The sequence below is a fragment of the Pezoporus occidentalis genome, unplaced genomic scaffold, assembly GCF_034315485.1.
Source record: "Pezoporus occidentalis ecotype Australia unplaced genomic scaffold, CSIRO_AGI_Poc_V1 ctg211, whole genome shotgun sequence".
In the NCBI taxonomy this organism is placed as follows: Eukaryota; Metazoa; Chordata; class Aves; order Psittaciformes; family Psittacidae; genus Pezoporus; species Pezoporus occidentalis.
This window is the reverse complement of record NW_026913976.1, coordinates 748,981-821,069: the sequence shown is the minus strand read 5'-3', so window position 1 is coordinate 821,069 and position 72,089 is coordinate 748,981. Positions and strand designations below refer to the sequence as shown.

Here is a 72,089-nt window from a genome sequence, read left to right as displayed (position 1 = left end):
TCATGTGGCACTAAAACCATGGTGAAAACCAGCTCTGGTCAGGCCTGTTGCCAAATTCCCAGTAATATTAATGCGGTCAGGATTTCAGCTGGGCAAACTATTCAGTAGTGCCATCCCCACAGAGCTGGAGCCCAGTCAGCCCAGAGGTGCAAAACCCTTTCTGATTTTCCCCTTTGTGTTCCTTGTTCACCTCCAAACTAACTACTGAGTACCAGTTGCCATTTTTCTGTCTCTCAGGTACTTTCTTCTGTTGCCAAAATGTCTCCCTCTCTGGCAAGCACCAGGAGGGAGAATGGCACCCCTCTTTCCTTCCCCGGATGGTCACTGTTGTCTCCTCCTCAGCCACCAACTGCTGAATATGAAAAGATTCATGGCATGAGCGTTAACATAGCGAGAGGCTGAGAAATTCCCTGGCTAGTAGTACTGTCCTCAACCCGACCTTCTTCTTCATCTGTATTTTTGCTTGCCACTCAGGGTGGAGGAGTGCGGCCGTGAGTCATCCTGGGGGCTGATGACTCATATTTTCAGTCAGAGAGCGTGCTGAGGATTTCTTGAAGCTCTGCCCAACCTTTCAGGTGGGGAAGCTCAGCAGAGGGAGGGGATTCTCTCCATTGGGGGTATGCGCACGGGCTTTCCTCACTGTGATTTCTAGCCCCCGTTTGTCTTTTCCTTCTATTTCATTGTTTCTTCCCTTGCCAGTAGCTTTTCCCTCCCCCACAACCCACCTCTGTGCTTTCCAGTTCCAGACTGAATCTGCCTGTTTTCCATATATGATAACATTTTCCTCTAACATCCCATACTCTTCTGCTTCTCGGAGAGAGCTCATTAGTATTTACTTTCTATATGAAGTGCAACTCCATCATGGCTTGAACAGGCTGTGTTGGTGTGCTTTAAGTTGTGCTAAGAAACACCATGTTCTTTTGAATGCTCAGTTCTTAAAGTGTACATGCTGCTGCATGTCATTACTTGCAGCTGGTATCACCATAGAATCATAGAATGATTTGAGTTGGAAGGGTCCTTAAAAATTCCAGCCCCCCTGCCATGATCAGGGGCACCTTCCACTAGACCAGGTTGCTCAAACCCCCATCCAATCTGGCCTTGGGCACTTCTAGGGATCGGAGAGCCACAGCTTCTCTGGGCAACCTGTTGCAGTGCCTCACTACCCTCACAGTAAAGAACAAATATAATCTGAACCTACCCTCTTTCAGTTTAAAGCCATTGCCCTTTGTTCTGTCACTATCTGTTATAAATAAACACCCCTCTCTAGCTTTTTTGTAGTCCTTGTTTAAGCACTGAAAGGTGCTCTAAGGTCTCCCCAGAGCTGCCTTTTCTCCAGGCTGAACAACCCCAGTTGTGCTAGCCTGCCTCCATAGCAGAAGTGCTCCAGCTCTCTGATGATCTTCATGGCCTCCTCTGGACTCACCCCAACAGGTTCACATCCCTCTGTGTTGAGCACTCCACAGCTGAACACAGTACTGCAGGTGGGGTCTCATGAGAGCTGAGAAAGGGGGAGAATCCTCTCCCTCCACCTGCTGACCAAGCTCCTTTTGATGCAGCCCAGCATACAGGTGGCTTTCTGGGCTGTGAGTGCACACTGCCAGGTCATGTTGAACTTTCTGTCAGTCAACATCCCCAAGTCCTTCTCCCACTGTCCATGTTGCAGGCAAAGCCTCCACCTGGACATCAAGCTGTTGACTGTAATTCTTTGAGTGCAACTATTCAGCCAATTCCTTACCCATTGTGGTCCATCTGTCAAATCCATGCCTCTCTAGTTCAGAGACGAGGATGTCATGTGGGACGGTGTCAAACGCCTTGCACAAGTCCAGGTAGATGATGTCACTTGCCCTTCCCTTAACCACTAAGGCTGTAACCTTATGATAGAAGGCCACCAATTTGTTGGGCAAGATTTGCCCTTAGTGAATCCACGTTGTCTGTCACGAATCACCCGCTTATTTTCCATGTGCCTTAGCATAGTTTCCAGGAGGATCTGCTCCATGATCTTAGCCATGGGTTAAATGGGCTACTTTCCAACTGTGCATCTGTGGTTCTTAAAATACCCCTCCAGTCCACAGCTGAGGTTTGCATATCATCCATGGTGACTGGCTGAAGCAGCTGCTAGGCCCAAGCATTACTTGCGATCTTCTCTTGTTTGAGATTCACCTTCACATCAGACTACAGTATCAAAAAACAGCACACATGGCATCTTGAGGAGCAATGACAGCTAGGAGTGTGTCCACACCTGGGAGGATCTGCTCTAAAAAGAAGTGATGAGAGACAATCTTGAGGTGGTTGGTGAGAAGCTGCAGGAAGAATTCTGCTTTATGTGTAAGCCAGTAGTTGTATGGGAGTATTGGAAAGGGATCTGAAGGAGAAGAGCATTTGAGAGGTGCAATATGTTTGTGATACTGGAAAAGAGGACAACATTGGAGGGTAGCAAAAAGGTAATTGAAGTAACCCTTCCGAGCTCCTTTGAACTGAGGACAATTCTGACATTCTGAAACAATAAAACGTAAGCACACACAAAAAAGAACTTATTTTTATCATAAAGTGTGTAAGTGATGTGTTGTCAATGCTTCATTGTCACTCTGCATGGCTTATAATTGAGGCTGTCTAAGAGACAAAAGGGAAAAAAGTGTTTCACCATGGCTTAGTTCTAACTAAGGGAGAGTTTGTAGGTACACCAAAAGGTGCCATGGAGAAGAATGGAAAGCCAAATTATGTTTTCCTTAGTCTTTTCAGTTTCTCCTTTACTTGTAGACTTTTTAAGTAAAAAAAAATATAGAACGAAGTGATGCAAACATCATTGTTTAGTACCATCATATTTTTTTTCTGTAATTTCTTTCCTTTTCCCAACATGATAAGAAAAAGAAAGGAGAGAGGGAAGAGAAAAATAATTCAGTTTGGGGCTCTTAATTGAAACATAAGATCATTTTATAATCTCACTGCAAATATCTTCCTTTTTAAGAAAGCCAAAGTTTTTGTGTTTGTTGGAGAAGCAAACCAAACCAATGTGAATTGAAACTAAACCACCCTGTGCTTGACAGAATGACCAGATGGCTCCTGCTCTGTGCATACATCTTTGTTTCCATAAAGATACACTGTGCATAAAGAAGACATAGTAACTACGCCATTTGCCAAACTGCAGTATACCTCACATTTTGTGTGATAGGTTAAAAAACTTGTATTACATCTGAGCCAGCTCATGCATGGATAATAAATGAGCTGCTAACAGGCTCTCAAGGATGTGAAGCCGTTCTGCACTCTTTGTCTTAATTATGAAGTCTGAAAAAGAGTATCACACTAGGAAATGTTTTAGTGCTTCTGAATGTCAGAATTGTCCTCAGTTCAAAGGAGCTGGGAAGGATTTACTTCAGTTACTTTTTTGCTACCCTCCAAATTTGTCCACTTTTCCAGTATGACAAACTCTGGATAGTTGCAGTGGTAGTGGAGCCAGGCCCCCTGGAAGCTGCCAGCCGTGTTGTGTGTCTTTTGGCACCTCTGCAACATACATAAATAGCTGGAGACCTTTATGCAGCCAGGAACAAGTGAAATGAGAAAAGGCTCTGTTTCTAAATTTGAAAAGAAAGCTGTAAACAACAGGCATGCTGATTGTAAATACGCCAGGGGACTTCAGGAGTCTGCTCTTTGATCCTCTCTGCAGGCAAGGTCAACTTCCCCTCTGTTTTTCTGTAAACACAGACAGTGCATGAGCACAGACTGGGGCTGCTCTTTCCTGAAGACCAAATCCCAACCTGGGAAGAGGAAACTTACCCTGGTGTGATCAGAAGCCGCACACTCACACTTTTGCTTTAATAAGGCGTTCCTGCCGCTTGTCCAGGGTGGCTGCGTTAACAATACCTGGTCCTGCTGCGCACTTCCTCTAATTAATCTAACCCTTGAAGAGGTCAGGAAGGATTATTTTAAGGGGAAATCAGAGCAATAAATAAAGATGTGGGACACAGTGATGAGTTGAGTAACTTAAATAGCAATTCAGTACAATATGAGTAGTGCAAGAGTCCACATCCTACCCGTGTTCAGTACCACCATGTATTTGGCATCAGGCCACATGAAATTTATAACAGATCTTAGATGTCTTTGCTGTTTCTTAGTCAAATTTAAATGGCAGCCATATTTCTAACTTCAATGAATTCTGCACGCTCCACACAGTGGGCCACAGATTGTATTGATGGTACAGTTTTAATCACTTCTGATCCGCTCAGGATAGAGCAGTGTGGTCTACTCTGAGAAGCAAAGCCATGTTGAGCTGTCTTTTCTCAGATTTCCATTATTTGAAGAGCTGGGGGTCTCATTTTGAAGTGTCTTAGTTTGTTCTTAGCTGAAAATTTTACTACATTGTTTTGCAGAGCTGTTTGTACGATTTCATAGAATCATAGAATTATTTAGCACCACATCTACACATACATGTATCTGAAGAGAAACGTAATCCAACACGACAGCTGAGGACTTTTCTGGCCACTGTGTTATGCCAATGGCATTTTAGATCCTTTAGAGAAAAAGGATTGTAGAGTACACTAGAAGCGCAACTGAAGGCAGTGGGTACCTAAATGGTATTGTGCATCAGTGAGTAGGCATCTGCATGTGGTGCATTTCACACCTCACCAGCTCATAACCACTGGAATAACATTTCAGTTATTCCTTCCTGCAGGCAAGGTTGTGAACTGCAAAAAAAAAAGCAAAACCCCACATGCAAGTAATGCAAAACAAGAAATTGATTCACTGCTTCCCATGGAAGCTGGTGTTCAGTCATCTCTAGGACAGCAGAACTCACAGGTAATGGTGACTTGGGAAAACAAATGTCTTCGCTCTGAATGACCCTCCTTTATTCTTCTTCCCCCAGCTTTATCTGCTGAGCACGACACCATATGGTATGGAATACCCCTGTGGTCAGCTAGGATCAGCTGTCCTGGCTGTGTCCTCTCCCAGCTCCTTGTGTACACCCAGCCACTCACTGGTGGGGTGAGAGGCAGAAAAGGCCTTGGCTCTGTGTAAGCAGATCAGCAGTAACTAAAACATCCCGGTGTTATCAACACTGTTTACAGCAAAAACCCAAAACACAGCCCCACAGTAGCTACCATGAAGAAAATCGACTCTGTCCCAGCCAAAACCAGCACAGATGGCATTTTCTTATCTTTTCCACAGCATTCTTGGAAATGTCATGCCTCAGTTCATTGATTGCACCTATCACTACAACAAACTTCAGTTCACTGGTAGTGTGTAATAATGTTTAATGACATACACAGCAGAGTCTGGAACCTGCAAATGAGATCAGTTTCACTGTTTCACAAGGGAGCACTGTTCTTCCTGTTTTGTAAATGGAGAACAGGGCCTTGAAAGGAAGCCATGGCAAAATGTGATTTGTTTTCTGAGTCTTTTTTTTTTTTTTTATAATCAGAGGACAGTCCTTCCTTGCTGGCATTCTGCTGGTGCTGTGAATTACAATGTGCTTAATTACTGAGTAGCAGTGTTCTTCCATGCAAGAATATTTTGTTCCCAAATCTTCATCACCTCAAGACACAAGAAATAACTGCGGATGAAGAGCTGTTACTTCAGAACAGCTGCTCAAATGCACATAAACACCCTGCTGAAATTGCTCTGGCAATTTTGCATATGATTTACAATAGTAAGAGGCCTTAATAACAGTTCATAGTATGAAATTTCAGCTCATGCTTATAGCAATTGCTGGTACAAGTTGCAGTAGATTAGAGTGGTGCCAGAAAACTGTTCTGCTGAGTTGCCTGCTGAGAGTGGAGGTGGCTGGGGAAAAGCTGCCTCAAGGACACTTCTCACCTGTTGCTTAATGATTTTTATCTTTTTTATCCCCAAAGTTCCTCCTTCTAAGAGCTTCCTAATGTCCTCTGTGCTAGCCATTAGAATGGCTTCAATTATGTTCCTGGTGAAGAGTTTCTGTATTAGCATGGTTGATGCCCTGAGGTTTTGGTTTTTTTTTTTCAACAAAGAATGTATCAAGGGAGTGGGAAGACAAAGATGTTCCCTGAGTGTAGGGCTAGGCTAAAAGCTCATTGTGGTGTGATGGAAACATATCTGAGGTGTGGAAAAAAGAGGGCTGCCATCTCTATGACACTGCTGCTCTTCTTAAAGGTGGATACTTTATTTTTCTTGTCATATAATTAGTTGCTAAGTGACTGACATGAAAATACAGAGATACCAAAATGAGATATAGACGCACTCCAGACATTCAGTACAACTGCAGAAAAAATTGAATAGGATGATGTCTTAACAGTAGAAGCAGATATATCATACCTACATTGACCAGATCTTGAGCAGGTATAAATTTGTGTTGACCGTCGTGGAGCTATATCAATTAGCAGTAGATGATGGTTTTCCCAGAAGTTCTTTAGTTTCTAACATAAAATGCTCAATTAAGTATATATTTGATACCTGCTCTTTGCTCCACGCTATCTTTTGATTCTAAAGCAATTTAATTTTGTAGGTCCTGTAGTACAACACAAAGCATTTCTTTAGCAGTAGAAATCTAAAAGTCTCCTTTATAGTGTTATTGTAGCAGCACAACTTTACAGTTGTCAACCTGTGCCATAGGTACAGAGTGAAAATTAAAAACCCACTCGTTTAGTAATGGTAGTGTGTTGGGGTATTTTATTCAAACTTGCAGGTTTTGGTGGTGATTTGTGAACAAATACTTCAGGCTGAAGACTGATCTCAACACCCATGGAATATGATGGCAAACAAAAGCTTAGTGATTTTACCCTGAATGTCCTGTAAGACCAGGATCAAACCATCTCTTTGCTGAAACAGAGGATAATTGCCTTGCCTTGTCCCTGAGAGGATTAAGTAGATAGATCTTTTCTGGGGTGATGAAGGCCACAGAGGCAGCTATGTCAGTAAATAGTGACTGTTGTCAGTACAGGTTGTTTACATGTTTTCTTTTTCAGTGTGTGCATGCCTCCTGTCACATCCATTATAACTGTTCATAGGTGGAGCTGGTCATTTTCCTTCCAATACACCAACTCATGCAGGGTGCCCTCTGTGAGGAGAGGCTGGGGCTGCCCTGTGCCGGACAAAGCCAGCTCCAGCTGCCTCTGATCAACCCACCACAGGGCACCTTGTGGAGAGCCGGTGTGAGAAGAGGCAAAACACTACCCTGCAGTGAGGAGTGAGGGAGAAACAGTCAGAAACAGCCCTGCAAGCCCTGAGGTGAATGTGGGAGGAGGGCAAGGAGGAGCCCCAGGGGTCTGGAGGCCTCAGCTCCGCACCCAGCGGGAAGCATTGTCCATGGGGAAGGCTTTCTGCTTGATCCTAAGAGGTTGCGTTTTGAGATGAAATATTACAATCTGAAAGTGTAGTCTGCCGCTGGGCTGTACCTGGGGCTCATTTTTCTACCTCAAAGCTGCTGTTAGCATCTTGAATTGAGGATTGTCCCAGTTCAGCTGGGAGGCTGAAGTGGGATATAAATGCAGGGGCGAAAGAGTGGAAAATGCATCTTACATGCGGCTGTGTAAGTGAATGCTCCCTTCTGATCAACTCAAAGTAATGAAATAATGGGCTTTGTCCATCTCTCTGGTTATACTGCTTTATTCTACTTGAAGACCGATAGGTAAGACTGTTTATTACAGGAAAAGAGAAAGATATATTTTCAGTTTATTTTCTGAACATGTAAATCAGCTTGGCAGCCAAGGCCCTCAGAGGAAGAACAGTCCAACATCTTTTTGTGTAAGGACAGTACACCCTTTTAATACATATTTTTCTGTGTTCTGGAACTTGCAACTGTTCCTATACTAAAGGTGTCAAATTTTTTTTTCCAGTGATTTGAATGACATTTATTTTTTCTGGGCCCCTGAGCAATCTAGATGGCTTCCTTCAAAAGCTTCCTTGGAGAGTTAGTGACTCAGAAAACTGCACTTCTCAGGGCGCTGTGCTTTTCAAAGCAGAGCAGGATTCATGATAATGAGAGAAGCGCAAGGAAGTGGAGAGCAAGGGGAATTACATTATCACCGTACAGGGTCAGGCTGTCTCACTGGGAACATGTCCAACACAACAGAGGACCAGCAAGACTGCAGACCTCTTCCTGGTTGCAGTCTGAGCGTTTTACGGCACGTAAAATCCTTGCTCCTTCAGTGAAGTGGTTGCTGATGCTGAGACCCCACCCAGATCCAGAATAGACTCCATGGAGCAATTCTGTGGAGTTTCAAGATTTTAGAATGGGCATCCTACATTCTAGTAAGTCAAAAAAAGAAAACCAGAGTCACAACCAAAGAGTCTGCTTGGGCAAGTTGAGCGTGATAAATGAGCATGTGACAGGATTGGGTTGAGGTTAAGAGAAACAATCAGTTTCTGAAGCGGGGAGAAGGGATATCATTTGAGTCAAAGGGAGAAGGTAATGCAAAGATAAATTTGAAGGATGGAAGACAAAGGTTTACCAGCCAAAGATTGTTAAAAAAGAATATGCTTGTGCAATTTAATTTTGATGAGCTCTTACAGATTGGCACCAAGCAATCTATCTAGTTTACTTTAGTAATCCAGATGAACTCAACAGTTAATACTCACCTAGCAATTAGCCACTGACACTGTGGTACACTAGAGTGAGAGCCTGTGTTTTAAAATAAATGATTTATTGAGAACAAAACATCACAAGCCCGTGTCAATATAGAAGAGGAGCAAAGAGACTGATACACGTGCAGCTTCACATTGCCAGCAGCCTGATTACAGAACCTGCCTCTTTCAGAGAAGGGTGTCATGTTTTTAAACACAATTAGATCCCTAAAGATGCATAGAGATGCCTCATGGCATTTGCAAAAGTGTCTACACATCCTACTTAAGAGCAATAAGTGAAGTAACTTTCATTTCCTTACTTGCATTTTAGATGCTCTTTTAAAAAAAAATAAAATCTAATGCTGGAAGGTCAGATATGTTACAGTTTATTTCCTGACTAATGTGTGCCTGTGGTCAGGAGTATTGTTTAAACATTTTTTGCTTTGAGTTCATTTGAAACATGAAATAGGTTCATTTGTTAAAGTATTTTCACTGTATTCATAGCTGTCATAGAATATGCATGCCACAGGATTATTTTAGAACTGACTATATGTTTTTTAAGGAATTTCCCTACTTTCCAGTTTTCATCTAAAAGGCATAAACAATACAAGGTATTGTAATAGTGTTATGCAAAGTATTGATCTGAGTCTGGAATGACTTCTCTCATGGGACTTACTGTGATTTCCTTTCTAAAGAATTACCGTTTTATTCCAGAGAGGTTTTCCCAGTGATTGCCTAATCATGCTGCTTCTTATACATATTGGGTTGACTAGGTATGGTAATGAAAACTCACTGGTAACAGAAGGGAGCAATCAAACAAACCAAGTACATGTTCCAGAATACACAGATTGAAATACATACCAAATACAACAAAATTCTTACACAACCGGTTGTTTTTCATTTCATACTGCTACTTCCTTGTTGGTTTGGTTTTCGGTTTTTTTTGGTGTATTTTTTTCCTTATCTCCTTCCTTCTCCTTTATATTTTCTCTTCTTTCTCTTTGCTTTCTTCCTCCTTGCTTTATTTTCCTTTCTTTAGGCCTGCTTGACCACAGGTAGAGAGCTACATTGTTATACCTTAATTAAGCACAGGGACTTAAACACACTAGACCCATTGCTAGGCCAAAGTGGTAGGAATTCAAAAGAATGTGGGTTGCATTGACATAGAGGGAGAATCGTCACTTTTGTAGGCAGCCATCAGAATTTCAGGATGTTTTCTGGACATAAGTGCAAGATGAAATGAGTTCTGTTACCAAAGGCAAGGAAGAAATGGGGTAAAAATCTATCCTGACAATCTGTAGTATGGGATCAAAGAAGTAAGAACTATCACTGGTGCAACAATTGAGGATATTAATGTGAGTTTAATGAAAAGAAAAATTCATGGCTTTGGGTGCTAGAAAAATACTCTTTTTGATCATTAATCTGCAGGCTAGTTTGGTTTGACAGAAAAAAACCCAAACATCAGCCTGAGTTTTCTACCTGTGGTCCCATTTTCTGCAGCAAATTTAAAACAAAATATGATATCACCATGCTTGTTTAAAGGCTGTTCTTGCATTCCACATTGTTGGATTGATGGATTGTTCATGAGAGAGCAGGTCAAGGCCCTTAGAATTGAGTGGGAAGAATGAGTTCCATTTTGAAAAAGTTTTTCCATAATTTAGGTCTTTGGATAGGACACAGTGCCAAGAAGAACTTAGAAATGTTAGTGGTTGGTGATTACATTCTGAGTGGCACAGAGCCACCTGCTTTCTAGTGTTGGATGGGAATTTGAGCAACCTCGTCTAGTGGAAGATGTCCCTGCCATGGCAGGGGGTTGGGACTAGATGATCTTTAAGGTCCCTTCCAAGCCAAACCATTCTGTGATTCTATGATTTATGGGTTTCTCATTCTCCTGCCTCCACCCAAGGTTTCTCATATTGCAGGTCTGGATCATACTTAGACATGTATATTTAAGTTCTGTTGGATGGTAAATTGAAATGCTTATTGCTGTCCCTCTATGGTAGTGGTGAGGTGTCTAATTATGAATGCAGAAATATAAATTCTATTGGCTAAATGGAGTATGTTTGTGAAGATGTCCCTTATGTTTGCAGGTTAGATTTGGATATTGCCCTGGGTTCAGCAGTAGCAGTCATTTTTCTCCTTCTTGGTAGCTGGTGCAGTGCAGTGTTTTGACTTTCAGCTCGGGAACAGAGCTGATAACAAGGATGTTTTGGTTTGGCCAAGGACTTTGTGAGCCTCTGCCAGGGAGGAGGGGAAGCCAGGAGGAAGCAGAGACAGGACACCTGACCCAAGCCAGCCAAAGAGGTATTCCATACCACAGCACGTCATGCCCAGGATGTGACTGGGAGTTAGCCGGAAGGGCTGGGAGTCTGCAGGGTGGGAGGAGGTATCAGTCAGTGCTTGGTCGGGCTGGGGGGGGCGAGTTATCAGTCGGCTGGTGGTGAGATGTTGTATTCTCTTCCCTTGTTATTTCCTTTATCATTGTTATCATTGGTGGTAGCAGTAATGATTTGTGTTATGCCTTAGTTACTAAACTGTTCTTATCTCAACCCGTGGGAGTTGCATTCTTTTTGATTCTCCTCTCTGTCCCTCCGGGAGTAGGGAGAGGGCAAGAAGGGGGGGAAGTGAGTGAACAAGCTGTCTGACTGGGTTTAAACCACGACAGATATTTTCCCATTATTTATATGGTCCCGCAGTGCAAAGCCATCTTACACTGAGCTATGCAACCTCCACCAAGTCTCTACAGTGATTACTCACATTATAGTACTAGCTAGGCCACGTCAGCCTAACAGGGAGCAAAAGAAAAGTGGAATAGGTATGCAAAGAGTTGTGGTGACTGCTAAGTGCCCTGCAGTACTTCATCACGAACAGCTGTGTACAGCTTAACTCAAAAAGCAGCAAACAAGCTACTTCCACAAGAAAATGCCAAGCTCACAAGTAGAGTTTCCCTTTTCTTATTGGATGCTTTTGGATGTTAGTTTGAACTAGGTATTACCCTGTAGAATTAGCTCTCCTATCTGACCTTGAAAGCAGTGTTTGCACTTAATAATTTCAAAGGGAAACAAAGGAAAATTTCCAGGAAACCAAGCAGGTCACTTACTTTCATTGTGGGACACAGGGCAGTGGGTTCTGCGGGTAACTGTGGTTCATCAGCCTGCCTGCAGTGAGGAGACAAATCTCTGCAGCCACTTCTTGTGCTGGAACTGTGCCAGTCGACTTTGTTGTCCTCCATCCACAGAGTTGGTTCCAAGAGCACAGCAGGGCAGCCAGGCTAGCAGGCACTCTGGGAGCTGCATTCCTTCTACAAAACCCTGGAGATTGGCCTCCCTAAGTTGCTAGAATCACTAATAACATCCAGAGCTCTTGACATGCCAACAGGCTTGAAAGGCTGAAATGCTGGTGCTATCCCCACTGTCTGTCAAATTGCTGTTAGGCCCTCAGTGGCAGAAAAGAGTGGGAATTCATAGTGAAGTGTGAGTCAGGCACCAGTACAAGCCTGGGAGAAGGCAAATGGGCCTGAGGACAAGGTTTGTATTAATGCTATTGAATAGCGCTGGATAATACTTGTTCTTTTTGTGAAGTCACTGCGGGTAATGGCTTGAAAATGCAAATGCTCTCTGGCCAGCTGGCAAAAAGATGCAAGTTAAGCTAGCTGCATTCCAGATAGGGCACAGCAGTACCTGCATGTGCTACTGCTGTTTCAGCTCTTGGAGGAGAAATGTGTAAAAGCTGGGGAAAAGGAGAAATCTGAGTGAAGACAGGGAATGGTAGCCAGCAGGTGCTGAGCTCTCTGTGTGGATGCTGTAGGCTTCCCCTTCCTGCCATGGGGATGGTGCTCACTGTTCTGCCCATCTTCTGCTATGGTGGAGCACAGAGCTGGCACAGTCCACTGCTTTTCTAGAGGAAGGCACCTACAAATGGATGGGGGGTAACAGCCAGCCTAAGAACATGAACTTGCTGAGAAGCTTTGGAACCTATGATACACAAACAGCATTCCTGTCCTTATTCCCTAAAAACTTTCTGAAGGTATCTTTTGATCAGAATAATTTAAAATGGATCTTAAGGAGTCATATGAAAGATCTGAGAAGCAAAGAACGTGCTGAATGACATGAATGGATTTACTTTCTTTAAGTATTAGAAGACTTCATTTTTTTACTCCACGTTTCTGATACACATCAGTTACAGCAACATGTTCTAACATTAGTTTCTCAGTAGAAGATCAGTCTGAGTGGTGGATATTGGTGGTAAGTCAACAGGCTGTAGGAACATCTGGGGCTTTCTTTCACATGTGCTGCAAATTTCCACTTGGAGAGATCTTTCCTTTTATGCTGTGGTTCATATGCTTTTATGCTTTTCCTAACAGCTGTTTGTCTAGACTCACAGGACTGTTGAGAGGAATATCCTAGGAACTGCAGTCCACAGTAGCGGCTGTGGTGACATGCATCTTGCAGCACTTTGTCAGTACCTTGTTAACAGCTGCCTTTGTGTGCATTCCCCTCTGAAATTCCAGTGTATATTTCTCCCAAATTGATATCTACAGAAGACATTTTTTGCCATGCTTCTAGCTTTCCCTGGGCTGAGCTTTTCCTAGCTGAGTGTTGTAAGCAAAGTATATGCTTCATTTCTTTTTCCCTTAGCACTCTTGTATTTGAGGCAGGAGGGATACTAAAGTATGAAGAAACACAGTTGCTTTTCATTTCAGTTTTATTATGCAGTGAGATATCATTATGAAACTGAAGTGGCTGCCTACACTTTGTATATTAGCCAGGGTAGGATAAATTAGGACATTATTAAAAGGTCCTACATATGATTGTCAGGGCAGGTGATTTTCAGGTGAAGATACACACCTTCTCCAGGCCTGACACAACCTTTACATGCCTATGTTTGCCAGGTAGTAAGGCTAATTCTCTGACTGGCTTCTTCAGTGGGTTTTGGCTGAGTGGAGAACGGGTGTGAAGAAGCTGTTCTATGGCAAGTGAACGTGGTGCTATTGTAGGACTGGCTTGTAGGATGAATTCTGAGTTCTGTGTGCTTTATAGTTTTGACAAACAGTATAAATATTTACAGACTGTGCTTCCTTCTAACTCTCCAAATGAGAGTCACTCACTCTTCATGAGTGAGTGAACTGGATATTGTGGGCTTTCCATGCACTCAGCAGGGTATGAACTGGGTTTGCTTGGGTAAATAACCTTTGGTCTTCTGAGATTTCTGGGCAGAACTGACTTCTGCCCTCTGAGAGGAATTAGATTTAAGTCATCAGCTGATTTCTACAGCCACCAAGCATCACGTTAGATTGTACCAGCTTTTGATCAGTGTGAAACTGGACCAGAACTAAACTGGTCATGTGGATGTGAAATGTTATCAGTCAGACATATTACAGCCCCTGTGATTCACTCATTGCCACAGATAGGTTTACCCAGTTCTCATCTTTTCAAGTGTTTTCCCTCAGTTTACTTTTAGTTTGTGTACTGTTAGTAGGTGTTAATACAACTACTACTGTGTAGTTTATTTTTCATGCCAAATTTGTTTTGCTTCTTCATCTCTACTATAGCTGCCTTCTTGCCATTATAAAATGATTAAGCAGTTTAACAATTTTTCAGTAAAACAGAAGATAGAAGGGAAAATGTGAGTCCATAGGTACTACCAAAATTTTGGTCCAAGGGTAATTCTGCTAACAGTTTGCCATTGCCAGTTTCATGAGATCAGCTCTTAATCTGAAAATCATTCTGACCTGTCCTTTTATACAAAGATTTATTAAGAAAAGGGAACAAACTGGGTGACTATTCCCTTGTTTATCCACACACCTCTACGCACTTTCATAAACTCTTTCTCCTTCCTTTTTTTTTTTAATGTGAAGAAAAGCCCAAGTGAAAATTATGACCTGGCAGAAATTTAGATTGGTTTATGTTTGAAAGGAGTTGATATTGTTACGATATAAAACCAGTTCTTTGATCCTGTCTCAGAAAGGGCCATATAAATCATCTTTTACCCAATTACTTCTTTAATTGTCTTCCTTGATGAAAGGATGTGACTGATTGTCATAAGCTAGTTAAATTTATTTCCAGTGTATTGAGAGAATGTAATAGGATGCATGGACAAGTGACAAGGTCTAGTGGCTGACTAAGCCTTTAGGTATTTTTAATGACCTGCTTGGCCTGTAATGGTCCCTAAGGTGAGGGTTATTGCTTTTCCCACAGCAGAAGGCTGGGGACAGCTTCCCCTGGTGAGACCCTGTAAAATAAGGTATTCTGAAAGTCCATGTGATTTTGAGAGGCCGTGTGACTGCAACGCAGGTTTTCCAGACAGTGATTTTCCCAGTGTGATTAGGCTGAAGCAGACCCTCAGCAAGCTTTACGGGAAGTTGTTTTCACAAACTAGATCACAGGTTTGGCTCCCAAAATATGGGAGTTCAACAAGTGAAAATAAGAAAATGTCAGAAAGCTACACATTCTACATTTCATTATCAACATCTGTAACTAGATTGCTTTCTTGGCCACCCAAGAAGGGCAGAGATCCTTGTTGTATACACTGCCAGGTGACTGATACTCCTACTATCTGGGAGCTCCCTGCTGATGAAAAATCTGTACAAATACCTTCTCTATTGGCTACATTTGGCAACTGAAGTAAAAATCCTGCAAGGTTCAGCAAAGAAGGTAACAGATCAAAAGTAGCTCATCATTGCCATGTTCCAATGATCTTGCTTTTCCTATTCCCTTTTATTTTGAAGGAAAAGTTTTCTGGTGGCAGCATGTGGAGCGAGTGTGTTTGCATGCCAAACATATTCTTGAAAAGACTGCCTTGATATTGGCCCTGGTAATGCTTCCCTGTCTTTAAAACCTAAATCTGCAATTCATCTGTTCCAGGTATCGCTTCATTTAAGAAAGTTATTTGAAACTGCTACCATGTAAGGTGGTAGCCTTGTTTAACAGATCTGGGATAAGTAGGTAAACTGCTCTGTAGGTGATTAGATTAAGATGAGGATACATGATAAAAAGGAAATGATTCTGTTGATAGCTGCAAAATCTGCTTTGAATATTGATAACTAAACCAGATAGCTGTAATATCATTGGCAACCAATCTGCTAACCAATCTGCTGATCTGCAAGGTCAGGTTCAGTTGTGAGCAATATTTGTCATTCAGTGCTAATGAAACCAGGGAAATGTTAACAGTTTCCGTCTGTATGGTGGCTTTCTTTTAAATTGATGTCATCTTGCTATTTGTTTAACCAGGTCTGTGGAAATTAGGGAGCACTGATTTATTCATTCCCTCCCCTCATGGCCTGGAAGTATGTAGTGAGGTGAAGAAGTTGAGTTTATAGGAGTTTACACTAAGTTGGTGTAAAAATGGTGGCCAAAAATTATTTTCTACACACTTTGAAGTGTTATTCTTGCAATCTTTCATGAAACAAGTATCATCAATGTTGAGTGTTACATTTTGGAAATAAGTAATCCTTGTACTTGAGTATGATGCCACCCAATGTACTAAACAAAACTATATGCTGGTTGTTTCTAAATGGACTTGCACACCCAAGAGAAGTTAGTCATGGGTTGGACTAGGCAGAAATAATAAATGCAAGACAAGAATATTGAAAAGGCAGTTCCTGTTTAGGAGAGCTTGTAGCATTCGCATGTGAACAAACACTAAAAGGTAGAGACTGGTACAGTTTAGACACCTGAGCCTATTAGGTTCTGCAGAATGAGAGCTGTTCTTTCCCAGAGCTTTGCATTGGGTGCTAGATAGGCTTGTAACTGAAATTTAAATTCAGGAGTTGCAGCCAGCTTTCAAATCACCTGTGTGCTGCCTTTCCCTAAATCCCAGACTTCCTGTAAACTGGCATAGAGTTAGCAGCAGTTTGACTGATGTATCATTTGTCTTTGAAAGTGCAAGAGAAGCCATCCATTGAAACAGCTACAAGATATCACGTCACACAGCCTCTCTAAGAGATTCCCCCCAAGACAGCCCAATACCAGCCTTTCCCTTTTTGCCTCTCCTTTTCTGCAAAATACTGTAGTAGATCACTTAAATCCAGTATCTCAGAAGAAACTGGAGCACAGTGCAAATTCATGAGTAATGAGATTTCTTTTTGTATAAACTCATCTTTAGTAGGGACGGGGAATAAATAGGGATTGCAGGCCATAGCTATATAATTGATTTGGGAAATCAGGGTTATTTTTATCCCAATAAGCAGTCTTAGTGGGTGACATTAGCTTTCATTTTGGACTACATTTGTTGTAATTTCTTGATGTTTGTTGAAAATTGCAAGAAAAGGAGAGGAGGGGGTATACAGGTGGAGAAAAAACTTTCTTTTTTTGGTGGCCAAAACCAAATCGGGTGAGTTCTGCCACCAGTGCAGCTCTATACACTGTTCATAGCTACTGTTATTCATCTCCTTTTTGTGTGTGAATTAATAGACAATTACGCTTGAAAGACCTATAGCCAGGAGAAAAGTGCCTCCCACAGGATCTGTGGATTGGATGCTGGCCTTACAGTCAGCCTTGACTCTGTGCTTTGCTCTTCCTGAAAACTGGAGAATATGCTCTGATAGTGTCTTAGAAGGCAATGTGTGAGAACCACCCTCAGGAATATGCCATGGAAATGGGAAGGTTGCTCACTGCATGTTGCCTTCACAGTCTTTCCAAAATAAATCTAGTATGCAAATAGAGGAAACATCCCTTAGGGTTGAGAGGGCAGGATTCCTGTTGCAGTCATACCACTACCTTAGTATGATCATGGATAAATCCTTTCCTGTCACAGACTGGTTTTCAGGATCCATAGAATCAGCCATTGAATAATATTTGCTTCTGTTACTATGAGCTGATAATGACTGGGAAATGCTTTGAGATCTGTAGAATAATGGCATCAGATTTATTGAATACAATGTGCTGCATAAAATGCTGGCCCTGTTTGAAAGGCAGAGATGAAGATTATAGAGCCCTTTGAAGTCTGTGTCAAAGTGTGGAAGGAAGGGTGGGAGAGAAAAACCTCAGCAAGGCCATTATCTACTTTCAACAAGGAAGCAAGCTGGTGAACTTGTGACTGGTTGCCCTTTGTACTGGTGCTCAGAAGGAGGGAAAGTGAAGGAAACATTATTGAGATCTCACTGATGTGCAGCCAGTTTTGGAATGGATCATGGAAACTCTCTGCATCAACACTGTCTGAATTTCTCTGTCTGCAAATGATGATCCACTGATTAATACACTCATAAAAATGGAAATAACACTATGCTGCAGCCCCACTCAGCAAATCCCCTCACAAATAGACCCTCCAGCTACTCAAGAGTCACATTACCTGGATTATTTCAAGGGTCAGTGCCCAAGTGAGGAATGTGACATCTTGGGCCATTTACGTAACCACCTAATTGTGTAACAGGTGAGCAGGAAGCCCGGGTACAGTGTAAACAAATAGCTTTGCCATTTTCTCCTGCATTGTCAGTCTAATTCTGTGCAGGAAACATGCAAAGCTGAAGCCAGGGAATCCAAGGCTTGGAGCCTGCTCAGAGCTTCAAGAGGAAGTGCTTCAGTGAGGGTACTTTCCGGCGTGTTTCAGGTGAAGACTAAAGTATTTCCCCTGCCTCCTCTGTCTCATTTGTTAGGTCTCTTCTGCACCACCTTGGGTGAGTGCCAGAGATACTTGTGCTCTGAGGAGAGAAGAGAGTGTGATTCACTCCACAGCATGTGGCTTGGTGCCAGGAGCTGAGTTCTGCATCCAGATCTTTATTTGATCCCTGATCAAGTTACGGTGCCTTGGTTTCCTATCTGTGAACGATGCATTATAGAAAAGGCTGCGTTCCTTTGGGGCTTCTGGAAGGAGGAGCTGCGTGTCTTCATTGTCTCCACTTCTCCTGACCTGGGGGCAAGTTAAGCACTGGCTGCAGACAGGGGAAACGTGCACCTAATTCCTGATGAGAGTATACAGCAGCTGACAATCAACAGCTTTTCTCCTACAATGAATGTGTGCAAAAGAAGAGCTCTTGCACCTACTTCCCCATCATCAAAAAAGAACATTTATAATGGGCACTTTTTACTTGTTCAAGACCATCAGTTTACTCAGCTGGTACACCATGGATTCTGGCCTGTGTTTTGTGTCTTTTGCAGCTTCCTCTCCATTGAAGTACAGCATACTGTGATACCCAGAAAAATCAACCTAATCTTTAAGAAAGAAAGATATTTCACCAGGTTTACCAGGGCTGTACTGTAGTTACATCATCAATAAGAATTTCTAACAACTAGTTGCACTGTCTTGAGAGAAATATGTATGTGTATGGGGAGGCATTGCTTGATTCCAGCTGAATATTTTTTAGCCAAGTTTTGTAAGTTGTTTGACTTTTCTCTGCCAAGCACACAGGTAAAGGCAGCTTTGTACATATTTTATGGTACATAGTAAATATTTTATTGTCATTATTAGTCAGGTTAAGGGGAAAGAATAGAGAATTAATTGCTTAGGTTAAGCTGATGTCAGAACGCATATAACTCTTACAGCTTACATTTGCCACATTTCCTAGTTGGTGACCAAATTGTCTTGTATCTTCACAGCTCTTCACCATGCTGCTGGGCTGTTTCCCTCTGTGCATGTAGTGTTTATCATTAATGTGTCCATTAAATCAGCATACTTTAATGGATCTCCATGTTGCTTGGGTTTTCCCTGTGCAATGCGTATCTAATGTCTTGTCTATCCTTATGTTATTTTTATATGAGGGGAACATAACAAAAGCAGCAGCAGTGCTCTGATGCTGAGTCACAGTGAGCAGGAGGTCTTGTTCTGTGTGTGTGTTTGTGAGTACGTCCTCACACTGCCTCCCTAAGTCAAGCAAGAACTCATTTTACACCCTGTATACGTACACATCAGGATCATAGCAACTCCCTTACTTTAGCACAGCTTCATGTTTGGTCACCATGTGGACACTGGCTGAATTCCTGGGGACTTGGTTTGTAAGCTGAGATAGTCCTTATTATCTAGGGAGGGAGTCAGGAGAAGGGAGGTATCAAAAGCAAGCAGATGTGTAGGAGGAGTTTCTCGCAGCTCATAATAGTCAGGCAGTACTGGAGGCCACACAGGACCAAGACAGGGGGAAAGAGACAGAAGTCTTGGACTTTAGGAGGTCCGGAGGTGGATCTTCTTTATGCAAGGCTTATTGAAAATGTCTATGGAAGTACAGAAATCTCAGAAGGAGAGATACTCCACTGAGAATCAGTGACAAACATAGAGAATAGTGATTTTCTTTTTCCTGTCCAGTCCTGTTGGAAACACCCCAAGTACAGGCCTTCAGCACTCAAGCACTCAAAACATCCAAGCTGTTTGCAGAAACTGTCCATATGTTTTACTGCTAAGCAACTAAGATTTTCCTTTTTGCTTCCTTTAGTCTGTCCTAACCCGTCTTTACGGGAAACAGAGTGGTGAGAGAGTGGAAACAATTTACCAGGATTTGCAGATTGAGGAATGATGCTATATTAAACCCGACTCACTGTAAGCCCACTAAGCCCTGTGGAAAGCCTTAGTTATGGCTTTGGGACCTCAGCTTTGGTATTGAAAAATATGCCCATAATAGCTCAAAAATGAGGCCATTTCTTCCTTCCTGAGGATTTTCTGTTGAGAATTCCTGTGTGAGGTCTGCCAGTGCCTGATGTATTTAGCCTACTGTATGAAGGGTGTCTGGATCACCTCTCTATGCTGCATTTCTCATTTGCTCACCTCTGGACATAACCCAGTGTCCCTCACATCCCTCCATTGATTTCAAATTGCACTGGATTAAGCCCAGCAGTTGCCTAAGCATATTCATTTCATGGTTGTTTGTACTTATGCTTTGGAGGTTTAAGGATACTGACTTATGAATATCTTTATAGTTTGGCCTTATAAAAATGCAGAGCCTTTTCACTGTGTATCTTGCCTTTACTATTATAATTATTGAGTTACCCCTTTTAACCACTCTGATTTTAAAGTGGAAAACTCTTCCATTACAAAAATATAGCAACCTGCTCCATAGAAGAATATGATTTAATGTCAAGTCATTAACTGTGGAGCATTTTGAGTTGGTTTGTGAGCATTTACCCTAATCTATTAGGCAATGCCAGTACAGCAGGTGAGTGTTAGTTCACACTACTCTACAGTCAAGGTTTCTTTAAGCTCTGTATAAAGCTGTGCTAGCTAGAACAGTGACTATGCCCATATGTCACTAGCTATCTATGGAGGCAAGTTTCTAGAACACAGAGCTAAAAAGGGTTCACATTTTCTTGGCTACTGTATCAAGCAGCTTTATGTCAACATCTTCAAGTTACATCTAGCCTTGACCTTCAGTGTCTGGTTTGGGACTTTCCAGAGTGAGATTCTTTAAATGAACAGTACCAACAGCTCAGAGCCCAGAGTCTGGTCTCTTTTGTATGGGTTACCGCAGGAGATGCACGTACGATTGCCCTATGTGAAAGAGCCAGTTCAAGTCTAAGTGCCCAATAGGTGACTTGACACTTCCTTTCAAACCCCACCCAGCAGCTGTTTCAGTCAGACATGCCCCATTTCTTTATGCGCATGAATCTTCCAGGAAAATCCTGACTGATTTATGCTGCTTGGGCACAAACTCAGCTGCTCAGTTTCTGTTGGCTCCAACTTTAAATCTCAGCAGGATTCTTAGGGTTCTTTTACCTGCAGGACCCAATTCTGTAGGCATTCCAGGGCTAGCGGACTGGTCCAGGCTATTGACAAGACAGCATGATGGGGATAGACTTTTTAGCAGGGCCTGTTGTGTATCACACAAGGACAAGGGGTCATGGTTTTAAACTAAAAGAGGGGAAACTCAGGTTGAATGTGAGGAAGAAATTCTTTACAGTGAGGGTCATGAAACACTGGCACAGGTTGCCCAGAGAGGTGATAGATGCCCCATCCCTGGAGACACTCAAGGCCAGGCTGGATGTGGTTCTGGGCAACCTGATCTAGTTGAAGATGTCACTGCTCGTTGCAGGGGGGTTGGACTAGATGACCTTTGGAGGTCCCTTCCAACCCAAACTATTCTGTGATTCTATGATTCTATGACTTGGTTTTCCTCCTCTGAGTGAAAACAGTATACTGTTGACTGTTTAAAGCATGCATATGCCAGCTTTGGCCACTCTTACTCCCTGGAATGAGAGGTGTGAGGTAAGACAGAGTAGAACAAAGGAAAATAACAATGATTTATTATGGTGGGTTTGAGTTAGAGAAATCTGTTCTTACACCCTGTGAAGAGTGTAAAATGAAGCACAAAAAATTACTTGGGTTGGTAATAATACAGCAATCTATGCGGATCACAACTTGCACTCTTCCTAAATACAAAGTATATGTCTCATATTCAAATATAGAACTGGTGGATGTGGTCAGGAGTGATATGCCTGGCAGCTCCTTAGATCAGTGTCTGTAAAACATTTAAGCATTTTAATCCAAGTGTCACTTTGATCCTTTCAGAACCTTTTCCCTCCTGCAGTTTGAGGTGATCACTGGGGAAAGTGTCCTTTGTACCATGTGCGTTGCCTCAGCACTTTAACTTTTGGTCTCCCATGGATAACAACCTGAACAACTTAGGGCCAGCAGACTAGCTCCACAGCTCTGTCCTGAAACACCCAGCACAGAAAGTAGGTAACTGGCATGTCTGGAAGAAATGGTGCTTGCCTAGACCAGTGCTGCACCTGATTTCATCAGCAAGAGATTCCTGAAGGGTGGAGACAGCCAAGTCCAAGTCATGACTGACTCATTGACACTGCGTGTAGATAGCTGTTGTAGCAGCAAAAGGTAAAGTAGGTAGGGCACTGGTTGCTGGCCATGTGAATTGTTGCACATTTCCGCTCCCAGAAGCAGCAGCCGTATTTGATGGGTTAGAAATGGCCACCTGAATGGGGAACTTAGTTCCATTTGGTGCAGTGTGCTGACTGCGCTGACTGAGAAACTGACATGCTGTTGTGTTAGCTCTGGAGGAGCCCTCAAGGCAGCAGAGCCCTGAGGAACTGGGCACAATGCTCTTGGCATTGGTACTCTAGGAAAGCACAAAATGCCAGAGTATGTAGCCAGCACTGTAACACTGTGATTCATTTGATCTGTCATATTTAAAGGTATCTCCCTGCCTTCTCCTCATCATAGCGTCTTAAAACCTCACTGTTGTCAGTGCATTTGTTTGTGCACAATGCCAGTGATGATTTCTATCCTTGATTTGCAGAAAGAGTGGTGAGATGCAGGGAGACACGGGGGACGTTTCTTATGTCTAAGTTACACATGAAAGAAAGCACAGTCTTAGTGTTAACCAAGCTGTCCTGGAATCAGTCAAGCTGTGTTAGCTGAAGCATGTGCTTGGGTTAATTAGCAGCCTGGACACAATTAAAATATTGCTTTAAAAATGTGTGCTGGCATCTGTGTGTGTGGCTTTTAGGAGTATCATCCCACTCAAAGCTTACAGAGTGATCTTTAGCCTTATTCTGCAATGTGGCATGAGAGAATAACCCCAGTGACCTACTGCACTCACATGGTGGCCAACAGGAGCCTCTCAAGTCCCTGGCGAGCACCTTAACACTGGGCACTCTTTCCATAAAGACTATTCACAGTGGAGTGTTCACAGGGACTTTTAAGAGGGTTTTTCATGGGACTAATTACATCTCAGTCCTGCTTTGGATGCTTATTCCACAGGACTCCCTTATTTTGTGGAGGTTTCTTTCTTGCATCCATTCCTTCCTCGCTTTCTTTTCTCTGTGAAAAAGTCTCTGGCATGACTCAGACATCTTTTTGTCTTGCACAGCATTCAAGATACAAATGGCAGCTTGAACAGCTTGTTGGAACATGGTCCTCTAAACAGAATACAGGATTTCCCTCAATCGAAGGACTTAGCAGGAATCATTTAAAGGCCTTTGCCCAGGTGAAGCCTGGAAGATGACACAGGTTTTTCTGCACTGCACTGTCAACTGGAAAGCCCCATAAGAAACAGGCAGTTGGAATTATTTTTGTTGGAATTATCTTCAGTTTTATTATCCCGTGCCCACACAAACACTCTTCAGGTTTTAAGATTTCAGACAATTGCTTTATTAGCAATGCCTCATGATGAATATTCCTTTTAAATTTGTTTTTAATTAGAGTTTTCAAACTTTATCAGCGTAACATTTAAGGCAATATTAGCTCTCTTCCTACTTTCAGGTTGACTGCATATGGTTTTAGAGTATAAAATTTCCTTTGTCCATCTCCCTGTCAGAGCTTATGCTATTTGAGGCAAATACCTGGCTCTGGTATTCAAATCTGTGGCTGAGCTAAGCATGGGATATGGGGGACCATGTCCATTGTACCAAGTTGATGCTTATAATGAGGTAGATGTCACCTTCTGATTCTTTCCCACCCCCTATCAATCCACAGTTTCTAACTAATTGTCCATGCAGGAATCAGGAAGCCCAGTATCTTAGAACAGGTGAGGAGGGAAGAACACTGGGGGTTTGTCTGTGTTGTACACTAGCAACACCCAAGCAAATGCTAAGAAAAACTATCTGGGATACAGTAATATATCTGATCATAACAGAATGGGCCACAGTGAGCTAATTCACTTTCCTCCTCTAGAAGAATGTCAAACAGCTTTAGGCGTTGTATCAGAAAGATCCAGGTCTCAGCAGAAAGGAAGGCCTGATAGCAGAAACTAGTCTGTTTTCTGGTGACAGCTATCCCTGATGCACTAGCCATTTTTAATAGTTTGTAATTAACTCAGGAAGAGAAGCATGACAAAATTCTTAATGCCAAGCTCTGGGCAGCTGGAATTAGACTGCTCTAGCAAGTTCATTTCAAGATGCTCCATTGTATCAGCACCCCACTGTTGTCTTTCTTCTGTTATGGCTAAGACCCTTGGTGACAAAGGAAAATTCAGTACCAGCATGGGAATTGAGGCATGTTTTCCATGGCCTATCCTTTTTATTTGGAGTGTTTGGCTCTGAAAGCACTTACATCTTGCTTTTCTTTAGTTCTGCTAATCCCAAACTACAGCATTACCCTCTTTGCTTATTTGGCATGGTCCTCCAAGCAACAGACTGAAGGCTGAGTCAATTTTTTAATAGAGCAGGCAGAGAGAATAATATATGTTAGTCACTTGCTCTTTCTTTCTTTTTGCTTGATCAGAAGAGTTAATTCATTGTGCTTGTAAACTTCCAGTTCACAAAGATGTAACAACAGCTCCTATCTTTGTAGTATTCATACAGCACGTTATGGAAATTTGTTATTTGCATTATTGAATACATATAGATAATTTCAGTTGTGATACAAGTGAACATATCTGACTTTGCAGAATCAGAGTATTTTAAGTCTAACATGCGGTATCAATTATTTCACTGCTAATGTTAATGATTTTTGTTGTTAATCTGGTGTGAGGGGGAGGAGGATAAAATGGTCATCTCAGAAAGTTTGACAGTGGACAGCTCAAACCCAGTGGTTTCAGCCATGAGAGGCTGGAGAGCATAGTTCCAGCGAGGAGAGGCTTGTGGCCCACAGTGTTGTTTGAGCAGAGCACAGGGCTGGATGATGGAGACATTGGCAGTGAGATTCCTTGGCCCTGAGCGAGCATTGTGGCCACAAGTTCCACTCTTGCCGAGGAATCCAGACCATTTGTACTAGCCAGTGTACCAGGAGACAAATTCAGTTTAACAGGAAAGGGATGACCCGCAGTCATGACATACTTTTCTTGCTAGTAATCCTGTGAATGTGTTGTATCTGTTTTGAAGTGGGCGCAAGGCACCGATGCTCTCTGTCACCGTTTCAGGTTAATGCCATAGTGACCTATGTATTTACTGTATCTGCTGAATTGTCACTCAAGGCCTTTTTTCTCTTGTCTGCTTCGTTAGATAATGCAGAGAGCAACTGCAATTGATAGCTCTGATTACTGGCCTGTGAATTCAATACTTGCTGTGCTGCAATGTTAAGTGCAGAGTCTGTGACAGCAAAGGCAATTGTCAGACAGAGGTATCTGGAAAGCAGGTAATATTGAACCAGATGAAGAGCAAACTGCAGGTTGTGCTGCTAAAAAGATTCAGATTTCATTTTAAGTGGTATTTGCATCTGTCTTGTCTTATTTAGTTCTCTTCCTGAACTCCACAGAAATTGCAGTAGGTGACTTTTTCCAACCCAGTGCAGCAGATTTAGCAAATAAAATCCTTGGTAAAATCAGCCTGTGAGCCGCAACAAGTGCAGGCCTGTTGCAATTTAATAACTATTTGATTGCTGATCTTGAATGAAGTCCATGATCACGAGTCAGTTTCTGGCAGAAAAGCACGGCAAATAGTGTTACTTGTTCCCTTTGTTGCTGGCCTCAGCAATCCAGCTGTTGGTAAGCCACAGACACTCAGCTATTCTCCTAGACCTCAAAGAGTTCTGTCCAGGGGAGGTCAGACACATGTGACAGGAAAGTGCTCTGTCTGTTATGTGGGTAAGAATTTCTCCAAGGCTACCTCAAATTTTCACCCAGTGTCAAACTCACTGACTAAGTCAAATGAAGATAAATAAAGGAAGAAAGGGGATCTTTTTGTGTAACATCATGATCAGAGATTGTTTATTTACTAGAGCAGCATCCCCTGCCTGCTGCTAGTTTAGGACTGAGAAAGATACATCAGCTTTCTCCATGTGAGATGGCACTATTTCCTCACACAAGGAATAGTGCAAACCTTATAAAAATTGATAGTGAGGCTTCTACTATTATAAGTGGACTTTGGACCAGGACTTTGATAAGTGGGGAGATGTATCTGAAATTGCACTATGATAAGCTGTTTTAAGCTATTGTCTTCTATCATTTTTATGGTGCTGTATGCAATTAGTTTGTAAGTGACATGACAGGCCAGGCAGGCAGATTGCTGCCGCAAAACCTTTCAGTAGCTGTAAGCATTCTTACATGAACACAAGAGAGATGGTGAAAGCACAGGAACAGCTTCAGTGAAAAATCATGTGAAACATAGAGGAAGAGAAGCTTGACCAGGAAAATAAATGAGGAGAAGCTAGTTGCCTCCCTCTCAGGTTATAGCATCCTTGTTTGGGCTACTATAACCCAAGGTGAGACCTACAAAAGGCCATCTTAGATGCTTTGTAAAGCCATGTTTCCTGCCTCCCAGATGAAAATAGAAGTAAGGGCTGAGGAGGAAAAAATCTCTATGAGCTTGCCTGGATGAAAACCAATGGATGGGAGTCACGTTCACCCCTGGACACAGCTGTGGCATCTGCTACATTTCAGTGAAAGACAAAAGCACTGAATTTTGGATGGCTTGTAATTATGGCTGTGTTTTTGCTTAAATATATCAATTTCCAAGTCAAAGCTTGTTCACTTAAACATGGGTCTGAACCCAAGCCAGAGTCTTAAGTAACTTCAGACTTCGAAGTAGCTTGAGCAATGTGTTTATGTTAGCTGAAGCAAAGCCTCTTCTGCAGCCTCACACAACCATGGAACTCAGAGAATTTCAGTTCATATTGTTCCCAAGGTCCATTTTCTTTAGTTTGTTGAGATTTCATTTGCTTTTGTGTTTGTTTTTTTTTTCTTGCCTCTTTTTTCAACTGTGATCACACCTCCTCCTTCTACTCACACTTCATTATTAACTTATTCCTTCTGTTCTCATCTCTGTTTTCTTTGGTCAAGGGTTAAGAGCTCCCAACATTATCACTTGGTTCTACTTCATTTGGCAAACCCTCTGCTTTTCAGGGATGGTATTTGATATACTGTGCTAGCTTTTTTCCTTGCAAAGTTATTTGGGGAGCTTTCTCCAAATTCCTGAAATTTTGCTGGTATTAAATTATCCCAGTCATCTCATCTCCTAACATAGAGGAGCATACATTTTATTTTAAGAAATTACATAATGACATATTCTTCAGGTGGCTTCATCTGTCTCACTGTTCACTTCAGGTTTCGGCATTCTCCTGAGTTTTCTCTCAGATAGGACTATCTCTTGTGCACCTGTGTTGTCTTCTGTGTTCTCCCCAGTTTGGGCTGATCTTTTTAGGACCAGGTTCTGCAGCGTGGTGACTTGTCTTGCTCAGACAAGGCCTGGAAAATTTGGTCCTGTACATAAACTGAAGCTCATATCCTGCAAAAATGTAGCAGAGTCTTAGGACTTGACCTCATTGTCTTCATGAGGTTAAATCAGTTAGATTTTCCAAGACTAGACTATTTCAGTTGGAAGGGACCTACAAGGGTTATCTGGTTCAACTGCCTGACCACTTCATAGCTTTTATGTCTGAGAAAGTCTGACGAGAATATGCAATGCCTTGTCAGTCCCTATGTATCTTGGCACAGTCTTCAATTTATTTCCCTCTGACTTGAGATCCAGTTTTTCCAGTCTTCCTGGTAGAGATGCACCAGCTAAGCTAAGGTCTTGAAAAATGTTTAGGTGCCTGAGTTTTGCTTAAGACTGGACTCCATAAATTTTGGCCAAAGTTCCCAAGCTGAATATGGCTGAAGTCAATGCTGCTCAGGTACGCTGAAAGACAGAGCCAAGCCTTCTGGCTCTGACCCACAGGCACTTGTCCATGTCTTTCATTTTCAGCGTGTGGGCAGCCCTGCTGCCATTTCTAAGCTTCTCAATGCATAGGTCCAGATTACTACAGAGAGCATCAGCTAGATGCATACAAGTACCCTGAAATAGTGAGGAATAAGGTAGCGGTCTCTTGTGTAACCACTGTGTCTTCAAAAGTAAATGTAGGCAGAAGCAATGTTTTATGTTTGATAAAGTGTCATTAGCAGAACTCCTCCTGCCAACAAATGTTCATGCCAACAACTCTGGCTCAAAGTGCCACTACCAGTGATGTTCATACTCTCTGTTTGCAAACAGTACTGTAGCCTTAAAGACCCAGGCCAGTACAGTACCATGTTGCTGGTGTGATAAGCATAGGCTTGAAATAATGTTTAAAACCAGAAAAGGATCAAATGGCTGTGAGTCAAGGGCCAAGTCTAAGTAAGTTTTCCTAAGAGCCAACTGGTCTTCTGCCAGGTCTTCTGTTTTATCCACAAACTGTTTTTTTAGCTGTGTTGGCATCTCTCTGCTTAGGTGATGCCATGACTCTCTGCCAGGTTTATTTCACAGTACAAAATCCTGAACACTGACTGGAAGAGGTTGAAAGGTCCCTCTTGATTTTAGAGGAAATACGCCTTATTTCAACATGGCTATGGGCTTGCTGTTTATTTTTTACATCAGTGCTGTGTTGCTAACTTTATTATTAGTCTTACAGTATTTGATGTCCTGTAAAACTAATCCCAGCTCTCACTGTCAAGTGATTAAACAAGAATCTCAGCCTTCACTTAAAAAATGCATTTACAGGTTCAGTGTTGTTGAGAAGTAATTGAAAAATACTGTTTGAAGCACCTGAAAAATAGTGGAAGTGAAGAATGTGGAAAAACGTTGGAAGTGCTTACATACTCTGCAAGTGAGAAATCAGAATATATGTAAAAAATAAAGTTCTCTCTTTTATTTTTTTGTATTTTTTTTTTCCTGTGAAAGTCCCCCATTAAGTTTTGGAAGAAAGATTAACTTCAGTTAATCTTCAGTCAAGTCCTCTTCCTTGACTCTTCGGGGTTGATAGCATTGTCTGTGTTTCCCCCAATTACTTATGCTGTTCTCTTACTCAAACCTCTCTTCAAATGAAGTGGGTCAAAGTGGATGGGGGATGTAGGTTTGGCTTAGCACCAGCCTTCACCCATTTTCAGGTGAAAGGAGACCCACAAAGGGAGTCAGTGTTGGTATTTCTTTTCCCCACCAGCCCACCCACCCCACTTTTTATTCTTAACTTTTTTCATTTAGACTTAGAGAAATCCAAAAGGGTTTATTTTTTGAAATTTGCTGCAATTCCCCTTGTGAATGCAAAGATTCCCCTGCCCTAGTTTGTCTAAAAAAATCCCTGACGACACTGTCAGTGTGCCATCTGCAACCCTTGGAGCGTGACTGGGGCAACACTCAGCATTTACAAAAGAGTGCTGTTCTCTCAGAGGTTTGAATTCTATCCATACTGATGTTACTTATTAAATAAAGAAGACTTTATTTCCTGATGTTTTATTTATTAAAAAACAATGGTTTATTTAAAATGTTAGGCAGAGAAGGGACTTCAGTGATACATTGGCTTTGTGTTGGCTCTTAGATCAGGGGTGACTTTCACTCTGTATATTACATGTGTAGGTGGGGTGCTTGTGTACCACGGCAAACGCAAGAATGAGCAAGTTCTGTGGGCTCCCTGTACCAGGCATCTGTGCTCAGTTGCTCTGGGCCTGAATAGCACAATGCTGTTTCCCTGCAGTGGTGTCTGATTTGTGTTAGCATGAGTGAAAGGTGGTTCAGATTTGGTGAGGTGATCTAAGCAGGTCAAAAGGCTCTCTTTTCTGGAATGGCTTTAGGAAAGTCAAAGCAGTCTTGGTCAGGTTTTTTGAAGCCAGTGAACTTTTGCAAGGCAGGCTCATTATCGCCCTGCTCTGTGCTGAGGAATTTGGGCTGGAACCTTATCAGCTTTGGAGAAATGTCTGCCAACATGGAAAGATTACCTAACATTAGAAATGGATGCTGCAACTTAGATAAAAACTTAGATGATAAAACGTAAATTCACTTCCTGGCTTTGCTGACTGGCTGTCCTAGGAGTTCTTAGGAACCACTTTTTCTCTGCCTCAGTTCAGCTTTTTTGGGGTTTTTTGGTCCACATCCCATTTCTGCCTTCTCCCAAGATACATTCTGTTTCCCACCCACTCCTTTTCTCATCTGAGAATTACTTAAGTTCCTGAAGAGGAGTCCTGTGAAATGTATCCTACACAGATGCACTGCTGGGGCGGAGCTGGGAATAGAGCATGGGTGGAAGGAAGTGACTGGGACAGGGATGAAGGAGAAAGGTGGTATATGGGACAATGTCACACTGCCACGCCAGTGGATGGCAGAGTAGAACTGCTCCTTTCCATGGTGCTGTGGGTCTGAATGAGCTTAAGCTGATCTTGCAGTGTCCCCCACAGAGGCCTCCATAAGACCATGGTGCACACACAGAATTGAGAGCAGCCACAGCAGTCAAGATAAAATTGTGCATAAGATGGTACCAATTTAGAGCGGGTCTTCCTAGGTGATCTGTCTATGCCTGATTATAGTGCCTGGCCTTTTCCATCAACTCCCTGCCATGAGTGCCTTTTCATATGGTGGTGTACTGTTTGGAGCTCCACTGGCTTCTTTTGCCTGTCCACTTGTGTCAGCTAACAAGCTTCTCCAGCTTCCCGGGGGCTCTTGATTTCTCTTTCCCGCTGTTATGTACATGTCTCAGCAATGGGCTCTCACAGAAACTCTCTAATCACCACCATGGTCTCTGGGAATGACAGAGGGTTTCTTTGTGTGTAAACTAATAAGCTGGTGTAAGTAAAATCAAGAAAGAACAAGGCTACAGTAATGCAAAACCCATTATACTTTTATTGGACAAGTGTAGTTTTAATGCTCACACTTGAGGGTATGCTAGCAAATATATTAAAAATGCTTGGAACATGGAAACTGACTGCCTGACACCTCTTGTTTCCTATGAAGCGTTACAACTAAATTGATACACGGGGTCATCATGGCCCTTGAGCCAGCACCATGCAAGCCACTGCTAAGTTTGCCACTGACTTCATCAGCTGAGAAACTGAACACTAAATTCTGGTTTGTTCAAGAGCAAAACTCCTGCCTCTGACCTTCCTGGAAGAAATCAATATTCTTTCTTATTGGATTACAGCTGCACAAGTGCTGTGCAGTTTTGAAGCATGGCCAGCTAATCCTTTACAGGGAATGAGGTCTGCAAGTTGGAGGAACTGAGGTCACCTAAGTCATTAGCTTTATTTGTCTATTCTAAGCCAAAAGTATATTAACAAGGGCAGATGAAATTTGTTTAGGCATCCATGGTGGAAACACAATCCACCTAAAAAATAGACTCCTGACAAGTGCAGTATTTGTATTTACTGAGAGAGCAAGTGGCCTGACCTACTCCAGGGTTTGCCTAGAGTAGAGCTCCTGGCTAGTTATGGCATGAGAGACCTTTAAGACGGTATAAAAGACACTGTCAGTAAAGCTGGGTGGTTAGGCTTCTGTTTTTATTGATGGATCTATGCTCATTTAATCAGGTATTGATACTTCTAGTGTCGTAAATACTTGGAGTTCCTCTGTGCAGGCAGACCTTTGTTGCAGTGGGATTACACTGAGGGCTGTACATGTAATGCCAGATGCATCAGAGACCTCCTGATGCCTCTTTCAGCACACTCTCAGCTACTGGTGCTGAGAAGCTGGTAGGGATCACTGCATTGGTTCCAAGTACAAAGTAGAAGGAAGGAAAGTCTAGTTCACGTTGGAAAGCTTACAGTGTGTTTCCACCTCATTTTGAGTGATTGTACTAGGAGGCAATTTATACAAAGTTGCTATGTGAAAGAAAGTTGCAAGTGTTCAGAATGGCTATACATTTATATAAAAAAGGTAATAGTGCATATGCCATTGACTTGAGTATCATAAACCTGTATGCCATAATCAATTTTAATTGGGGGATACGACTGCCAGTGCAGCTTGAAGGAATCCTCCAAAATTGCTGTTGCAAGTGTGTGGGCTGGTAATTTATTCATTAGCTCCAGAGGGAAAGAATTGTATCTTCAGCAGACAGCTGATGAGTCTTGGTATTTTTTTGTGAGCCTAATTGCTGTTCTGTAATCACTGAGCCTCATCCCACCCTGTCTGTCCCCAAGCTTTCCAAGTGAGGTACACTCAATCTTTTAAACATTTTGAAATGGGCAGTCATACTCTGTCATCCTGCAGACAATGAATTTCCACTGACGATCCCTGCATGAGAGGCAAGAGAGAGATATTAGTGATCCAGAGTGGCAGAGGATAAGACTAAACAAGTAAGAATAACTTTACCCCAGGTACTGTGGCAACAAAAACATCTGCCTGCCATTAGCTAACTTTCCTGTGGATATTTTGTGGGTTTATGGGATGGAAGGAGATTAAATGTGTCCAATATAATTCCTTCACACTTCCTTACAAGGGGAGAAAATCAGCTCTCTGAATAATCAGCTCTCTGAATAATCAGGTCTCTGAGTATCCTTCAGAAAACAATGACTGTTGGTGGTGATCAGTCCTAAATCGACTTTACATCAGTGATCAAGAGGAAAAGGATGTTTCTGTGAAAAGTCATTGATGTGTGATATATTGCTCAGGAATGTGTACAAAATAAAATTGTGTGTGATTTTTAAGTCATTTCTAAGCGGGGAGTTATTCACACAGCAAAATTAACTTTTTTTTTTTTCTCTTTTTTTTTTTCTCTTTTTCTTCCCCCAGGTCATCTAGCTTCAACCTTTTATTAAAGATATGAAGGAATCAATAGTGAGAGAAATTAAATTCACTTGTCATCCTTGATTTCCGCAAGTCACATGTGAGGCAGAGCAATGTATATGAATGTAAGGAGAGTTTATGCTCTTCCTAGTCTGTGAGTAATTGGATGTCTGTGTTCTCTCTCAGGAGGGTGGTACCATACCTACTAACAACTGCTAGCTGGAAGCATGACTGGAGCAGCAGGATCAACAGTGGAAGCCAGTAGTCTACTGTCCAATAGGCTGCAAATTTCCACCTGATTTTATTGTGTGTTAAATTTCCCCTTGACAAAAAGGTGTAAGTTCAAAGGATTGAATACTGTCCTGCTGTGGAGCAAATGTTCAATTTAGACTACTTGGTACTGGCTAACAGGAGTTCACATCTAAAGTACAGTCCTTGCAGATGGCAGCCATCATTTAAATTGGTAGTGGGTAATACTCAGGGAGGCTTCTGAAGGTTTTGATTCTGCTAATGGTGATCTCCTAAACCTGAGGCATGCGACAGGTAATGCTGCTGGAGTGATTCAATAGGAGCTTGCTTTTCAAGACTCCTGCACCATCCTGGTTTCCTGGTGACCAGCTGTAAACAGTGAGGAAAATGGTGCAGAACCTGCTGTCTCTCAGGGATATACTGAGACACCTGAGCCCAGGTTTTGGTATGAGTGGCTCTTACGTGTTTTCATTGGCTGTGTGACTCTATCCTGAAATAAGAGTAATTTGACTCTTAAGCTCTGTGTAGATATAAAGTGTCTCATTCAGCTTTCATTAGCTGAGGTTTTTAATTGGAAATTTACTATGCCACTTTACCAGCTTATGCTTAGTGTTGTTTGGAATGGGTCTGTCTCACACTCACCAGCAAGTCTGTGTTTAGTTATATAGTGTGTAATTTGGGCTTTTCCTACATGGGTTTTAATTGTAATTTCCTCATAAAACCAAAGGTTAATGAAATGCAAGATTCATTTTTAGGTTTATTTTAGGAAGTCCTCATTTGGATTATATGCATGCTTTTCAAAGACAGTTATTACTCTTTTGGTCACCAAGCTACCTAGACAGACCAAAAGGTGACACATATGTGGATTAACAGGATTATATGAGTCAAAATTAAGATCTGCTAAACTAGTACCTTTTGTCAGAGAGACTTTTAGCTCAAAAGCTGAGGTAAAATTATTTTTCTAAACCAGGGTATCGTAAAGTTAAAAGTCAAGTTCTTTAAAATAAATGTATTTTAGTTACCTAAATTAATAACATGCTTTAAAATATCAGAACAGAATTATTTCTGAAGTTGCAATTTAAGATTGAACTTGCAGACACTCTGGCATATATCCACGTGGTCAATGGACAATAGGTTTATACATTTACTGTCTTAATACATCCTTTTTTGCATTACTTATGTTTGAAGTTACGCATATGTCCAACTTTTCAGGATGTAGGCTATTGCTCTGTACCATTGTTACTGTGTTTTAAATTCAATAGTAATCAGCCTGTTTCAATTTGTAGATCCCATTCATGTTTTCCAGCAGGGGTGCATATCCCATCTGGAATTGTCCAGTGTGGCACACTCTAGAATATATATGAACATGCCTCTGCAAATCCTTAACACCAGTTTGTAGGTCCCCTCCAAATTGCTGATTTGCTGCATTTTCTTTGGCTTGGGGAGTCAATATTGAATTGTCACCTTTACTCTCCAGCTGTCATGTGCTGTCAGATTTGAATTTTTGATGCTACAGGGAAAATATCTTTTATATCCAAATATTGCCAAACAATCTGTTTCCAATGTAGTTAAAAAAATATCTATGAATTCCTTTTCCTATTGAGTTTGACAAAATCCTCTTTCTTTGATCATATGAAACTTATTAGGGACCTAAAATACCCTAGAATTTAGCTCAGCTGAGCTTGGTAGATACCCAGCTTGTCCAGGCATTTCAGATGTACTTATTGTCAGGGTATTTCAGTGGTGATGTCTGAGCAGTTAAGAAACTAATGGCTCTTCAGATCACCCAAATAAGAGCAGAGAACAGTTTTGTAAAAGAAATGAGATTTTGACAGTCTTCACATGCTGTTTTTACATTAGGCCGTGAATACCAAGCTGTGGTACCTACCAAGCACATCTGGTAATCCCCACCTCCTGTCCAAGCTCCTTGCTGCAGGTTGGGTGGGGAATGCTCCAGTGGTACTCTCTGGGCTTGAAAGACAGATCCAACCAGACCACAGTCCCTGACCAAGGTTCTGTGAGGGACCCCTGCCTTCCTCACTTAGCATGTTTCAGAGCTCAAGCTGGTCTAGTGGAAGGTGTCTCCCTTCCAGGGCGGGTGGAACTAGATGATCTTTAAGGTCCCTTCCAACCCAAACCATTCTATGAATCTATGATTATTTTTAATTTTGGAAGCTATTTTACAATGTACATGTCTATGTGGGTATTTTCAGTTGTTTACAGCCAGGTTCACACACCCCCTCTGAAACTTGCCTGTGTCACTCTGTTTAACAAAAAATACTGCCATTCCCTGTACATGTTAACTTACCTACCTCCACAGGTCAGCCTGTCTGCAATAGTGTTACCACCGGTCCCAAATATGCTCCCAGGGGTACTTCAGACCTCTGCTAATTCTCTCCAGCTGCTTTTGTTTTGCTTTATAGACAATTGTTTTCTCCTTTGACCCATTTAAAGTGGAGCTGAAAAATGTAACCACTTCTGAAGTCTGTTCTCCACACATGAGCACTTAAAATGTCTGATGATGCACAGCAGCTCCTTCATTCATTCCTGATACACAGGCATGGAAATGTACAGAGAGATATTATGGAAGAGGAGGTGGGGATACCACCTTTCTAAACTTTCTACAGCTTTTGCCAGAGGCATCACCTGCTCTCTCAAATATCTGTGTATCAGCAGTGACCTCAGTGATGCAACGTCTTAGGGGGTAATAAAGGAAGATATGATTTCTGCAAGTTTATTCGAAAAGTCTAAAAATACTGAGCTGTTTGAAGCAAAGTTTAAACTAAAATACCTTCAGAGGGGTTTTTTGTGCCTCTTATTAGCTCAAGAGCATTGCCCATCATGGGCTAAATAGTATGGACACAATTTTAATTATGTGCTTAAAAATGAAAAGCAGTCTCAAAATCTACAGCATCTTTACACAGACAAGCTGCATGTGTGTTCTACTGGCAGGCTGAAACTTGGAATAGATTTTTGTGCTCCTATTCTGCCTCAATCAGATGCAAAGAACCATTTAGGCTGACAAACTGCTGACTTTTGTGAGTATGCCACTCAGGATAGGCTGGCATGAGTCTGAATTATGAACTGGTGTAGCAGGAATATTTTTCACTTCATAGACTAGACAACACAAGTTGGTTTTAGTCATTCTGGAAGTTGGGAGCCAGAAAGTTCATTAGCACAGAAAAGTCTCCTGGATTGCAAATCATAATATGTTTTCTCTACAGTTTTCACCTGCTACTATTTTGCAGGTTCATCTCTGTTGTCACAGCAGCAGTAGGACAAAGGTGTTGGTGGTTTCTTCCCTTTCCAGGTGTTGCGGTCCCATAACCTGTGAGGACCTTTACTCCTGATGTACACCCCTGTGATGCTGCTCTGCTCCTGCCTAGTCCCCCCACTGCTATTCCATTCTGAGGGCTGTGTTAAGCCTTCAGCAGTCAGATAGAAATCCGCTCAGAGGCATCCATTACCTCAACTGCTCTGTTTTTGAGGCTTGTCCTTGTGATTTCTGACTTTTCCCTGGTCTGTATCTGATGGAGGCTGGAATCCAGCTGCAAGGGGGAGCATGTCTGCTTTATCTCCCCTACTTTCTGCTGTAGGATAACAGCACTGGGAAGTATTTAAGAGAAAAAACCCAGAACAAGGGATGTCCCTTGCAACCCTGTAATTTTTTTATCTAAAGGGATAAACACATACTAATTCAGTTAACTGTGAAAGTTACTCTTGGACTTGTAGGAGCAATTTGCAGACATGGCTTCCATTTGGCAATAAACAAGCTAATGAATTTTCGCCAGAAAATTACAGTTATGGACCTGCAGCTCCTTATTTTAAGTATTTTAAGTAAGCTTTTGTCTGAGGGACTCCTAGTGAACTTCAGCAAATTGAGAGTATCACAGTGCCAAAAGCACCTCGGTTCCTTTGAGTGTTACTAGAGGAATCTTGAACTGTGGGTGTGTTTAAACTCCCACTTCTCTTTTCTCTCCCCCTTTCTCTTCTAGCCAGTTTTGGCAATGATAGGCCAGCACAGTATGCCTTGCCTTGCTGTCTGTCCTGTGTTTGATAACAAATGCTTTAATATGCTGGACTGAGGTGTCTGATAAAAAACATCAACAAAGAAATAGCTCACACTCGATGTATTAGAGGTCAGCTTGAGAGTAAAGAATTAAAATCCCTCTCCCACAATCAGGTTTCAGTGACCACACTCTCCTTAAACTTGCTCTGTAATGATCTTTGTAGTCCCAGGCAAACAGCACTGTGGGGTTTACATTAAGTCCAAATTAAAAATTGTTAAGTCGTTTTCTGGTAAGGGATCTATGTGCACTGCATTGCCTTAATTCCTGGTGTGGCCTCAAATCTGTTAGAAATGTGTCGCAATGGATTGGGCAATTTACAGCATTCACATTGCAGTTTGTAGGGTCTGATCTTCACATGGTGGCAGATTCCCTGCTTCTCCGCAAAGAAATAATAAGTGCCTCATTCCCTGAAAGGACAGGGTGTTCAGGCTGATTTTTTACTGAGTTAGACGAAAGATACTCTAGGTGAGAAACAAAACTAAACATCTGGTTTACACTTTGCATAGCTCAGATTCAGCCAAGCCTCTTATTGCTGCATTTTTCACTGCTCAGATGGACATGGCAAATGACCCACTTGTACATGAAGGTGCCCTATGCCTGATACACCACCCGGAACAATTGGCCATATCCACTGTGGTCCTCAGAAGTACTCACCTGCTGCTGAATACCACAGCAGATGATGTATAGCTGTGCACTGATTGGAGGAAACAGCAAAGGAAGACCTTTTTTAAAATAAAATAATTAAAAGTTCTAATGAAACAGGTGAAAAGCAAACCTGTCTACAGCAGAGAAAGTTGTGGTTGCCCCACGGATGTAGTAGTCATAAGTGTACATCATCATGTCCATATCTTCTCCATAGTGTCCCGGATATTCTGTTGTTAACCTTTTACATTAAGGAAAAAGAAGATAGTAGAATTTAGCATCTTATAAAAAAAAACACTTGACAGAATGCAACTCAAATAGTAAATTTTTCCTGCTGCTTTGAAAGTTCTTGTTTCTTTATCAGCACCACAAGATGTAGTGTCCCCTGTGAGACTGCCTTTCTCTTCTACACAACTAATTCATGTAGTTATTTGAGTACATTTCAGTAAGTTTAGAACTGTTAGAAGCAAGCTGGAGTATTTTATGTGTATGCATCTGCAGCTCTGGCATAAAAGCAGTGTGAACAAGAGCTTGTCTACCACTTATGTGTTTATTGCAGGGATTTGCTCCATCCTCTTTTGACTCTGTTTGGTTTACTGCTGTGTAGTGCTGCAAATGTTGCCAAGTCAAATAGCTGCAAGCATTTATCCATTTATGAATTATATTATATGAATGTAGCAATTAATCCATTCCTCTTTGTTGTTCCCACTTTCTGCCTAGTTTATAATGTAAAAATATGGGCCTGGACAATATTTGTTCCATGTATTTTATCTAAGAAGCTCAAAGTGATTTTGCACTTATTAATCAAATTATGGTTACTGCTTCCCTGAGAACTAGGCAATACAGTACTTGGTTTTAGAGATAATGAACAGATGCAGGAAGGAGCTGGGATCTTGACCAGTAATTTATGTCAACATTATGTTAGAGGTCAGGAATGGAAACCTGGCACTAGTCTTTCCTTGTATTACTCCATTTTACATGGTTGTTGCTAGTGGCATTGTGTCAGCATCACTTTGAAATGGCGCAGGGAAGAATTAGATTCCTTGTAAGGGAGATGCTGTCTCTGTGGAAATGAATGGTTCAGCTCCTCTAGAGACTAACAGGGTTAAGATGCCTCTACAGAAATCCTGACAACCATTTTTCTGACTTCATTCAGCCCAGCAGCAGTGCTTGAATGATGCTTGAAGGTGATCTTTGCACTTGCCAGCCAAGCACTCATGTACATGTTTAGATTTCGTTAAACCAGTGGGGTCTGGGCACAAGCTTAAATATTTTATTCTTCAGGAATATAATTATCAGGATAGTTTTAAGTTTTTAAAATTAGGTGTTTGGGTGCATTTGGAGCCCAAACCAGAACTCTTGGAATACTCAGACACGGAAAGTTTACCTGAAAACTGAGGAACTCTGGAGCATTACGCTGTTTACTCCTGGAGCCACTTGCTATAACAAAAAAACTCTGAAATTTCCATCATTCTCTGTGTTTTTTAAATGTATTTTTGATCACCTTGTCTGCCTTTTTTTATGCTTTTTACATCTTCTTTGCAAAGCAGATATTTTTCTTTTATTTTCAAAAGCTGAAGCTGACCTGCACTTAAGTCACATCATTCAGTTCTAGCACCATTCCTTGTAACAAATCATTATTCCTTGACAACTGAAAAATGGGATTGAGTGTGAAGCTCAAGCATGGCCTTTATAAGATCCCTAAGTGTCAGCAGTCAGCTTCTTTCTTTGAAGATCTCGTTCTCAAGTCCTTTGGCCATGGCAATCGTCAGATTACCAGTTGTAGTACAAGAACACCTGTCCTCAGGTGTGTTTGGGAAGCAGAAGATCAGGCCTGGTCACAGTGTCAGTTGTCAGAGCTCTGATCAAGGGCCCCTGGATTTGTGGAGGCCTTGCAGTGCTGTGCTGTTGGTAAGAACTACAGCAGTATTTCACAGGTCATGCAGATACCTGCTGTGGACTAGGAGAAACAGAAGAAACCATGCACATGAGCAATTGTTGGGATGGATAAGTAGCCAGTCACCAGTATGCTCTGCAAGTGGAAAATTAGAGCCACAGTTTTCAGCCCAGCTCCCATGAAAAGTCAAAAATGAAACCACTATGGAATTTAAGGGAGCTGGCTCTGACCCAGGCAAAGAAAATAAATATAAATATTATAAAAGGCTGTTCCCTGTGGCTTCTGACTGGTTAGCTGGTGATTTTTCGTAGACTAAAGGTCATCACTTGAATGTGTTTCTATCAAACAATGGCAAACCTGCTTTATTTGCTATTTTGATTGAAGGCTGATGTTACCGTTTTTGTTTTCAGGACATCTCCCCTTGTGCTCCCAAATATATATTTATTTGTCAGTATCAGGCATTTTAAAACTCTGACTTGAATACCTCTTTACTTAGACAGCCTATGACTTGAATCTATAATACAGTTTTATGGCCCCATAGCAAAACCTTTAGCTGACCATAAGCTGGTCCCTTGGTATAGCCAACTTGCTGAAAGCCCTTCAGTTTGCAAAGAGCTGCTTTCAGGGCCCTGCACTCCATGCCCAGAGCTGTAGTGAGAGCTGAAGCATACTGCACAAAGCCTGACCTCTGCTACATGGTCTGCATTTTATCCATTTTCTTTACACAGAAATCAAGCCCTTGAGGAGGACTTTTTTGCATGCATGAATCTTCCTTCAGTGAAGCTGTGGGTCTGAACCTGGGAACTAGAGCCTATTTCTGGATCCATAGCCAGAGCCCAAGAGAAATAAGAGTTACATCTATGCTAGTAAGTTAAACAGCACCAGAGAATGTTTCTGGGCACTGTAACTCAATTGCCTATACATGTAATTTATTAGGGCAACCCCTGGAGCAGTTTTAGCCCAGACCAACTAGCAGAGTCTCAGCCAATACCTCAAAGACACAGCAGGCAGAATGTGGACACTCTGTTTTGGAGGATAAGAAAGGTTAATGGTGTGGCTGCTTCCTCTGCCAGAGGAGAGTCCCCATATTTAGTTTACTAATTTGGAGCCTGAGAGTCTGATAATACGTCTTCGAAGATTCCTGGGGTGTAGCAGGTTTTTAAAATGTGGCATGAAAACCAGCTATGGACCAGAATTTAGTTCTGCATTCCCCCATCAGCTCCAGGGTTTTGTGCTTTTTAGGTTTATTATGAGAAAACACCGAGACGTGTTTATATATATGTTCCACCAAATGTGTTTTGTAACATCTGTTTGGCGTTCAGCAAGGAAAATGTTCTGTGATCTTGACCAGTGCTATGTACTGGGCAGACAAGACTATGCAAAACACAAGGTTCAAAAGCAGCTTGCAGTTCTACTGAGAGACAGAACTGAGAGTTAGTTCTTTGAACTTGTTTCATGAGTCTTTCAGTTGAAAAGGAAATCTGATGACAAGCTCCTGAATTGCTGTGAAGGGTCTCGCAGGCCTTTCACAGGAGCAAGTGATGTTATTTTGAAGTGAATGGATGCAGTAGTGAGCCTTCATTTAGCTTCCCTCTTCTTCTGCCTGCTGTCATCTTCCCCTCCCTCTCTATTATAAACTTCTCCACATTATCATTCAGCCTCCTAAGGCTCCTCCACTAAGCATACTCAAAAATCAAATATATGCAGTTACTGAAAGTAAGTGAACTGGGGACTTGAGCTGCTCTGCAGTTTGTCTTGTTACATAGACAGATGCCTACACGGACTCCTTTTGCTCTGGAGAGAAAAGTTATAAAGAGTGTTATGACAGCAATGTTCAAGTTCACTTGCGTCTGTGTGGTCTGTCTGTCTAATTCAGTTCTCTTTGATGTCTGCTGTACTCATTTATGAAACTGTTCCCTTAAATCCATGCATCTCAAGGTCATCTGGATTGTGCTGTATCATCTGGGAGGAAATGCAATTGGTTGTCATATAGCAGGGCTCTGTGGTGTGACCCAGCTCTTCTCTATCATCCCCAGTTTTGGAATTCAGTCTAAGTCACACAAAAGATCTGCGCTGAAGGATACTCTGGTGTTTAGCGCATAGGGATATTCAGTAGGTGGTTTTCTCATCCTGGAAGGGAGAAATTCTGATCATTTAATTCAGCCATTAAGGGTTTTCTCAAAGTGGTCTGCCCAGCTCAAGACAGCAGTTCCCTCAGCATTTGTTGTAGTTTGGTCTGTAACCTTGTTATCAAGTGTTTCATATCAACTGTGAACCACCTTACAGACAGGTAATTTATTTACAAACTTGGTAACATTTATAAGCCACATGTGGCAATGTATGGTTTGTACCTGAGAGGAGTTACGAAACAAGTGAGAGGCTTTTTGCACTAGTTGGTGAGAGTTTGCCTGCCCACAGGAGTCTGGACTCCAAAGACTCCAAGCCTGAAGGCAAGACCCATTTGGGAAGAACCATCCGCAGTAATCTGCCCAAGGGCCCTGTAAGCACTTCTAGCACTGACCTCTTAACAAAGGAAACTGAGCTAGGGGAGTAGTGAGAAGTTTGGGAATAGCAAGTGCTGAGACAAAAGTCCCTGCTGCTGTTTTGGGGCATATAACCCAAAACCTAAGGCCTCTATAGCCAAGCCATGGTGCTTGTGATGCCTGAGAAGGATACATGAGGGAAGACCCTAGGAGAGAAGCTTGCAAATCTGCTGTGAGAAGATCCGTGCTATACTGATCATGGGATCTAAGCACTGAGTAGTTTGGTGCCAGATGAACTCCAAGGAGGCAGAGGATCTGTGTAGGGGCTAGCAGGGTGCATTTAGTGAGATTGTTTACTAAACCCAGATATGCATAGAGGTGTCAAGAGGAGAAAGCAGGTAATTTCTACATTAAAAACCTGGGAAGAAAGGTTTGTGAGAAGGGATATAAGTGGTTAGGCATGTGTGTGGGAGAGCGGGAAAACATGACAGAAAAAGGTATTTTCATAATGGGGTTTTTAGCTGGGACAGAGTGATGTAGGATAGTTTAGCTTCTGACTGGTTTGCATCACTGCACCCATCCCCATGTTTTTCTAATGTACTTTACTATAACCCTATAAATCTTGCTCAGGGTAGGAAACACTGGAAAAAGGCACAAAAATATTTAACATGGTTACTGTTGTTATTGTTGTAGTCTGAAAGTAGTAATGTTGTTTATTTTCCATGGTGAAGAATTACTGTTAGAGATTAATAGAAAACACTGTTACTCATTTAGCACTGAGTGTTTAGTCCTAACCCATTGTGATCCCTAGCACTCTTTGTAATGACTGACTTCAGAAATAGTTACCATCAGTCTATGGTTTACTGATCAAAAGACTAAGTCCCACCAATGGCCTTATCAATACTGTACAGCCTGCCCCTTGGAGAAGTAAATGGGAACTGTGGGTATGCCTTGCCTTCAGATATCAAGCAGATGAAAGAAATGAGTCTTTTGAAATATCAAAGACAGTCAGTGGTAGAGCTCATGGTTTCTTGCTCCAACTGTTGAAAATACTTATTCCCTGCTAGTAACTACGTTGTTTCAAAGTGCTCTTACATTTTTCATTTCTTGTGCAACTACAGTGCTAACAAGATGAATAGAAGAAGCTGTTTCATTTCGAGAGGAGAATATAATCTTTGACTTTAACTTTCTGACCTTTGAGGAAGAGGAGTGTCCCCTGAATGGCCTTGCTGTTTCAGACATTATTTACAAATGCTTCAAATATATGACTCTCCTAAAGGAGAATTTTTTTTTCAAGAGCCAAGAGCCTGCGTGTTACATTCAGGGAACATGGGAATTATATGCCTCTTCAATCAATTTCAATACTTCCTCCAGCTGGAAAACAGTGGTCATCCCCTTTTAAAAAGCACACTGTGCTGAAGCCAAAGATGGTCTTAGTAAACTCTGTGCAGAAATCCCTGCTAATGCTCCCAGTATAACTAGATCCCAGATTGCTGGGGTGCCAGGGAACTAGAGGTGACATGGAGCTGCTCTAGAGATAAGCAATTTTCTCATGTGGCCGTATCATGTATTTTGGGATTGAGTTCAGGCTCCAGGATCTGATATCTCAGATTCTCCTAGAAACATCACTGGCCTTCTGTTCCCATTCACAGGGCTGAGGAGCCAGAAGGCCACCACAGTGGGACCACAGTTCTTGGAGGCCTGCATGAGCTAGTGCATTAAAGGTAAAAGCAGCAGCAGATAGCTCAGGGCATCTTATGCCTGTTCCTCAGGAAATACATGTCTGTAGTAACATTAACCAGCTTTCCAATGTTAACTAAGTGAGTTTGTCCTAGGATGGCTCTGGAAGAAGGTCCTGGAGATTGAGCTGTAAGGTTGTATTTGCTGGGATACAAAATAAACCTCAGTTAAATACCTTTATGTAAAAAAAAAAAAAAAAGAAGAAGAAAAGGAAAAGCGGGGAGGGGAATTGTGTTGCGCAGAAGTGCATGTTTCTACCACATCTGTTCCTGGATGTGTATGTCTGCTGTTGGTCATCTCTGAGAAACCTGCATAGGATCTCATCAGTTTCAATATGAAACTGGCAGGTTGAGTCAAGAAAACAAATAAATTCTTTAAGCCCCATAACTCTTGGAAAATGTAATTGTTGCCTGGACAATGTAACTGTGACAGAGAGCAGCCACAGCTTCAGACAGACCTTCTGGCACTTGAACTGCTGGTTGTTTGGAGAGAGGAAACAGTCATAAACAATCTGTGCAGACTTGGGGCTGTTCTGTGACATGTGTTTGCTTTGGAGAGTATGGATCAAGCTTTCAATTTCCTGACAAAGAGAAAAATCTGAACTCTAATGGGTCCACTTAATAACTTTGTCTCTGCATCTGCAATGGATTTGCTTCCTTTATGGTTTGAATCAGCACAGGGTTTATTTTACTGTGGTGGTATTCCTTAGCCAGGTAAAATAATAGGAGCTCTTCTGCCTCCTGTGAGGAATGTTAATTATTTTCAGTATGGTAAAAATGTGCAGAATCCATGACAAAGCTTGGCATGGTGAGGAAGGAAACAAAGTACTTGTAAAAAACCCATAACTAAACACCAAGTGCAAAACTGTGAGGCTGGAAAATATTAGTATATTTATTTTAAATATGGGATTACTGTGCAGGTAAACTGGGAATTACTGGTTAGAAGATGAGCTGTAAAAGAGAACTGCTGGGCTCTAAGAGTAAGGGTATAGATGCTACCAAGCAAAGTCCATAACCATGTATTTGGCTTTAACCATATTGTTAAGTTAAGCAAAGTGTTTACTTGTGTGTTTCGGTCAGCGTGATGGTGTCATAAATTAGCATTCCAATAAGTATTAGCAGGACTCAAAAACCACAGGAGTCTTCCAGCTGTAAAACCAGGTCAAATTCTAACAAACCATTTGCATAGAACATATACATAGGGAAGACCTGGGTTTATTCATTTTAGGGAAGACCACCTCATGAGAAATGTAGTCTTGAAGAGGAAAAGCCAAGAGAAATCATGCAGAATACCTGCTTTTGTATTTGCCAGAGACCCCTCTACAGTGACAGCTGGAAGCAGAAGGGATCAAATACCCAAGGTGAGAGCTAATTTAAAATAAAAAGAGATTTGTCACACCTCAGTATTGTCAGTTTTCTTAAAATGCCTTTCTGTCCATATTTGATTTCTTAAAGAAGGATTCATTGCACATTAGAATTCAAGGATGCTGAGAAATTCTGCACTGTGGACTGTCTTTGAATATGGATTTTTGTATATGTCACACATGATCCATGAGGCACCACATGTCATTGCATATTTTCCTGTATTACTTTTCCACTTTTTACTTTTACGTATAATCACATACTAATAGCGTTTGCTGATTCAGTCAAGAAACAGGAGTCAGCAGCATGTTAATAGCCATTTCTCCACAGATAGTTTCTTGACAGCTTGTTTCTGGAACATGGTAAATACCATTATAGGTTGGGGCAGAAACTGTAATAAATAATGATACTGTATATGCGCACACATTTTTGTTGTGCCTTATATGCGTATACATTTTGAGGTCCTACCCATGATAGCCCAGGTCTGCTTTGCAGATTATTTGGAAAATGGGTTCTCTCTGTCAAGTGCATCTTAAACAGAGTGCAAGATACAGACCAGAAGTGTGATGAGCAAACAAGGTTTTTTGAATTTGGAAATACCAGTGGAAGCAAAGTTGTGAATGAGGTCTCCGGGGCTTAGGATATGGGAATTCTAGTTGCTGCACGCTGAAGTTGAACATTTCAGACAAGTCATATCTGTAGCAGCAAAAGGAGGTGAAAAAAGCAGGGGGGGTTGAGCTACAATATGGCAGTTTGTGTTGCTTATACGTTAGCATAGCAACTAGCATTCACCCAGATGCTATTTAGACAGGGTAAAGGGAATAAAACAAAAGAAACCATTCCCAGGGGACAATAGGCAGGAGACCACTCTTTTGGAGAGGGGCTTTTCACTGCATGGTGTAGAATCCTCTTTGGGATCACAAGATAACTGTAGTGGAAAGGGACCTCAGCAGGTCTTTATTCAGCCCCAAGGATGATGCCTGAACAGCCTCACTGGGCAACCTGCTCTACTGTCTCACTCTCCTCATAGAGCAAAAGTTTTTCTTTATATCCCCCTGAACAGCTGTTTGTCCCAGTTTGGTGTCATATGTGAACTTGGTGAGAGTTGCTCTGTTGCCTCCTCAAGGTTGCTGATAAAGATGTTAAGTAGGAAAGGTCCCACGGTAGACCTTTAGTCACATTGCTCTGCTTGTAATGGGCACCCAGACAGGGCATCACCCCTCAACTGCTGCCTTCTCAGCCTGTCACCAGTCTTTTGCCCACCATTTTGTCTGTCCATCCAGACCATAACATCCTAATTTGGATAACTATATGCAGAAGGAGCTTGTATCTGCCTTGCTAACTCAGAAGGCAGAATGAGAGCTTGAAAGAAATTGGAAGAAATATGTCTTAAGGAGGCATTTCAAGAGAATAAGGTCAAACAAGGCTCTCAGGTAGAAGAAAACTCTGTAAGAGAGACTGTCCAGGCTGAGAGTGTATATGGAAGTGTCAAGATAGGCCAGTAGCTTGAATGAAACAAACTGGGCTCCAGACTGAGTGACTGAGGATGGTAATGCAGGGTACTAAATGGTTTTATAATGAACCCATAATTGCAAACTATGCACCAGAAGCTTTTCACAAGCCAACTGACAGGTCTTCTCAGAGGTTTTACAGCTCTCCCCTCCCAGAAGAACATGAGAACATGGGATTTTTACCCTGCTTAAAGAGAGAAACTCTTCGCCGGCCTTTTCTGCATGGCAAGACAGTAGTAGCAGCTGACCTGTATAAGGCATTCTTTTAAGCACGAAAATAGAGTGTTGTCATTGTTGGAAATAGAAGGACAGTACAAGAGTCCATATGCAGCTGGGGTGGAAATGCTGCATGAGTAACTTTTACATTGGGATTTGCATTACTCTGAATGTCAATTTGCAAGGCTGAGACTAGTTGTCCTAGTTGTTCGTAGTTGTGAGGAGGACGTCTGAGGAAAGCAGAATTGTCAACGACAACAGAAGAGGTCAGAGAAGATTTCTATTGTCTCTCTGAAAATACATGCAATATCAGATGAGTAGGAGATTGGAAGAACTGCTTAAAAGTTAGGGTGAGTTTCCCTCAAAGGGAAGAGCCTGGGCAAGTAGGTAAATAAACCCACAGGGTAGAAAATCTCCGCAAGCAGTGTGGGCTGGAAAGGCGGCAGGAGAATGTTCAAAGACTTTGTTACAGAGTTCCTGTAATTTAAAATCTTTAACTGTAATAATGAAAGAATATTTGTTTTCCTCCTGACTGCCAGGAGACTGAAGGATGGAAAGCAAGCCACTGCTGTTTGTGTTTGGCCAGTAGCCAGCAGGACAAGTAAGACCAACAGGCATGTAAACAGTTTGTATGCATCTCAATGGGAAGTTTACTTCAAAGCTGAGTTCTGAAGCAAAGATTCAAGCACAGATTCACACCCACCACCCCAATTTTCTTCCTTTTTTTTTTTTTTTTTTTTTAAGTGCAGATGGGTTATTCTTTGTATTGGTGAGAATAGCTGGATTAGTAGCCCTGGAGAGTAAAATCATGAGTTCTGTTACAAAGAACAGACAGGAGCAATATCAGCTTCCTCTACGCAGTCTGCTACTGTGATTCTGGCTCAGTTTGCAGAAGCCACACTTGGGGACACAGGGAAGGTCAGGATGTGTAGCTCATTTTTCCATAGCCTCTGTGAGGTTGCCACCAGCAGTTGTGAGGCCACCTTTTTTTTTTTAATGTTTGGTCTATGTTCAGTAGCTCATTTTCAATTTGGTCTTCAAACAGCCTTGAGAGAGGGAGCTGCTGCTTGTACCCAGATGTGTTCATCTAGGGCTAGTTACTGCCTTGCGTTGTTCAGTGTAACTCTGCCCTTGTTCTCTTCCCTTAGCCATGGATCCTCCAGAATCCTGTTACTAGACTGGAAATAACTTGCTTAGCCCCATAAAACACAGTTAAAATTTTCTTAAGACAAAGTTTTTTATGGGCCAAGTGGCCAAAGAAAGATGTTTATAGGGACTGCTGGGGAAAAGAGGCTAACAGGTTTGGTTTCTGCTTGAACTCACCAGCATGAATATGGGCATCTCCGGCTATAGCGGCAGCAGTAAAATTGCCATTCACGGTCAAGCACAGATGGAAAATACTGACTCTGGAAACCAGCCACGAGCCCATTGTTTGAGCAAGTTTGATACCTAATAAACATGAGAAAGGGAAGAACATGTAAGAAAAACATGTTATTAGATTCTGTGCTAGTTCCAAGCAGTTCTGAAAACATCATTAAAGATTTTGATTCAGGGTGAAAGTTAAAGGTCTGGCTTTGCATTGGGAAGCACTGTATGCGCTTGCTGTGTATTGAGTAACCACTTTATATAAGAAAGAAGCAGTAGTTAACTAATAATTTCTTAACATTAATGTTGCATTTAAAAATTTTTAAACTATGATTCTATGATTCTATGAAAGTATTTAATAATTTCAGCATGCTAATTGGGCAAGAATGTCGTTCTGGTGTTGGCATTCTCAACTGTTTACTGACTTCAGCATAGTCCATTAATATTTTTATCTTTGACTTGGTATTTGAGCATTTGGGGTTCACTGGAGTAAGTTTTTTCAATCGCTTCTCTCCAAAAAAGAAGCCTTACAAACTCTTTTATGCAAGAAGTTCAGCGATTTCTTTCTTTCCCAATTACCTGTCTCCAGGAGAAGACACTATTAATTCAAAACATTACAGGCTTGTGATGAGATCATGACTTGATAACAATCACATGAGGAAAATGTTATGAGGTGTTATGAAATTATAAGGCTCACATTAATTTTATGGTTGGATTTTCAAAAGAAAAATCTGCTGTTTCACACTTTCTGTATACACTGCAATTCTGTCGCATATATCACTGCCTTCAAGTAGAATAGACATGGTCTCTAAGCATGCAAATATATGCTTCTCTTTCTGCACACCCTCCTAGCATCTGGACCTTGATGCCCAAAGTAATCTGAGTGATAATCAGTTTGAATAGCTTGTCTCTTGGAGACTAAAGACAAGGAGAGTGTGAAAACAGGCAGCTATTAAGTCAGCTATTGAGTACTCATTCTTTCAAGCACCCTCCTAGCCTTATTGTTTCCCTGTTGGAGAAAATTACAGGAATTTCCATTTTCTTTCATTTTCTTTCTTTTCCCTTCATCAAGGAAAACTGGCAGCCTTGAGCTGTAGCAAACCTTCCTTGCAATACCATAATATCAAATACATTGGTATATTCAAAAGACACTTTCAGAAGTAACTTTATGATTAACAAATGCGACAAATGTCTCCTGGTTTCATTCAATGACCTCATGGTTTATTTTAATGACCCTGGAGTTTCCAGAAGGGAAAACACCTAACGGAGCAGAGTTTAGTGTTTGGAAAGTCATTTGCTTGTGCATGCAAGTGTTCTTGAAAAGCATGAGGCTCAAGAGTCTGTATGCAAAAGCTGAAAAACTGATCAATTTTGACGAGTGCAGGGATTAATTCCACTGCCTAAATTTCAGCTTCTACCTTTGAACAAGTGGTCTCTTCTGTATGTCCCTTCTTCCACTGTGTTCTGTTTTTCTGTAAATAGGAGTATTTACATTTGTTTGTACCCCTGCATCTCCCACATAGCTGAGGCCACACATATGTGCTGTGCTTCGTGAGACTCTTTCAAAGACCTTCAGAGTTAAGAAATTATGGGGACTCTGAGTTGCTATGGTATCACACCAAGTAAAGCAGTTTGGCTCTCAGAGGATTTCAGCAGGACTTTGATAGGAAGATGCTCTGGGTTTTGGCACATAGGCCGTGGGAACATATGGCTAAGATTCTGTGTAAACATATTGGATAGCTGCAGATGATGGGTGTTATCCTAACGGAAGAAAGGTTGATTCACAGAAATATAGGGAATGGTTGTACCTGTTGCAAGATGAGCTTTAATCTGTGTAAAGTAGAACCAGACTTGTATCTCTTCATCTTCTTCTGCCTCTCCCCCAGTTACATGCATTTCCACTGCTCCAGTCCTTGTGCCCCTTTGAGATTTTCTAGGTTTTTTGCCTAGGTGCAATAACAGGAGCATTTCATTTGCCCTTTTCCTTTGCACTTCCTCTCTGAGGCTCACCACTACCTTGCAATGTCCCACCCCCATCTATTAGTGTCTGATATTTCTTGTCTTTGTAGGAGGTTCTTCCTTATCCTTTTCTCCCCACCTGCTCACATTAAGTCTGAGAAGTCCTGCCCTCTTTGCCCTTTTTTCTTTGCAGCTTTTATTTTCTTGACACCTCTACTAATACAGTCCAATTTTGATGGGAAGATTTATTTTGAGAGAGATGTCACTGATGGACCCCTCTTTTTCTAGTGGATTGAAAAAAATCTAGCTAATATAACTCTCCTATGTGTACATGTGTACATCTTTGGGCAGTAAACTTTAGGAAGGTTTAGTTATTTTTCATCCTGATTCTATCTTCTCGTGAAAAGTTTGATTTAAAAAAAAAATTAGTATTTAAAGTTTCCATAAAAATTAGTTTCTTGAATGGAGAGGATAGCTGGACATAAGTCATGTCTTATCATTAAATTGCCATTTTATTTTAAAAATATTCAAAGTAAAATTTGAAATATACTTTTAAGCTTATGTTCAATTCTCCCTCGCTATTTTTGTCTCATACACACCAAGTCCTGCAATCTGTTCATTCAAGCTCAATACTGGGTTCAGGGAAAGAAAAACAGTAGTGACACTGAAGTAGTTTTCTTTAGCTTTGGGTTAATATACAATTTTTTTGCCCTGCATGTTTCTAATTTTCAAGTCAAATCCAGGTATTCCTCCAAAAATGAAGAGAGGCTCTCAGAAATTTGAGTGCTTATTTGTCAGCTCGTATACCATTTTTCCTTCTCTTTCCTTTTCCCAGTCAATCTCTCCTAGAAGCAGAAAGTAATTCTTCAGGGGCTACAAACAGCCCTCCTCACACACCTTTTCAGTCAGATGCTCTATGCACTAATTGGAAAACAACAATATGTGAGGATTTCTTCCTTCTCTGTTGAATTCACTACTGCTGTCACAGCAAATCCTACAAACCAGCATGGTGAATAAAAGCTAGTGATTTAGGACCTTTGATTTATGGCCAGGTAAGGATAATGTCTTTTCTACTAGAACCACGCTGTAACACTTTGGTTGTAGAGAATTCAGTATTCGGAGTTAAGGTCACTGTTCTCCTCACTCATGAAATCCTGACATGGCTAAGAAGAGACGAAGATACCTCTTAGAAGGTGAATGCAGAAGAGAATGAGAAACCATCTGGGACTGTGTGCGATTAAATTTAGCAATGGATAGGTAATTTTGTTTCCCTAATTGGCTCAAGTTGTGATGCATGAAGAGTTGCCTCTTAGGTTTGGTACTGGGAGGAGAGGAGGCGAGCTGGCTGGGAAAGTGGGAAGGTTGGTGGAGGTGAGGGTCAGGTGCTGTTGAATGGGAAGTTGCCCTTCCCTTCCCTTGTTTACATCAGTAACATCACTGCAGTGTTTCATAGAAAGTAAGTAAAACTATACAGCCTTATTTTGGGAGGAGATCTGTGTAGTAACAGGGATATGGCAGCTGAGGGTTTCCTGACCTGCTACAGTTGCTGTGAAAAGCCTCTCCTTTTCAAATCTTCCTCTGAACTCCTTAATGAGTGTTGTACAGCTGAGTTCTGTCATGGCAAGCAACCAAAGTGTGCATCCATGTTACCAGTTTAGCTCAGGTCAGTATTGCTTTCCTTGTTAACCAGTGAGCTTGTATCAGAGAGACCAAACTAGAGCTGCTTTGAAACAAACCCGCTGAAAGCATACATGTGGATTTTAGGTCCATGCATGGCTTGTATTTCAGTCTGGTTCACAGATGCACTTAAATTGTGCCACATTATTTGCACGCATTGATCTAGTCTCAGCCACCAACTGTGGACCTCATTGACTCAACATTTGCCTGCCAGACTGAAGATAAATATTGTTTGCAACAGTATAATTGTTTTAGGCAATGGCACCAATTGTGGTGAAATTTCATAATTATGCCTACATCTAATTTTTGCTCTGTGCTAGACAAAGCCCCAGGGTGTTGAGTGCTATCTGCTGTTGGTGCTGCGTTGTAAACCTCTCTCTCAGGCCCCTGTCCTTCAGATATGTCAGGAATTAGCCTGAGCAGCATGCTGTCCTGAGGATGACAACCCAAAGGGGAAGCCTGTTCACTACAAATCCATTCAAGTCAAGATGCAGGAACTGTTGCTGTTTGAGCCTGCATTGCATCCTTGCTGCACCCATTGGGTAGCAATCCCTGAGGCTCCCTGGAATCATGCAGGGTCTGACACACAGAGCAGTCAGTAGTCACTGGGTCATGCTGCGTTAATAGTGGTTTGTTCCTTATAACAGGGTGACCTGAGAGTCATTCTATGTACTTGAAAAAAATGCCACTGTTTTGCTGTAGAACAGATGGCTCCTATGAAACTTGCACCACTAATTACTTTAAAGCTATCTATCTCTCTAGAACCTGTCACAGAAAAATTAACCTATCTATATATTAGGGAGATGTATCAGACAAGGCAAACTGACCCACTAGAAATAACACTGTGTGCTTTCATCTGCAGCCCTCCCTGAGGGGCATACAGAGAGAGGTGGCCTAACCTCACGCAGCTGGTAAGGCCACAGTTAGAAGTGTGGGAGGCATTTTTAATGATAGACTGTTTTCCTGGAGTGTTTTTCCAACAAAATCTCTTACTTTCAGTATCCAAAACTTAATTTCCTTTTGGTACAGCATGGAGGGGATGCCCTGTCCTGCTCTCCTGAGTTATTTTTGCAGAGTGTCCTCCCTCTGTGTAATTTGGTTAGTCATATGACGAAAGCTAATTTAACGGTGAGTTGCAGATGAGGGGGGAGACATAAATGGCTGAGGGGAGGCTCAGGACACCTGAAATGCTGGCACTCAAAGGGAATGACTTTTCTGTGTTTGATTAGGCCATACCAGTCACCAGTGGCCACTTCTATGAGGGGTCTTCACTCTCTGTTGTAGGGTGGTGAGAAATGTTGTCATGACTTTCAGATGCCAAAGGCAACTTCACTATAATCTTCAGCTATCTTTTTCTTTCATTTAGGGGTCAGTGATGACTTACTTTCTTCTCTCTGCCCGAGGGGCTGATGAGGCCTCCCTACCTATCAAAACACTCTTCCTCGGATGCTCCCATTGGACTCAGTCCATTGCCGCTGTGCTAAGAGCTTGTAGCACTATCCCTTTAACAGAAACCTAGGGCTTTGAAGAAAAATTAACTTGTTTGCATAGATAGCTCAAATGAGGACAGTTTGAAAGGGTACCTTGAATACTGGTTTTGGGTAATACACCCTCAGATTTGAGACTTGGATTGGTCAGGGATTGAGAACAAAAGCAGTTCCTTGCTGGCTTACTGGGGTCTGCTGCCAGGGCCTGAACAGGAGGCTCCTGCAGCCACTTCCTTTGCTCATGACTCTGTCTTTGCACCTAGTTTGTAGGCAAAGGGGTTGTGTGCCTACTAGAAGGATCTGGGTGTATGTATCTGTGCACTTAAAGAGAAAGTGAAGTGAGTATGGGAGTGGAGAGGGAAATTATAAATACCTGTTTTTTCCAAGTCCTATCCAAACACTTTCTCAGCAGTCCAAACAAGGAAAAGAGGCAATAAACATGCATTAAACACTGCTTGCCTGAAATGTTTCTGCTTTGTGCCTTATGGGCAACTGGGAGTGTATTGCAGATACAGCGTGGTTCCATCTGTATTACGTGGTGTAAACCAAACATTTTCTCTTGGGAGGAATAGTTAATTTTATTTCACTTGCAAGCTTCTGTTCACTTGTTCGTGTGATCCCTATCCTTTGGTATGATCTCTTTCAGGCAAGAAAAATAGTTTTTCTTAAGTACCTTATTCAAAGGCTTGTCTGTGGAGACAACTCTGTAGTATTAGAGAAACAGTGAAGAATAGTCTCACCTGCAATCACTCCAACCTTACCTTTTCCTAGGTCATGAAATATTTGCCAAAAGTCAAACTTGCTCCAGTACAAATGGAGCTAAGAACATAAGCTTAAGCAAGAATAGCATCTTGGTTAGCAGATAGCCTCTGCAGGTGTTAGTACAGATTCAACAAAACCTTTGTATACGTACTTCACTACAAATGTATTCACAGATTAATGAAGTTGAGAAGGCAGCCCTGGTCATCTAATCAGACATATTGCCTAGATTTTCCCTGTGAGTCTCGTAACGTATTCACAGGTTTTTCATGTCCATTCAGCAAAACACAAAAGAACATGCTCTCTTCAGAAGTGTATGTACATAAATGCTTAACTTCAGGGATGCATTTATCAGCAAAGCACCTATAGTTAGGTGTATTTTGAAATGCCAGTAAGTAATTCTAGGCAATTGTCAGAAGTGTTTGGTTTTTGTGAGTCTGCTTCTGGAGAGAGACAGAGTGCCCCAGGGAACAGTTTTTAGAGTACCTGTTTCTCTCCATTGACCCTGGAAGGGAGCAGAGGTCATAATCTAGGCATCATAATTAGATGCCTAATGGGGATCTGTGTCATTGCCCCCTTTCTCTTGAATATTTTTGTTCATATCTGTAAAATGCAAAGTCTTATGGGTTTAATCCTAGGAGTGCATATGATACTTAGTGTGGCAAGCAAACTAAACAAGCTCTGCCTGTGGTTCCCTCCTGCCCTCCAGCTCCACAACTCTCCTATCCCTATGCTCCCCACATAATTTCTACCATTTCTCCTCCAGTGTTAATGGCCAAAGAAAATAATGAGTTGAAAACTCTTTCTTCTCTGCTTTATATTTCCAATTAATTTCTCTCTAAAGCTTTTTTTGTTTTGTTGTCTTTTCTAAAGAAATGTCTCTTGGGTTTGTCTCTGTTATGGAGCTGCACAATAGTCCAGAATGATGGCTTGGCTTCGCGAGCGAAGATTTGGGAAGGGCTTTACCCACGCTTACTACAAGTGTGATGACCAAGGGCACGTGGGATATGCAAATCTGGTTGGAAAAAAAGCTGCTTAGGCAATCAGGAAGTGTCGGACCATGACTGTCGACTCCTGAGCTAACTGATGTGCTGGTCCGCCCACATGCAACGCTGGATCTGCAGCTTCCCAAGCACCTTGTCACCTGCCGTTTCGACCCTCGCCCGTCCACACAGACAAGTGAGAGTGAGAGTGAGCCCTTCCAGCCTGCACAGTGGATTTGTTAGGTGAGGCGCAGCTTGCGCAGAACTGGCCCCACCCTTCCTTCTCCTATGAGGAAAGCCTGTCTTTGCTAACGAGGATTTGGGAAGATCCTCACCCACACATTCTGAACAAGACTGTCATCTCCTGGGTCAATCACAAGCGACCCATGATGCAATAGCACAACAAGCGTCTAGGCGGGTTCTTAGAGATGTTCAGTCATAAGCCCACAGATGGTAGCCTCATGCCAGTGGCTCCTCAGCCAACCGCATGCACCAGGGGTCTGAACCTGCTGTTCCTCTCGTACCGAGCAGGATTACTATTGCAACAACACATCATCAGTAGGGTAAAACTAACCCGTCTCACGATGGTCTAAACCCACTCACGTTCCCTATTAGTGGGTGAACAATCCAACGCTTGGTGGGTTAAAACTTGAACAGGGGAAGTTTAGGTTGGATATAAGGAGGAAGTTCTTTCCTGTTAGGGTGGTGAGGCACTGGAATAGGTTGCCCAGGGAGGTTGTGAATGCTCCATCCCTGGCAGTGTTCAAGACCAGGTTGGACGAGGCCTTGGGTGATATGATTTAGCGTAAGGTGTCCCTGCCCACGGCAGGGGGGTTGGAACTTGATGATCTTACGGTCCTTTCCAACCCTAATGATTCTATGATTCTATGATAGGAAGAGCCAACATCGAAGGATCAAAAAGTGACATCACTATAAACACCTGGCTGCCACAAGCCAGTTATCCCTGTGGTAACTTTTCTGACACCTCCTGCTTAAAATCCAAAAAGCCAGAAGGATTGTTAGGCCCCTAACACAGGTGTTCAAAGGTGAGCTCAGGGAGGATGGAAACCTCCCGTGGAGCAGAAGGGCAAAAGCTCACTTGATCTTGATTTTCAGTCCAGAATAGTATTTGCGAAATGCCATAAACATCATTTGACAGAGGTAGTTTTTTGGTGTTTCTGCCAGAGTAGAGTTTCTGGGACATGGCTGAGAAACTGGAGGGAATTCAAAGGAGAGCTGTACGTAAGATCAACACTTGCTTAGGAGTGTTGGAGTACAAAACTTCCAAAGGAGAGCTAGAAGGATGGAGTGTGTTCAGCCTGAAAGCAAAAACATGGGTGAAGGTGTGTAGGTGAGGAAAAGGCATAGCTGCTACCTATTCATAAGTTAAAAAGATTTTACAAAGAATGCAGTGTGCTAGTTCACATTACTCAGTGAAGGCAGGGCAAGGAACAGAAAGCCTCAATTACAGCAGAGGAAGTGTAGCTTAAACTTTAGGAAAAGCTTGGCAGCTTTGCAGTTATTGGTAGTACAAGCCATTGAATCTTTCTGGATCTGATGTGCAAGGTGAGACACAATGCCCTGTGTGGCAGAGCTGAAGAAAGGATATTACAGTCCATCCTACACAGATGGGGAATGGACTAGCAAGTCCTACAAAGTGGTGTGTTAGCTGACATGAGGATGATGTATTGCTCACCGAGAGACTGATTTGTCAGGAGATCAGCAGGGAAACAGAGGAAGCCAAACAGGAACTAAGGGTACAGATTGTGACTCATCTTTGTGGTCCCACTTGATTAGAGAGTGACTCCCTTTAGAGCTGTGGATGGTTCCAAATAGTACTGAGCTGGGCATGGAAGAGAGAAAAGAGAGACAGCTGTGAGGAGTAAGACTGCCAAGAGAGAAGGTTTGGGATTGTCAAAGGCCCCACAGGCTGCATCCATGCCATCACTTTAATTTGAGGTTTGAGTCTGCACTCAGACAATCCAGGCTGGCTGCCTGCTGGCCCAGTCTTTCACTCCAGTCCGGGATAAGCCTGCTTGATTCTTGGGCAGCAGTGTCTGGGAACAGTGAGGGATGTACTGGCTTACAGCAAGAAGCTCTCCATGAAACACTCACTGTAGATGCAACTAGCTCAGCCCTGGATGCAGAAAACTGCAAAACACAGCAAGGCACAGCTAGCTAAGATACATGGAGATAGCTTAAGCACAAGTTCACCTTTGCAAAGGAGTATGTGTTCCCTAGTCACTTTGGTGTATTCTTGCCTCCCCCAGTAGACAGAAGAATGGAAGAAGGATATCTTTGCAGAGAAGACAGGTAAATGTAAGGATGTTGGACTGAAAAGGTGAGCTAGAGGAGAAATAACTAAAATAACTCCAAAAGCTAGAAAATAGAGTGAAACAGGGTTAAACACATTAAAGAGGGGTTATAATAGTTTGGAAAAAAGATATGGTTGGCAATAGGAAAAAATGTAGGCAAGAAAGAGGACAAAGTGGAAACATTTTTTAAGAGGTGAAGGAAATGAGATTTAGGTAATACACTGGATGTAGTCATGCTAAGCATATGGAGCATGGTGATGAATATGGCCCCATGGTTAGACAGCAGAAGAAAATGTTCTGTATAGACTTAACAATGTCCTTGTAAGAGGTGAACTTGAGCATTGCTGTCAGGGATTTTTAGGAGAATAATGATTTTGTTTTGAACAATAGAAAGGTCTAATTTAAAATTGCTATGCAATAGGTAGAAATTGCATCAGTGTATGAAAACTGAAGAAGTCATCTAGGATTATTACAGTGTCTTTCTGCCTGTTTTCTAGCCTTTCTTTTCAGTTCCTATTCCAAAATTAAGCGTCGGGTCAATCTTTTTTTCCTTAGCAATTGCATCAGCCATAGGAATGTATCACGTGGTAATGAAAGACTATGAATAATGCAGAACAGAATTTTGAATCATTTAAAAAGCAGAAGCTTTACATTTCATTGCTAACCTGTTCCCATATAACATGAAATCTACAAAAATCACATTGCAATTTCTGGGGAAAAAAAACCCAGACAACACAAACAACCACATTTCAAGTAGTTGAGACTATTCTTGCATTCATTTCATTCTGTTCAAAGATATTTCAAACTTGGAGTTTTCAAAACTGTGTTTGATATTTCATGAAAATATCAGAAGATGATTAAATGCTGGCTAGGTACTACCTAAACATGAAACACTCTACATATTCCTGAAATTACTGTAGCCATGAAATGTGATCACCTTTGCCTCTAAGGTTGGTGGAACATATAATGTTTGGTTAACCACAATTGACTGTATTAGGAAATTAACATGATCTCCTATCATTATCATGCATATATATGCCACCATCATTGCTCATTAGTGTGGATTTTTGGCTCTGTAACATCAGCATGACTAGAAAACAGCTTTTGACGGTGCCTAAGCCAAAAAGCTTAGCAACAAAAACACAAAGAGAAAAGCCAGTGCAATGTATTATTTTTTTTTTTTTTTGTCCCTAGTGATAAGAGCAGGAGAGAGGAGTTTTGAAATTTATTACCCAGTTTAGTCACTGGTCAATGAGTGGTCTTTCAAGGGGGACTTTATCCTTTCCTCACTGAAGGTTCATGCCTTATTTTCCTCATCAGTGAACTGACAGAAACAAGACCAAACCGTTTTGCAGCTGAGGTTGTGAGTGACCGAACAATGCAGTATTTCTAAAGCACAGTGAGAACCTCAAGCAAGAAATTTCTAAAGAGAAGGCAGATGTGATGCTGATCATCTCGCACACAGGCATCATGATTAATGAGTCTCAGGCAGCTGTTCAGGGCAGTGAAGCCTCTGCATATGATGGCATTACTATGCATTTGCATTGCTCTGACTGCAGTATTAGCACCCACATTCCACAGGGGGTATCAGGGCTGTGCCCTCCAGGGGTGGTTGGGGGTATCCTACCATTCAGTTCCCGCCCTGTTGATCTCTTCCCACCAGCACTCTGTCGGCTCACCGAGGCTCTGGGCCGCTGGCATGCAGGCATAGTTCCACAGTCTGTCGGAGCCTTCCTTCTTGTTGAAAACACTCCTGATGGCCACAATCACCTGCCCATGTGGGCACTGGAAATTGAAACCCTGCCGGTACACATTGACCCATTCATCATTATCTCCATAGTTATAGGGGCCATAGTAATAGTCACCATATTGGCCCCATGCCACAGTCACCAGAGGCAGGAACACACAGAGAAGGACGAGGTCCATCCTGAGGATGTTCCTGGCTTAGAAATGCCCTGCTGGTTTGTTGGGCTGTCCCTTTTATATTGCCTCTAACATTTGGCTTCCAGATGTTATGTTTCCAGATCCAAGTGCAATGTGTCATTGCTTAGCAAACCTTCTCTGACACAGACACATCCAATTACTTCTTAAGGTGGAATTTTTGCAAATGCAGTAAGTCTGCAGGCTGCAGGCCTGCACTCTTCCCACTATCCCAAGCCATCTGTAATCCCTGCAGAGCTACTGTGTAGACCAAAATATGCATTGTAGTACAACTATCACAGACATCCCACTTTGAATCTCAAGAGAGCAGTTAAGTTTCAAAACAACTTTATTTAAAATTAAAGCTCTGTCTGAATTTGCCACTTTCCATCATTAGTAACATGCAACAAAATGTGTGTGTCCCCACCCTCTTTTCCCTAAATATAGTGACATGATTCTGTCAGTTCCTAGAAAGCAGGGAGTTGGGTAAGATGTGGGATTCATTGCTCCTGGTGTAAAAAATCCTTTAGACGTTTTGGTTTGGTTTGGTTGGAGGCTGGGTGGAGCTTGAATGACTGAGAGTCTAGTTCAGCATGGAAACAGCTCACCCTGAGAAGTGGGGATCAGCTTATTCCATGCAGAATTGATTTTACTACAACTGTGTGGGCACTGTAAAACTGTGGACTGGGCAGATGTTTTAATGTGAGGATAAAGCACATAAGCAAGTTACAATGAGATAAACTTCATGTGTCACCGCAGCATACTGGAATCTCTGAGCTTAAAACTACCTTGCATTTATCATGGGCTAGAAACATGGGGCTGAGGAACTGCTGTGCTGCAGATTCAAAAACTGACTTGTCACTTGGAAATGTGTTTATATGTCACATCCCACATAATTTCTTTATCAGGAACCTACCCTGCTCAGGAGATTGTGGAATGGTGTGCTTTACTTAACTGTGTACTTGACCCATAGAAAACTGTCGGACTTGAGCATGTTTTAATAAGTAAGAAAGTCCAAAGTCAATCTAACATAGATCTAACATATGCATATGTTGCCCGTGCTGTGTTACTAGTGAAATGTGTGACCCTGGGAGCAGCTCCAGATTCAGATCTTCTCTTCCAGTAAAACTACCACAAAGGATCCAAGGGGTGTTTCTTGCTGCAAGTTTCTCCTCCACTCTTTTCACTACTTTTCTTCCTCATTTGGGCCATGCACTGAAAAAAACGTGTATAAGCTTTTACTCCGTTGCTGATACCATCAGAAAGATCTATGATGGGTAGCAGTGGCCTCGCTTTTCCCTAGGGACCTCCAAACCCATCATGCCAGGTCATTTCTTGCAGGAGCATAAGCATCCCAGGAGGTAGGTAACTTTACGAACCAGCCCCAGATCTCAAAAGCTGTCTTCATCCTTATTAACCTCACTTGCAGATGCTGCAGCCTCAGATGCCTGGGGAAAAGAGCTATTGAGACAGTACAGAACAGCCCTTTCCTTGGAGCTGCCATCCTCTAGATCTTAGGTAACACTAGGAGACACAGGTAGCCAAGTCTAAAGAGAGAAGAAATTTAAGATTAAAAACCCCATAGTTATTTGATGGACAACAGCCTGCAGAATTGAACTGCACAATCTCACATGAGCTTTTAAGCTAAATAATGTATATTTTTTCCCCTCTTACTTAGACACAGTCACATCTGGGAGTACTGCACACTGCCGTGTATGCCTGAGAGGCATTATGGAAGGTGTTTAGCAGGAACATGTTATCATATATATATAATCCTCATTTCACATAGCCCTCTATAAGCACCATTCCTTGGAAGGAAGTCCTTACATAGCCCAGTGGTAAAGATGGGGATGAGAAGGGGTAAGTGCTCTATGGAGACTAGGGCATAGTCTTCTTTTGCCTACCTTTGCACATGTGTGTGGAGTTTCAAGATGTCTATTGTCATTTCCTACATACAGTCTGCCCTTCCTGATCCCAGTTAGTGGATAGGGTGGCACTTCCATGATGCACTGTGATCACAAAGTTGCTTGACTGGGCAAAAAGACTGTGTAGGGAAGATACTGAACACGAGAGATATGGAACTACAGCTCCTTGTAGCAGCTGTGGCAATGTAGACATGTCCTGACCAGGGGCTGCCTGAAAATCTATAGTTCTGTGTTTCAGGATCCAGTGCTTTCTGGGAACTTTTAAGATTAAATTTCATGCATCATTCTTATACTGAATAAAACCAGAAGAGAGCAGAGTTTCTTACAGGAGGGACATGATGGTTTTTAGTCACTTTGGAGAAGGATGGTATTTGTGAGTGGGAGGAACTGTGATTTGAAAATTCCTGTAGGGGTTAAAAAAGAGAATAGTGTGTATACATGAATTTTGTTTCTGAGTAATGCTCATTCAGCTCTGCAACCCACAGCTGTTTGGTTCACGGAGCAAAGCTGAGGCTGTGTGCAACTTGTTTCGCTAACATTTCACACTATCGCTCCAGCCCAGATAATTCCACAGTGCTGAGAGTTCCGCAGTGCTGAGAGTTGCAATTTTAGCTGTGTTTCCATTGACTCACTGGCATGTTAACTGCTGTGCCTTATCTGTTCTGGCCGGTGAATCGAACACAACAGTTCAAAAGCCACTGGCTAGAAGAGCTGCAAACTAATCTGCAGCTTGGTGACTTTGCTTGACTTTAGTCACTAGGAGAAAACTCAACAATATTTAAAAATCAGTCCCTCTCTGAAATTACTTGCCCTTTAATTTGACTTTAAAAACATTCACTGCATGCCTTACACATCCAATCTCTGGAAAATCAGGAAGTCTCAATCAAGTAGTAAATATGCGGTGCTAAGACAAACATTTTGTTATCAGTTCCTTGCTGTGGAATCTATATTGGCTGGTAATTTTTGTCACTGTTAGTTCTTAGAAATACTACATTTAATCCACACAAACAAATATTTAATTTCTGTCTTGCACAATGATGGTAGATGAAGGTGATTATTCTCGATATGCCCCCTCCCTGGCCTCACTTCAAAGTTAGCTCTGCTTTTTTGGACTGGAGCCCTTAAGAAGGTTGTCCTTTCCAACCTGAATCATTCTGTTTCTCTTCTGCTGCTGATACAAGATACAGCATTACTTACAGCTGCAGGTGTTACTAATGCTTTGGGGCCATCAGGAGAAATGCTATATTCTCTTATCATGCCATGTTACAACCACGAAATGTAGGAGATTGCAGTGCATTTAACTAAAACCACAGATGCAGTAGTACCATTCAAATGAATAGCAGTCACCAGCTTAATGAGCTTTATTTTAGCACCCAAGCTGTGTACTGAAATAGGAGAAAGAGCAGAAAAGCTGCATTTGTTGTTTGGCAAACACAGAGACACTAAACATGCAATGAGAATAGCAAGGGTTCAGACTTGGTCAGGTGACAGGTACAACTAGACCTGTGTCTACAGAACTGGGTTGGTTGCATGAAAGTAGTGTCATCTTGTTTTATCGGAGCAACTGTGCTGCTGACGTTCCTGCATCTGCCAAGGCCTGATTCATGGGCAACCAGTTTATTACCCCACTCTGAGGACACAAGGGGCATATAAGGGTGTTATCTCACAGCACTGCATCCTTTAGATGCACAAGAGTGATTCCATCCCGTATTACTCAGGACTACAGCCAGATGTGAAGCTTTGCATTTTGTGCTGGTGAACCTCCTGAGCCCTGAAGTCCCATGCTAAACAGGCGTGGCAGAAGCCGTGAGAGTAGCAGCAACAATATACATCTGCTTCCAAGCTAAATCAACCATACTGTGGCATTTCACAGTGAGAAGAAAGTGTTTTTCATGTCAGCTGACTGCATCACTGAGGTTGCACAGTTTGAATGCATTTTCCTTATTTTATTGCACACTGCCTCAGAGTGATGCTGGCAGTTCTGATAAAGCAAGATGGCTTGGATGAGTCAGGGGGGCTGCATGATCTGTGAGTGTAAACTGAATTCCATCACTGATTACTTTTCTGTGCCATCTTTGCAGCATGACTTTTCTTTTCTTTTTCAATAAGCTTCCTGCATTGTCAGGTTTTTCAAAAGTGTGATGACTTGGAGTGTCTTCAGTGTGTTTTTGAAATGAGGCTACAGAAACCTTGGTAATATGGAGAAGGACGAAGCTGCTAGAAAGCTGTGCTCCACAATGGACAAAGATACACCTTTGTCAACTTTTTAGCTCAAAGCTGTTACCTTCTTGCAGAGTAATGTATATGGTGAAGGCTGGAGTTCTTTTGTCAGGGCTTTCTATCATTAATGATACTTTCCTATCACCCTTCACTTGACGTACTTTGATTAATTTCAATCTCCTTATTGAAAAGTAGGAGATTGTAGGTCCAGTGATCTGCCTAATGTCCACCAGTACCTTAGATCTAGGAATGGATTTTAAACTACATCAGACTATCAACGTCAGATGCCAGCCCTGGGAAAGATATCTTTTCACAACCCCTTCTTCCTGCTGCTTCCCTTCCCTACAGAGGCACTGGTTCAGCTTCTACTTCATGTAGCACTTTTTTTGAAAAAGAGAAGCTACTAGTTAAGAGCCTGTGATACTAGAGGATACTGCAGAGCTGTTTTTCTTTGGAAGTAGCTATAGAAAATTCTGATAGGATACCACCTGGAAAAAAAAGCATGAGCCACAGTGCAATTTTTCCAAGGTTATCATAAGCCTTTGGATTACTTCTATAATTGATTTCTGGTGGCATGTGTAGTATTAAATCGTGGGTTAAGTAATAGAAGCAAGCAGGAAATGCAAAACTTAACTCATAAAATCTCTGAGGAAAGGGTAAAGAAGCTGCACTGAAGCATTAGTAAAGAAAGAACTGAAACAAATTTTCCAGGTGTGGGAAATGGGCTAGGTGCCATCATCAATTATTTTGAAAATGTAGTTTTCAAGTAATCAGTGAGCAACTGTTTTATAGATTGATCACCATTCCTAGATTACCCCAAAGACTGGGTTGTGACTGTCACTTCTGTGACAGTCACAAACCTTTGTGACAAACCTTTCTTGGGTAGGGAAAAGTTCGAGAGTGGACAAGAGTTAAATCGTGCAAAAGGACATGTTATTGATTGCTGCTTTTGTGCAGGCATCCTAGAATGTGTATAGAGAAGATTCTGCCATTAAACAATCCAGGAGCCTGTTGTCATTATTACTGACGTCCACAGATCTCTTCCCAGAAATAATTTCAAATATGGGATATTTAACCAGTTCTGCTACGGCCATTCCACAACTCTGGGCAAGAGGAGCTTTGTAAATAGACCATTACGTACATGTTGTAAGAAGTCATGCACAGCCTATGAACAGAAAAGAATGCATTTTTTGTTCAGGTCCACTAGTAGAGAATAAGTTTGAAGATTGCTACTAATAAAAGTTGCCCTGTACTAGTGACTCTTCCCATTTGTGCTAATAAAGTCATTCCCTAAAGTTGCCAATTACAGAGCTGTTGCAATTACAGTGACTCTTTCAGGATCATTACGATAAGGAAAAGCCAATTTGATGAGTGTTTGCCATTATAGTTTCAAATGTCGGGGCAGGACATGATATTTTTCCAATTACATGTGTCTGTTGAAAGCTAGATGTTTTTTCCTAGTACTCTTTGCTAAAAAGGTCTTTTCTTATTGCCATAGCTGTTATTGTTGTTACCTCTATTTCTTTCAGCATGTATACTTAAAATCCATGACAGGCCTCCAGATACAGTTCTGTATTAAGCCCAGACAGTCAGGGTGCAGTGTTTGAAGGTGAAGCTGCCAAAAGAAAAGAAATAAGCCTTGATGCTGCAGGAAATTCAGGTGGCATTGATTCAGAAGAGAGCCAGATGCTTCAGGCTGAGTCAGTGCTGAATCCCCTCACAGATTCAGCAGACAGCATTTTCCCGGGACCTTTTCATACATGAGCTGAATAACTGTATAGCCCTACTCATCAAGGATATCCTCATCTGTTTTAATGTGATAGCTTTGTATTTAGTCTTTGGGCTAAATTCAAGCTTGGCTGTCTCTGTGCCATGTAGAAGTTGGTGGTTCCTATTTGATATGGTTGGAGAGCTTTCTTGGAAGAGCAGTCAGCAGCAGAGGCAGAAATGTTCTAAGACTTTATATGACCCCTTCAGGAAGAGAGTTCTTCTCCAGTGGGCTTGTTGGACATTTGAGTGAAATTGATTCTAAACCTAATATATAAGGAGGTTTGAGTACATCTATGAAAAATTACCTTCTCCCTCTCTCAACTTATTTGAAGTTTGGCCTCAAAATGTGTAGCTTGAGCTGATTCTTGAAACATTGAGAAAGTCTGTTGTGATAAAATGGGTAGGAAAAATGTTAAATTCTAGTGTAGAAGAAGGTAGGAAAAAACCCCTATCAAAATATTTTTGAGTATTTTCTTCATAATCTGAGAAGAGATATGAAAGACGTGCAAGTCCTATTTTGTTATTTTGAAAGTCGCACACAAAGCTCGTTTCTGTATATGGCTCAGTTACCTTTTCTTTCCATTAATCCATAGGAAAACCTTTAGTAAAGGCCACAGCAGATAGCTGTAGCATTTTCAAACTCTGTGATCGTGGGGCTTAATATGAGCCACCCTTTTCCAGGGGGGTGAATGTAGCCATCAACTGAACAGCCGTAAGAGGTCAGTCAGCTTGTCATGGAAACCAGACATTGTGGCTAGTGAGCAGGTTTCTCCTTCAGAGAATTTTGGTATCATTAGAAAGTTCTCACATGGGTTTCTGTAGCATAGACCACGACCTACAGATCATAACATCACTGCGAAATGCTGGAGGGAAAATCTGAACTAATCACTCATAATAACTCTGGACAGACCCACAGGGTAAGTCTGAGGTCAGGGCTGAATTGATCTTTGATGTGAGAATGGCAGTAGCTGTAATTCTCTTGCTGGTCATGGGAATGGGTCTGAGCCAAAACCAGTTTTCTCTGAACTATGTAAGTGGGAGAAGGGATGAGAATGTGACTTGGGAGTGTCTCAGTTTTATGTGCAAAGAACTCCATCTCTGTGTGATCATTCAGGCCAGCGCAAAGCAAATGCTGAGTAGGAACACTCAAGTAATGGTTTATATAGATTTTGTACTTGCTTTCTGCAGGCTTCTTCATGTCTAAATAAAATCTTAAGAGCTCAGCTTTACAGCTTTAACAGTTCTTACATTAACAGTCACTAAAGTTGGGTGATACCTGGCAGCCCTTGTTATGTGAGAAATGAAAAGAGATGCTTAGTTGCTCCCTTTTGGCCATATGGTTTGTGAATTTGGAGAGCTGGGTGACAATGTAGCCATTGAAACCCAGCTTCCAGCCCAGCTCCTGGTGCCCTCCATCCATTTGCATTCTAGTCATGAGAATGATTTATCTTTTCTTTGCTTTTCTGGTGCTGAGCATGGGGGGGGGGGGGGGGGCGAAGGAGGGAGGAGGGAGGAGGGGAAGTGAAAAATCTGGTGCAGAAGCTTTTGTGTCCTGTCACTATAATTCATTGTGATCTGACCCCCTGGATTTTCAGCCTCCCTCACCCATCCACCACTCCTTATGTGACCGTCACCTCACATTATTGTAATTAGCAAGTGCTGCCCCCAGAGATCTGACAGTGGAAGTGAAAAATCTGAGGAGCTCTCTGCCAATTTAAAATTAACAAATTAACCCTCTCACTGCAGGACAGATTGACCTGCTCCAGAGGTAGCTCCTTGGCATTTGCAATAGGACAATGCTCCTGCTGTTATAATGCAGCTCCCTTGTCTCACCCTGCTTTGTCCTCCTTGTGCCCTCCCAGGGCTGCTTCACCCTCCTTCCTCCCAACATGCCACCACTTTTTGATGGCTTTGAGAAGTGAGGCTGCTCGTGAGGGCACTCAAGCCGGCAGTCCCAGGGTCCATGTGTGTGGATGATAAGTGTGGCTTTCCATGGCTATGCCAAATGAAGTCTGCCCACTCTCAGAAAAGCCCCTGCTGCTCTGTGCATGTCTCTCTTCTCCTTTCCCTCTGCCTGCGACTTCTCCTCCCACTGTGTGAGCACCACATAGCGCAAAACCACTTGTGTCCCTGCCGGTTCAGGTGACTGTTGGTTCATGTTGCTCACTAAGACTCACCATCTTTGCTGCTGTGGATACCTCAGCCAGGTGGATGAAAGCTAGATCATGTCTGCCTCCTCCTGCTGCGAGTTCCCCACCTTTGTAAAGGGACTTTCTCCAAGTATGACTGGCATCTGCTGTTGTCAAGGCCCTCGTTACATAGCATTTACAAATCTTGCTTCATTATCTTGTGAGTGGGAGCTGGCTGGAGGTCATCCTTGTTGCTACTCTGTGTAGCTCGTTAGGAGCAGCTCCTGCTCACCTGCTGTGCAGAGGTGACAGCACAGTGACAACTCAAAGGAAGCTTCCCTTCCCCTGGGAAATACGTTGTTTCAAACAAAAAATTAGAATATGGAGAATGCGACAATATCTGAGACCCAGTCTCTACAGCCATTGTATCTGTTCAGACAAATAGAATGCAGTCGGAGATCCTGAGAGTCCTGCAGTTCAACTGGGTGATGAACTATTTCAGTACGTGTGACAGGCATAAAACTGAAATTTTATTTCCTTACCTGTTCTGCACCCTCCTGTATAGCTACAGGTTTTTTACTCCCAAATTCATAAAAGCTGGTACCCCTAGTCCTTTAAGTTAAGGCTATACTCTTTTTTGAAGTAGTTCTACGCTGCCATAATTAGTTCTGATCCATGATGTGCTTCCCGTCTAACCCTCTTGCTGTTGCAAGCAGTTACAATGATCACCATTGTTTCAAATTGCTTATTTCTTAGCATAGCTTCTCTATGGGGCTGGGATAGATCAGCTTCTCCTCATCACCACAAGAAGTGTGAGAGCTCCTGAACCATGATTTCAGTGTCTGGTCTTTACACGCTTGAGCTGTGAAGTTCCTGGGCCTGCTCTCAGCTTTCAAACATGCAGATTTGACTTTGCACCAAATAGCTTATTGTATTTTATGCCTGTCTACATGGCAGACCATTTTTGTAAGGGCACTGTTTTGTGCCTGACACTGTGCTAGATCCTAGCAGTAACTATGTTCACCAAGAAGCCGGAAAATGCCTACAGAGCTATTACTGTGTTTAGCTTTTTTAATCTCATCAAATTCTGATGGCTTGTCTACTACATCCACAGCATAATGCATCCTTTCCTTTTCTTTGTGATATGTTCTAGGTTATTTTATTTCATAGAGAGCTCCAACACCTTTATTAGGGCAGCAGACTCCATGTTTCTTTTCTCACTTTTACCATATTTACATCCACTGCTCATCATCAGAGAACACTGTGGTTCTCTGGAAGTGTAGCCTTGAGAGTGCATAACCTTGGTGTTATTTTTTGCTTTATATGGATAAATGAAGAGGAAATAGTTGCCAGTAAATGTAGACATGGAAAGAATGAAGAAAAACCAGCAGAACTCTAAAATATCTCTGGAAACAAAGTTATGTGCTTGGGTTATCATAAGGTGAGTTATTAGAAAAGCAGACATGACAGGCACTGGTAAAATAGTTTGTGCTTGTATTTTGTGGCTGCCTTCAAGGGAATATGACATGATTAAGAGAAATTTTTGCTCATTACTTAAATGCCTGGCTAAATTTCATGTCCATGCAGTGCAATGCAAAGTGTCAACACCCATTGTTTCTCAAGCTTATGATTTAAACTAACTAGAAATGTGCGTGAATAAGTCTTGCACTATTAGGTTAAGCTGCCTCTGTGGCCATACCCAGTGATGCTTTCTGGTGAAGCATGGAAAAGGGAAGGATTTGTCTTCAGTAGCCACCAAATACTTGTCACCAGCTGAAGGAAATAAGGACCAGAATCAAAGAATCACAGAATGGTTTGGGTTGGAAAGTATCATAAGATCATCTATTTCCAGCTCCTCTGGCGTGGGCAGGGATGCCTCACTAGACCATGTTGCAAAGTTGTCCTACTAACCATGGGCAGAAACACCTCACCTTCCTCATGCTGCAATTGGCATAGTATAACTCCAGTTGAAAGGCATCTCTGAAGGTTTCTGTGTCAACCTCTTGTTCACATCAGTGGTGGTTGAAGATCAGCTTGCTCACAGCTTTATCCAGTCTTGAAAAAGTCAAGGGATGAAAAATGCACAACCTCTCATTTTTCCACCCACAAACAGAAAGTATAAGTTACAGTGCATGCACTCTTCTGCTCCATATCTGGCTCTGCCACTGTCCCCTTCAAAGTGTTATATTGGAAATGGTATAATTTTCACTTTAGGAGGCATGTTCTGCCTTTGTGACCTTAGAATATTTAGCAGCATAGATGCAAGAGCATGCCACACATGTAGTGAAAGTCAAAGACTGTTTCTCAGCCTATATTAGGCTCATTTGCTAGCTATAACCTGACTATTTTTATGAAGGATGCAAAAACCAGCAGCTACAAACAGCGCATCAGTGTTCTTTTATGTCAGCAGTAGGTTAGACCAATTGCCTGGGGAATTATCACTGTCCCTACCCAGCCCAGTAGCGCTGCAACTCTCAGATGCCCTGGCAACCTTGTACCCAATAAAAGAACTGTGCTAATTGCTTGAAACCCTTTTTATATCTTCCTTCCAACAGTATTTTTGTGTATTTGAACTTAAGCTTCAGAATATCAGCAGTTCAGTGGGAGATGCTGGTTTACTAAATCCTGGAGTTCTGGGTTAATAAATCCTGACACACTTGGTTTAGCCACAGTTTAAGATGGCCTTGCCACTGGACTGCTCTGTATCCTTTAGCAAATTACTTTGCCTCTTCCTATTCATGTTTGGCCTTCTGCTCAGTTTTGTCTTTTTGGCCTGATATTGTAAGCTCAGTTGTTAAATTACTGTCTCTTACTATGGATTTGGCAACTGATGTTTTGCAACCCCAAGCAAATGCCCATATTCCCCAGAAATCAAGTATTTGTTTCTTGCTTCTTTCTCTCCGTCCTTTCACAGGAAAACTCACAAAAATCTTCACCTTGTTCTGTTGTGGAAGAAGATGGGGAAAAAGATTCCCAACTATTCAGCCAAAACCAAAGAAATGTTACTTATCCAGCAGTTACAATACCTACTATGAGCTTGTCTTTCTAGATACATGATTTCCTGACACGAAATAAATTTGACATTTATAGCTGCTTTTCTTTGTTCTGAGAGCCTGGTTTCTTTTTTCCCACTTAAAATGATGCTCTACGCTGAAAATTGTTATTAATATTGTCACCATGGGGGCTGCATATTTCTTATGTCAATTTTACTCAAGAGCATGAATGTGGATCGACAGCAAGAAACTCCCTGGCTGTTGTGGCCTTTAGATCATGGTAGAAAAAGACTTTTCTAACTCACAACCTTCAAACGTGGATCTCAAAGTCTTACTGAACTGTGTAGAAGAGATGGAGGGCGATGAAGGAGGGCATGACACACAGGACCAAGAACAGGCTGTGTAAGAAAAGCCGGGACATCAGGCTGCTCTCCCTTGTCCCGCTCTTGCTGCTACAGAGGATTTGTGATGTTGTAACAGGCTTTGCAGTGAGCTGAATATGAATAGTGCTTCTCCTGGGCTGTAGTACAATCAGCATTTTTTCTACACTGGCTTCATTGCTTTGCTTCATTACTCCAGTGAGCTGACTGGCAAAGTCCAAAGCTGAATGCTCAGATAGATCCCTGCAGTGCTGCAGGCAAAATAATGCCCAAGCTATAAGAATAAGGAAATAATGAATCTGTAAGCACCCTTCACTTAGGCAGAGATTCCCTGGGTAACAGCGAAAAACTTGGAGAGGGTGTTGCCAAAAAATCCTTCTTTGCTGCAGAAAAATTAATTTGCATATTGTTACTGCTCTGTGAATTGCCTGATACAGTCTCTGCCCTCCACAGAAGAGAATTGCTGACTGCCTTCATACACAATGGACAGATCCACATTCCCATAAACATGAGGCTGGGATGATGGGATTGCTTATCATTTCACCAAGATGAAACCCAATTAGAAAAAGCAATTTTGCTGCAGTATGCACATCTCTTACCAGCTTACTCTATCCATTGTTGTCTCTTCCTTACAGTCTAAATATGAGGCATTTGAGTAAGGATCATTAGGTGTTCACAGTGCTGAACACAATGGGATCCTCATCTTCCTTCATCAATCACTATCACATCAGCATTTACTTGTTTACACTGACTGTTCTGTAGGAAGCTCTGCTGGGAACCATAGTGGTAACAAGGATAAAGCACTGCTTTTCTCAGCCATGCTGCCTTTTAAGAATATAAATGGCTTAGCTCTTTATAGTACCCAAAATGACATTTTTCCACAGATACCAGTAATTATTTTCTGAGTTGGCCTTTCTCTTTCGTGCCTATCTGTTCCTTTTTTACACTGTAATATATTCTAGCTTTCTAGCACTTTCCATTTAAGGATCTTGAGGCTTTTATAGCCATGAGGTACAGAAATGTGATATCCATTTTACAGATGTGGGAAACTGAGGAAAAGCATGATAAGGTTTACTTGTCATCAGGGTCATACACTGAGTTTGTAGCAAAACTGGCAATTAAACAGGTCACCACCATTTCTTCCTCTGTTTTTAGCCATTTGCTTACTTTGTGCCTAATCTCTATCCTGTCTTTCCCTTCTACCATTTTCCCACTGTCTCATCTTCTCTTTCAGCAGGTCTTATCCCTAAAGTGGGGT

General features: G+C 42.0%; 1 protein-coding gene and 1 long non-coding RNA gene across 2 annotated transcripts; one reads left to right on the top strand and one right to left on the bottom strand.

Moving 5' to 3' along the window:
* Positions 1 to 30,874: 30,874 nt before the first annotated feature.
* Positions 30,875 to 59,474, bottom strand: DPT (dermatopontin). Its single transcript, XM_062619494.1, has 4 exons — positions 59,122 to 59,474; positions 48,273 to 48,398; positions 37,875 to 37,982; positions 30,875 to 32,288 (listed from the first exon to the last, which is right to left on the bottom strand). The coding sequence occupies exons 1-4, from the start codon at positions 59,418 to 59,420 to the stop codon at positions 32,222 to 32,224; spliced, it is 600 nt and encodes a 199-aa protein (XP_062475478.1). The 5' UTR covers positions 59,421 to 59,474; the 3' UTR covers positions 30,875 to 32,221.
* LOC134164130 (uncharacterized) lies at positions 32,548 to 33,878 on the top strand. Its single transcript, XR_009965009.1, has 2 exons — positions 32,548 to 32,880; positions 32,967 to 33,878. It is a non-coding gene; the product is annotated as an uncharacterized LOC134164130 (long non-coding RNA).
* Positions 59,475 to 72,089: the final 12,615 nt, after the last annotated feature.

Excerpts from the sequence above, each read along its gene's own strand:
- DPT (XM_062619494.1), bottom strand. The coding sequence starts at position 59,420 with ATGGACCTCGTCCTTCTCTGTGTGTTCCTGCCTCTGGTGACTGTGGCA. Across the intron at positions 48,399-59,121 it reads AACAGGGCGGGAACTGAATG|GTATCAAACTTGCTCAAACA; the intron begins GTAGGATACCCC and ends CATGTTTATTAG. Across the intron at positions 37,983-48,272 it reads AGATGCCCATATTCATGCTG|GTTAACAACAGAATATCCGG; the intron begins GTGAGTTCAAGC and ends TTAATGTAAAAG.